The 72,089-nt window shown below is 40.3% G+C and overlaps 1 protein-coding gene and 3 long non-coding RNA genes across 5 annotated transcripts in view; 3 read left to right on the forward strand and 1 right to left on the reverse strand.

The window, feature by feature from the left end:
* LOC118560468 overlaps positions 1 to 2,151 on the forward strand; it is a 3,444-nt gene extending 1,293 nt beyond the window's left edge. The window contains exons 2-3 of the long non-coding RNA XR_004929372.1: positions 1,283 to 1,346; positions 2,109 to 2,151. This is a non-coding gene — a long non-coding RNA (uncharacterized LOC118560468). The remainder of the gene's footprint in view (positions 1 to 1,282; positions 1,347 to 2,108) is intronic.
* A 19,745-nt stretch (positions 2,152 to 21,896) lies between these two features.
* Positions 21,897 to 30,869, forward strand: LOC118560453. The gene is made up of 3 exons (XR_004929342.1): positions 21,897 to 21,950; positions 26,403 to 26,576; positions 30,826 to 30,869. It is a non-coding gene; the product is annotated as an uncharacterized LOC118560453 (long non-coding RNA).
* A 2,948-nt stretch (positions 30,870 to 33,817) lies between these two features.
* Positions 33,818 to 36,452, forward strand: LOC118560431. The gene is made up of 3 exons (XM_036131418.1): positions 33,818 to 34,948; positions 35,556 to 35,774; positions 36,222 to 36,452. Exons 1-3 carry the CDS (start codon positions 34,206 to 34,208, stop codon positions 36,427 to 36,429), a joined length of 1,170 nt encoding a protein of 389 aa, XP_035987311.1. The 5' UTR covers positions 33,818 to 34,205; the 3' UTR covers positions 36,430 to 36,452.
* Positions 36,382 to 39,306, reverse strand: LOC118560459. Of its 2 annotated transcripts, XR_004929357.1 has the most exons (4): positions 39,168 to 39,306; positions 38,312 to 38,448; positions 37,261 to 37,475; positions 36,382 to 37,164 (listed from the first exon to the last, which is right to left on the reverse strand). It is a non-coding gene; the product is annotated as an uncharacterized LOC118560459 (long non-coding RNA). The 2 variants fall into 2 exon arrangements; XR_004929358.1 differs by lacking the exons at positions 38,312 to 38,448; positions 39,168 to 39,306 and adding an exon at positions 38,013 to 38,044.
* Between the last annotated feature and the right edge of the window lie 32,783 nt (positions 39,307 to 72,089).

The raw sequence follows: 72,089 nt of genomic DNA on the forward strand, positions 1-72,089 counted from the left end.
AAACAAAGAGATTTGTTCATGAAACCACAGAGAATCTGGAGCTCAAACTGGTTCTGATCCAGTTAATATTAATGGTTCTGGTCCAGTTTCAGGTCCAAGGCTCTGATGTCCACCTTCTTAAACTCTGTCACCAGCTGGGATCTTCTGATGGTTTGATTTCTGCATAAAAACTAAAAGAAGTGAGTTTGCTTTTTAATGCTGTTAGTGACACAGGAAGGGATCAGCATGGAGAAATGGACCTGGAGAGGCCTGCTGCTTCACACTGAACTACCCGACCAGATCTAGTGGGTCGGTTCTGAAGCAGAGGCTGAGGCATGGTCTCATATCTGCTCTACAGCTCAACATGTTCTGGTCCTCCTTCTAGCAGAACTCTGAGAACCTGTTGATCCAAAGTTCTGAACTTCAGCTCCAGCTGATGAAGCAGAGGAGTCTGAGCTGGTGTCAACAGGAAGTAGTTCCCTTTTCTTGGTGCTGAGAGATCTTCCTGATGCTTTGGACCCAACGGTACCAGTCATGTGGACCATGGAGCTGCTGTTTATTAACACAGAAGCATCATCAGCTTTGGGACTGAGTTTAATCTCCTGTTAGAAAAACTGTGATTATTACTGAGTTCTGGTCATTTTAATGAGCAGAGAGAGAAACTGTGGCTAAAATCAATGATTCTGGAGGAACCGGGTCTCCTGGCTGAATGTTGCAGCTTATTTTAAACCCAGAAGTCCTTCCAGGAGTCCGGGATGCTGCTCTAGAACTATCTGGATAAAACATCCTGATTAAATGACTAAAGTTTGGAGCAGAACCCAAGAAATGAAGCAGTTCATCTAGAAGTGAATGTTGACCAGTGATGAATGGCTGAATGTAGAAATGAGTGAACAGCAGCAGAGCATCAGAACCAGTTAGTTCACTGTACTGGATCATAGCTACTAGAACCTGCTGTGGTTCTGGATGTTTGGACCTTTAACAAAGGCTGACAGAAGTCCATCTACCATCTGTGGTAAACCCTGATTTAGTCTGTTTTCATCCTCATGTGCAGCTAGTTTCTAGTCTGAACATCAGAGACGGATCCAGGTCCAATCATCTGGTTCCACTTTATCTCTGTTGGACTTTGGGATTAAAAGCTGCTGACGCCTCAGAACCGAGTTCAGTGAAATAAACCATTTACTGCTCTTCCTATCTGATCCACTCTGGTTATTGTGACCTTTGACCTTTATGATCCTGCTTCAGGTGTCTCACTTTTTGCCTCCATTGTTTCAACCTCATGTTGTTTTTCTCCTGCTGCTCACAGGTCCAATAAAGCCCGGACTTCACTGTGGCTCCACTTCTCTGGCTCTGGCTCCATTTTGGTAAATGTGAGCAAATCTTCTTCTTCAGCACCAGCAGCTGATGTTAACAGTGTGAATGTATTTTATATGGGGGGTGTGCCGGGTCAGAGTCCATCTGGTTCTAACAACCAATCAGTTTGCTGCTGACTCGACAGATTACAGCTCCTTAGATCACTCAGGAGGTCCAACAGTCAAAGGTCCGGTTTATTAATAGTCACAATAAAACCAGTAAAAGTGGATCTGAGTCCTCTAGAGTTTAACCAAGCAAGAGAACCAAATATTCCACTGAAGAAATTAATATAAATAGGAATAAATCAATAAATAAAAACACATGAACAAGTCAGATGTGTCAACATAATGTGATCAAGAAAAAACTTAAATGTTTATCGGAGATCTGAATGTTTCTACGTCTGAGTGGAGCAGATATGTGAAATGTGTTTGATTCAGTCAGATTATTAAATAGTTCAGCTTTGATGCAGCAGATAATCCACTTGTAGAGTTTGATGATTGTGAAATAAAATAGTTGCTGATGTTCAGTCAGAGTGAATCAGTGTGAGTGGATGAAATGTTGCTCCATGGCTCCATCTAGTGGACTGATAGTAGAAGTACAGCAGCTGATGGCAGCTTCCTCTGCCTCTCACTGCTGTCTGACTGCATTCAACTGACACTGATATGAAGCAGAGAAGAAGAGCCAATCAGAGGAGGAGCAGCTGATCTTTTTCCAGCACTAATGATGTAAAGGATGATCAGAGTTGATGTGCAGATGAATGATTTGTGTTTCCTCTGCAGGTGAAGGTAGAAAGTGTGTGTGAGCTGATGTGGATGTGAATTCAGCAGCATGGATCAGTGTGAGGACAGAGAGGAGGGAGTCCCTCCCTCTAAAACCACTCTGTGTGGGGAAGCTGAGAGCCAGAGCCACGCTCAGAGGTGAGATCAGCATCTCTAAGTGTCCAGAGCCCTTTTCACACAGCGTTCTCACTATATCAGGCCAGAAGAGACCAAGTGGTCCTGAAGCTGCTGCTGTTCCTCTTTGCTGCTTCATCCAGACTGAACAGAGCAGCTCAGCATGGTACCGTGGGTTCTGACAAACAGCAAGTCAGTGTTGCACAACCAGCTGAGTGACACCAGCCTGTTGCTTAGAGCTCTGGGTTCCAGCAGGACACATCTGGAAAAACTCACCAACTTCCAGAACATCTCCTGGATCTTGATGACCAACATGTGTTCAACATTATTCATCCTAGAAAGAAGGACGGCTGATCAGACGTTTATGGAAGAACCTTTACATTTATTTTCTGTCTAAATACGACCCAGACCAACCATTCAGGTTTTCATTAAAATTCAGATGAATTTCTATTGAATGAATAAATGAATCTGACAACTCAAAGTATATATATATATATATATATATATATATATACTTATATATATACCTATACACCTACATACATACATACCTACACGTATATATGTGCATATACATACTTGCATACATTTGTACATACATGTGTACTGACATATGTTCAGGTGTTGATAGCAGCAGAAGTCACTTCTTCAGGATTATTGCACGGGTTGTAGCCCAGTGTATTACATAGATTATTGCACATTAGTTGTTACAGTTATGGTTACAGTTACAGTGCAGCATTGTATAATCTGCTATCAGCAGGAATGAATGACCTACGGTAACGCTCCTTTTTACAGACAGGATGTCTAAGTCTGGCACTAAAGGAGCTGCTCAGCTCCTCTACAGTCTGGTGCAGGGGGTGGAAGGTGTTGTCCATGATGGATGTGAGCTTGGACAACACCCTCCTCTTAGCCACTTCCTCCACAGAGTCCAGAGTGCAGCCCAGGACAGAAGTGGCCTTCACACTTCTCTCCACATGTGGCAATGATCATCTAAACTGACTGGTCTGACTAACGTACATCAATCCAGGAGGAGGGAGGGTTTTAGAAATGAGCTATGGTGACTAACATTAGCTCTGGAGAAACTGTGGATCAACATGGTTGGTCAACAAATGTGTCAATCAAAGGAGGAGGACCTAGACGACCATCTGGAACCAAGAGTTTTTAAAATAGAAGTCTACGGTAGGAACTACATGACTTTGAAGTCAAAATTACGTTCTAATGGGTCCCTGGTGACCAGTTGCCAGTTCTCCGTAAATATTTTGTGTAAAAATCTCTAAACTGGACATAAAGAAAGGAGGCATGCTGAGCAGCACAGCTCCACAGAGTCCAGAGCTTTTAGCATCTCAGGATGATTCAGATTTCCCTTTATTTGCCATTTGCAGTTTAAAAAATCAACATTGGAACAGTGATGCAAGTAGCTGAAGTGCACAATTTGACATTTACACGGACAGAGGGATGTAAACCATAGCTACCCAATCTGATACGACGAGAGAGGCACATAAACATTTTAGACAAATTCTAAAACCCTAATAAATAAAATAAAACAAAGAGCCACAAGTGCTTTTATCATTCATCATAGAGTCTGTATGTTTAAAATCATCACAGCTTGAGAAAAGAAGCTTTAATTGTGGCGTGATGTCCCACATTTAATCGCTCCATAGCTCCTCCCAGAAGCTAGAAGTTCAAACAGGTCTCTGGCAGGATGCAGAGGGTCCTTAATGATGCTAAAGCCTGAGAGCAGACAGGATGATCCACTCCTGTTACCATGACAACAGGGAGCTTTTTAACTCCTTCACTGACCTTGGAGCGCTCCTTCTACCACATGACAAAATCCTAAATCCAGGTCTGCAGTTCCCCCCAAACCAGACCCAGCTGGGGATGGACCATCCTGTCCCTTTTGGACCCATCGGTTTACAGAACTTTTTCAAAGCAAACTGAAGATCCACTAGTTTCTCCACAGCCACCAGAATCCTCTCTAGGTAACTCTATAGGAGGAGAAAGTCCAGCCCCTCTGCAGGAGTTTGTTTCCAGAACCCCAGCTGTTCATGGAGGTGAGTCCAAACATCTAGCTGGTACCAGTTAACCTCCTACACCAGCTCTGGTTCCTGACCCACCAGTGAGATGAACCTCCATGTCTCTAGATCCAGTTCAAGACCCCAGGAATTATAACACCCAGCTCTCCGTCCTCACCTGTTACCCAACTCCTATAGAACCCGACCTCCCAGCAGATGGTGGCCCACATGGAGGGGGTTCTGTAGCTTCTTGGACCTGGGTCCATCCAAGCTCAAGGAGTCAGAGCTCGACTATTAGATGCCCACTTCTGAACCCCTCCTGACCCCCACCCTGCTGGTCTGGCTCCAGGGAGGTGTCAGATCGCTCTTTGTCTGATCCTCTCCTGAGGTCAACATGCCATGGAGACCCAACCAGTCCAGAACACCATGGTACCAGGACCTCAGGAACCAACAGAACAGCTCTTTCTGCTCTTGAAACAAGGCTGGACTTTATTCTGGAGGATCAATGATCAGGAACATGATGGAGGATTGGATCGGTTCTGATGGGAACCATTTAGAACATCAAGTTTATAAACCATCTGGTTCTGTTGTGTTACACAGCTCTTTTTTGTTATCAGTTGTATTTAAAAATAAAATAAAACTCTCTTAAACTATTATAATATTTTTTTTCTGACAGGATTCCTAAGACACTGACAGATAAACATCAACAAGAACCAGAACCCAGCTGTGTGTCCTTTAAGAGCGACTGGTCAAAGGGTCGTCTCATTGACTTCAAATCTCCTGGCCCTCCATCCTCAGAGAGGTGAGCTGTATCTAACTGCTGTAACTGTGGAAACTGAGTCAGTCTGAAATGTTTTTATTCCAACATGTGTTTAACGTGAGCTCAGCTCTTTTTCCCACATTTCTATGTTCATATGTGAAGCGGTGTGTGTTGGATGTTCTCCAGAACCACAGCAGTGAAAGTGGAAAGAATGGATGTTGTTGGAGGCGTCCTGGATGCTGCTACATCATGTTTAACAGCTCTGATCTGTTTGCTTTTGGGCCTCATTGATTAGTCGCCATCATTAAACACTTTTCTCTGCTTACAGTCAAAGATTTAGTTTGGACTGGAGCTCACTCTGATTGGTTCTGTTCCATGTTAATGAGCTAACTGGACTCTTTAGTCCCTCTCCCATATTCATAGTGATTGAATCAAATCCAACATGGAACCAACTGGACTTTCTTTCGTTGTTCCTGAACCGTTTTGTCATCGTATCTGAAAGTCTTCCTCAGTTTTAGTGACTGAAGAGTTTCAGTTCTTCTCAGCTGGAGCTGAAACAATCACTGGGATCAGAACCAGAGACTTGGTGTTGTTCCCTCACAGGAGTTTAGAGCTGCAGCTGTTCTTCAGCTCTTAAATATCTCAATGGATTTATTACATTTCAGTTGAGCTTCAGACAAGTTAGCAGAACTGCAGCAACTCATTAAAATGGGTCCAGAAATGCTCTGGTCTAAATGCTTCTCTAGATTTTTCTTCAACAGCTTTATTGTTACTTTGGGAAACTAATAAAATCCTGATTTCACTGCAAGGAATCATGTTGTGATATTTTAGCCAATCACCACCCCTAGTATGGACCGGTCTCCTCAGTCTGAGTCTGAGGTTCTGGAAATGACCCACTCCATTTCTTTAAGAGCCAAGAACAGAAAGCCAGTTCCTCCCAGTGAACTCTCAGATGTTCCAGTTCTATTTGCAGACAGAGGTTTGATCCGTTATCTCCAGAAATCAGCTGCCCTGTTCTGATGAAAACACCTTCATGTCTTCATGTCTGGAGTGTTGATGCTGATCAGGAGGTTCTGCTGCTTCCTGGCTCCATGTCAGACTAACAGTGGATCACATTTCCACGACCCGCTGGGAAATAGCTGGTAGAGCCAGTCTGACCCATCAAGACTTGGTTCCTGTGTGCGTTGTGAGAGCAGTTCAGCAGGGAAGGTGTGGGAGATTATTTAACTTATTAAAACTTAAAAAAAGTAAGACTCGGGAGAAGGTTCCAGTATCTCTGCGTGCCACAGGAGGACCTTTATTTATTAGATGATCATTCCACAGAATACATCTAAAGAAGTCCTAACAACGGATCTGAATCTTCTCCTTTTAAAGGCTACATGTGTGCGTGTGTCTGTGTGAGACATTAGGGGTTTGTGTGTATACCATTGGTGTGTATGTGGAGAACATTTCTGGAACAATCGTGTGCACGTTTTAGATTTTGGCCAATATGCTCTTCATTTCTGGAAACTCTTATCTAAACACTCTCAATAACAGACCAATTAATCTCAATGCTTGACAGATGTTTGGATAAAAACAGGAACCGTGTAATGGTTATGTCCTCACATCACCTCTCTGCTAAGAAAACCACAAAACAATACTTTCTCTCACGAAGGAAAGCTTAATTCCAACGTCATTCAATTTGTACATAAGTCACCTGTTGTGCAATTATACACTGTTTAAAGTTATTTAATGTTTCATAAATAACTCTCTGTCTGTTAAGTATTGTATGGTGATGATCAGCTCTTAAGCTGATATCAAGACAATGGTTGAAAGGGATGAATTCGAGCACTAACAATCTTTTAACAGCAAAACCTGCACACACATAGAATAAAGGAGTGACAACTTCTTTTCAAGTTCAAGAATTTAATAACAGAAATAAAATGAACATCCAGAGAACATCAGTATGTAATGCTGTTTACCTGAATTAACACAATGTTTCGATTAATAAATCCTCTCTACTAGACTAGTGAAACTTAACTAAACTACTAAGCAAAATGAAGATAAAAAGAAGCTAAGCTAAGGAACTATTTACATGCAAAAACAAACAAAAGACAAACAAGAGTGGTTGATTATGATCAGAATAACTCAGTGAATCCTTGTTCACTGAAGGTCTGATAAAAGAAAAAACATGGAGTGGAGTTAAAAACATTTGGCACGTATTTCAATCCATTCACAATGCAAAGCCCAAGTTAAACAAAACATTATTTGTTGAAATAATATTCTGAGGACCGGTTTGTCCTGTAAATTAATTTAATTCAGAATCGCTTGCCTTTGTTTATAAGATTCTACCTCCAGGCGCTAGGGGTCGCTGCAGCGAATCAGGGGCTAAGAGGTTACAACATAAAGTTATCAAAATTGCCTTTACCAACATTAATATTCAATAGTAATGTGGGGATAAGGCTCATAACACCATCGAAGGATGACGGAGCAGAACAGTTACGCTTTATGCTTTAAAACAAACTCCTTTTGAAATGTCCGAAACCGCATGTTAGCAAGGCTAATAGCAGTTTGGCTAGCGCGAGCTACCGGTTAGCTCTTTTGTTCTAAACACCATGGTTTACAAAATAAATCTTTTAACTTCTCCCTCAGCTCGCTGTCCAAACCTGTCCTTTGTCTCGTGTCAGTTCTGTCCAGTTTGGCCATTCACGGAAGGAGCGTTGAAGGAGGGAAGTCGTTGGTTGTTGTTGGCGGCGAGCGTTCAGCTCTGCAGCATGAGCTAACAGCGTGGTCGGGTCGGAGGTCTGGTCCCTGCCGCGTTCTCTGACCCGGTTTAAGTCCGATTTGAGCAGGGTTTTTTTCTTTCAGCTCCATCGGGGTTCCCTTTCCCTTACAGGCTGAGGAGAAATACACAGAGCTGTTTCGCATGCGGGATCTTTGCTCCTGCTACCGGTGATGATGTTAAACAGCAGACTTAGCTTTGTATTTTGTGTGTTGTTTGTCCGGATTCAGTCAGGTCCTCTGCTGAAGCAGGCAGTCGAGTCTAGCAGACCCTGGATCAAGCGTGGCTGGCACAGCTACATTTCTTCAGATGTCCCAGCAGAGGAGGCCATTTGGCCTCATGGTCCAGGCCTTCTCCTTTTTCTGCTCTGAGAGAGTTGTTGTAGAGCTGAAGAAGTCTGCAGAAGTGAAGAGAGCTCTTTGTCTGAACCAGGGAGAGAGGAGGGCTGTCCTTGCTCTCTTTCTTTCTCCCTTGTTCAGAATTCAATCCGAGATCAATTATTTATCATGGCGTTATTATTGCATAACACACCCTAAATATCTGCTTTATTTCCCTTGTACTTTTATTTTTTATTTTTTTAAACACTGTATATACCTTATACCTTATGCACCTTTTACTCTTTTTGACACCTTCTTTCGTTTATTAAGCCGATGTGTGACAAGTGAATTTCGCCACCGTGAGATCAATAAAGCCTATCTTATCTTATCTAATGTTCATATGGAACCAAGCTGAGCTGAAGTGGACCATCAGAGGTTCTGCTAGTTCTTAGTGGATCAGCAGGAACATTAAACATCTCCAACTACCTGGATTCTCTGGTTCTCTGCTCACATCCAGATGTCCTTCATGGACCTTTACCTTCTGATTGTCTCTGTGTGGACAGATATAATGTGAGCTCACTGGCTTCCAGGGACCTACAGGATCCATTTTAAAATACTCACCATCACATCCAGGACAGAACCTTACATGGACACACAGCCACATATCTCAGACCTCCTCCAGGTCCACACCACCTCAGATCTAGTCATCAGAACCTGCTGGATGTCCCACACACTGTCCTGAAGACCTGTGTGGACAGAACCTTCACCTCCACTGTCTCCAAGCTCTGGGTCACTGTCCCCACCAGCATCAGATCTGCTGACAGTGTGGACAGTTTGAAGTCCCAGTTCAAGACCCACTTTTTAAAATGTCTACTGGGAGGTTCTGGTGGTTCTGGTCTTCATCCTTTTATCTCATCTTCCTCTTTTTAACTTCTTTGTATCGTGTTCAGTCGATGCTCAGTTTTTCTGTTTTAAGGACTTTTACTGTGAAGCTCTTGGTGATTTCATCTGTGAAAACTGCTGGATGAATATTTCCTTCCTTCCTAATTGTTCTGGTTCCTCCACAGAGTGGACCACCAGAACTCAGAGGTTCCCAGAGGTCCATCTGCCCAGCAGCATCAAACCCAGCTGGACTCCATATTTATGGTCTGTACATGTACAACAACTACTTTTCCATGGGTTCTGTTCAGTCGTCTCCATGCTGGACTTTGTGGACCAGTGGACCGTCAGTCTGTCCAACATGGTTCTGATGTTTGGATCCATGATCTCAGTCTGATGTGTCCTTCATATATTATTCTGTTCCAGCTGCTGGAGGACAACATTGTCACTTTTGTGAAAAAGGAGCTGAAGAAGATCCAGAAGGTTCTGAGTCCAGATGACCCAGACTGCTCAGAGAGTCAGAGAGATGATGAGGAGGTGTTGGAAGGTGAGGATGAAGAGCAGAGGAGGAGCAGCAGAGAGGCACTGATGAAGATCACTCTGAACTTCCTGAGGAGGATGAAGCAGGAGGATCTGGCTGACCGTCTGCAGAGCAGTAAGAGGATTTCTACAAAGATTTAACCTGATGGATAAATCACACATTTACTGATGTCTGAAGAGATGGAATCACATTTATTCACATCATCTTCAGAAGATCATTTGGTTTCCTTCCTGATTTCACTTTTTCTGTTCATTTAGAACATCTTGCTCCATTTTGTCAACAACAACTTAAATCTGGTCTGAAGGAGAAGTTCCAGTGTGTGTTTGAGGGGATCGCTAAAGCAGGAAGTCCAACCCTTCTGAACCAGATCTACACAGAGCTCTACATCACAGAGGGAGGGACTGGAGAGGTCAATGAGGAACATGAGGTCAGACAGATTGAAACAGCATCCAGGAAACCACACAGACCAGAAACAACCATCAGACAAGAAGACATCTTTAAAGTCCCACCTGGAAGAGATCAACCAATCAGAACAGTGATGACAAAGGGAGTGGCTGGCATTGGGAAAACAGTCTTAACCCAGAAGTTCACTCTGGACTGGGCTGAAGACAAAGCCCACCAGAACATCCACTTCATATTTCCATTCACCTTCAGAGAGCTGAATGTGCTGAAAGAGAAAAAGTTCAGCTTGGTGGACCTTGTTCATCACTTCTTTACTGAAACCAAAGGAATCTGCAGCTTTGAACACTTGCAGGTTCTGTTCATCTTTGATGGTCTGGATGAGAGTCGACTTCCTCTGGACTTCCAGAACCAGGAGATCCTGACTGATGCTACAGAGTCCACCTCAGTGGATGTTCTGCTGACAAACCTCTTCAGGGGGAAACTGCTTCCCTCTGCTCGCCTCTGGATAACCACACGACCTGCAGCAGCCAATCAGATCCCTCCTGAGTGTGTTGGCATGGTGACAGAGGTCAGAGGGTTCACTGACCCACAGAAGGAGGAGTACTTCAGGAAGAGATTCAGAGACGAGGAGCAGGCCAGGAGGATCATCTCCCACATGAAGACATCAAGAAGCCTCCACATCATGTGCCACATCCCAGTCTTCTGCTGGATCACTGCTACGGTTCTGGAGGACGTGTTGGAGACCAGAGAGGGAGGAGAGCTGCCCAGCACCCTGACTGAGATGTACATCCACTTCCTGGTGGTTCAGACCAAAGTGAAGAAGGTCAAGTATGATGGAGGAGCTGGAACAGATCCACACTGGAGTCCAGAGAGCAGGAAGATGATTGAGTCTCTGGGAAAACTGGCTTTTGATCAGCTGCAGAAAGGAAACCTGATCTTCTATGAATCAGACCTGACAGAGTGTGGCATCGATATCAGAGCAGCCTCAGTGTACTCAGGAGTGTTCACACAGATCTTTAGAGAGGAGAGAGGGCTGTACCAGGACAAGGTGTTCTGCTTCGTCCATCTGAGTGTTCAGGAGTTTCTGGCTGCTCTTCATGTTCATCGGACCTTCATCAACTCTGGTGTCAACCTGATGGAAGAAACACAAACATCTAAGAAGTCTTTATTTTCTAAGAAACCTAAACTAAAGTCTCTTCACCAGACAGCTGTTGATCAGGCCTTCCAGAGTCCAAATGGACACCTGGACTTGTTCCTCCGGTTCCTCCTGGGACTTTCACTGCAGACCAATCAGAGACTCCTACAAGGTCTGCTGACACAGACAGGAAGTAACTCACAGACCAATCAGGAAACAGTTCAGTACATCAAGGAGAAGATCAGTAAGAATGTGTCAGCAGAGAAAAGCATCAATCTGTTCCACTGTCTGAATGAACTGAAGGATCGTTCTCTAGTGGAGGAGATCCAACAGTCTCTGCGTTCAGGAAGTCTCTCCACAGATGAACTGTCTCCTGCTCAGTGGTCAGCTCTGATCTTCATCTTAGTGTCATCAGCAGAAGATCTGGATGTGTCTTCCCGCCTCAAAGAACTGGACCTGAGTAACAAGCCCCTGCAGGATTCAGGAGTGAAGCTTCTCTCTGCTGGACTGGAGAGTCCAAACTGCAGACTGGAAACTCTCAGGTACAAAGTTCTCCATCCTGTTGAAACCAGATTTCTGTCCATTACCTGCTAAAAACATGATGGAAATGTTAGTTCACTGATAGATTTATTAACTTTTGTCTGACCTTTATTCCCTATGAATAGAAACCAGACACAGTATAGGAGTGATTCTCAAAGGTTTTATTTTGTGATTACTTTGTTTACAATAGAGTGTGTTAGTGTCATGGTCTTAAGGTGTTTAACCCACATGCAGAACTCACACCGGAAGACAAGAGCAGGTTCAGATATTATTTAAACTAACTGAAACATGCAAACACAAGAAGTTGGAGCTCGGCTGAGCAGACGGGGAAGTCGCCGCGAGCAGGGGCCCGATCATTCTGTGGGTGAGAAGCGAGAGGATTAGACAAGTCTCTGGGAACGGAAGTATGAGGGGAGGAGAGTCACGTGAACGCAACCTACTGCCGGGTGATGGAACTGGGCCGGGGGGAGTGGAGTGGAGTGGAGTGACGGACTAAGTTGGAGCCTTCTCGAGGTGAGCCGTGACTGTGGGACTGATGGGCTGGTTGATGGAAATCCCAGGAGAGGGGCCCGAGCAGCAGCGGCGTAGGTGGGATCCGGAGTCAGCTGATGGAACCAGAGAGCACAGGGATGTGTTAGGAGCAGGAGCTGGAACAGCCTGAACCTGCGGTCCTTCACTTGGGATGACAGGGCACGAGGGAACGTTGGAGACATTCTCCAAACGGAAAACGACCTGAGGAACACAAGAGACAACATTGAAATGCTGGAAAGGGTTGACTGTCATAGACAGAGGCCTCTGAGCATACCAAACTAGATTAACACTCTGGCATCCATCAGCTGTCAGAGTGCTGCTTAAATAGCAGGGCTGCACGCTGGTGAACGAGCCGCAGGTGTGTACCATGCCCATCTGTCACTCCAGCCACCTGTGAAGAAGGGAGAGGGAGGAAAAAAGGCAAAGCCAGCAGAAAACTGCACGGCGCTGCTAGCAGAGTCCTGACAGTTAGAATTAGGGCTGTTAGTTTTAGCACTTAATTAACACGTTAACTTTGTTAGACCATAACGCAACAATTTTTTTTTATTGTTGGCCTTGTCCTGGCCAACAATAAGAACTGAGGACATTAGGGCATTACAGAGTTATTCTTTATTTTTGCGTGGCTGCTGTAACGTAATGGAAGAACTGGAGTACGTGCAGGAGCTGGACATGCCCGTAAATATGAGAGCAATCCTTGCTAAGATTATTGCCATACAACTTAAGAGAGCGTTGGCGAAATAAAGCTTATGATATAATGGAGACAACTGGATACCGGGCAGGATTTAATGATATGGTTGCATTCATCGAGCGACTTGTCAAAGTTTTGTCAGATCCTTTTTTTGGAGAATTACAAGATTTCGGCTTCAGTACATCATCCATCAATCGTCAACGGCATCCTGGGATTAAGACCAAGGGGAAGGTAGTGGCCAGCACTGTGACATCTGTGAGTGCTTCAGGAGAGGTTGATCAGCAACATGCTGCAGCTAGAGGAAGTAATGGCTGTTGTGCTTGTTGTTCAGAAGCTCACCCACTAGAAGAATGCAAACAGTTTCAAAGAAAACTGCATAAGGACAAAGTCTTTCTGCTGAGAAGGAAAGGATTATGTTTTGGCTGTCTGCAGTGGGGCCACATCAGCAGGAATTGTGAAGCACGATTAACTTGTGAAATTTGTAATGAATGTCATCTAACTGTTCTACATATAAGAAGAGAGACAATTTCTCCTGAGTGTGAAACAGGAATATCAGAACCCTCATCAATTGTGAATGCAACATGTGGCCATACAGGGGCCGGTAAGGATCGTGGAATGTTATCTGTTCTCCCTGTAAAGGTTAAAGCATTGAAAGGACAATGCACCATCCAAACATATGCCTTCTTGGATCCAGGTAGCACTGGAACATTTTGCTCTGAAAGGCTAATGCATCAACTGCACCTCACTGGAAAGCGAACACAAGTCCTTCTTCGAACAATGGGCCAAGCTAAAATAAGTCCAGCATTTTCTCTGCATAATCTTGAGGTGGCTGGTCTGGAGAGCAATACATTTTATCCTCTGCCAGAAGTTATCACGCAGGGACAAATGCCTGTGACCAAAGATGATATGATGACATCTGAAGATTTAATAAAGTGGCCATATTTGTCAAGAGTTCACATGCCATCTATAAATGCTGAGGTTGATCTGTTAATTGGTACCAATGCTCCAAGGTTATTAGAACCATGGGAAGTCATCAACAGCCAAGATAACGGCCCCTATGCTGTCAGAACTGTACTTGGCTGGGTGGTCAATGGACCCTTGGATAGCAGTGGTGTACAAGAAGACTCATCTGTAACAGTCAACAGAATTTCAGTGAGCAAGTTGGAGGAACTGCTCAAGAGCCAGTACAACCATGATTTCTGTGAAGGATCAGTTGATAAACAAGAAATGTCCAGAGAAGATCAAAAGTTTCTCAATATTATGGAAACATCTGCAGCAATGCAGGATGGGAAGTATTGCTTGAACCTGCCATTTAAAAGACTGGATGTCTGTTTACCAAACAATTTTGCGGTAGCCAAACAGAGAATACAAAGTCTCAGGAAAAGATTCAAGCTTAATCAGGACTTTCACCAGGAGTATTTGGAGTATATGAATAACATCATTTCATGTAGATATGCAGAACGTGTACCTGAGGATCTTTTGCATTGTGACAATGGAAGAATTTGGTATATTCCCCACCATGGGGTTTACCATCCAAAAAAGAGAGCTTTACGTGTGGTGTTTGACTGTGCTGCGGTGTTTAAAGGAGTGTCTTTGAATAGCGAGTTGTTGCCAGGCCCCAACCTCACCAACACTCTGCTGGGGGTTCTTATAAAATTTAGAGAAGAGTCAATAGCCATAATGGGAGACATTAAAGCTATGTTTCATCAAGTGCAGGTGCCCGAAAGAGATCGCGACTTTCTCCGCTTTCTCTGGTGGCCAAATGGTGACATTACACAGGAACCAGTACCTTATAGGATGATGGTCCATCTGTTTGGAGCTGTTTCATCCCCCAGCTGTGCATCATATGCTTTAAGAAGAACTGCCCAAGACAATCAGACTGAATTTCCACCAGAAGTCATAGAAACTGTGAGACAGAATTTTTATGTTGACGATTGTCTCAAAAGTGCAGCCATGGAAGAGGAAGCTATCCATTTGATAAGAGATCTTGTTGCTCTGTGCAAAAAAGGAGGCTTCATATTGGAGAAATGGATAAGCAACAGTCGTGTTGTGCTGCGGGCCATCTCAGAAGAGCAGAGAGCAAAAGATTTGAAGAAGTTGGATCTGGATATCGATAAGCTTCCAATGGAAAGAGCTTTGGGTCTGCAGTGGTGTGTGGAGACTGATGCCTTCCAGTTTAAGATGAAGCTGAAACAGCAAGCCCTGACCAGGCGTGGAATGTTATCTGTGAATAGTTCTGTGTATGACCCACTGGGTTTCCTTGCACCAGTGACATTACAAGCAAAACTGATGCAGCAGGAACTGTGTAAAAGAAGCTGTGGCTGGGATGATGCACTGCCACAAGACATTTTACACAAATGGAGAAGATGGTTGGAGGAGCTTGCGCTACTGTCTACCTTTAGTGTTGACCGCTGCATAAAACCTGTTGGGTTTGGAGCCATAAAGAATGCACAATTACACCACTTTTCAGATGCTAGTGAAACTGGATATGGAACTGTTGTGTACATTCGTATGATAAATTATGAAAACATCATTCATGTTGCTTTCCTTATGGGGAAGGCCAGAGTAACACCACTGAAAGTTATCACCATCCCGAGGCTTGAACTTTCAGCTGCTGTTTTAGCTGTGAAGATGGATGCTATGGTCAAAGCAGAGCTGAATATCTATCTGGAAAAAACAGTGTTCTGGACTGATAGCACATCTGTGTTAAAATACATCAATAATGAAGACAGACGCTTTCACACGTTTGTGGCAAATAGAATTGCAAGCATCAGAAATTTGTCAGAACCTACTCAGTGGAATCATATCAGTACAAAAGAAAATCCAGCTGATTATGTGTCTCGTGGAATGAAAGTTTCAGACTTTCTGAAAACTAGGACATGGTTGGATGGACCAGAGTTCTTGTGGAAAGATGAAGAAAAGTGGCCTAAAGGGGTGATTGATGTAGAATTGCATGTTTTGGCGACAAAGAGATTAAGAAGGAGGCTGCAGTTAACATCATTGGCCTTGACACTCCTGCACCTACTGACCAGCTTATTGCACATTTTTCCGATTGGAGAAGACTTAAAAGAGCAGTGGCCTGGTACCTAAGGCTGAAGTGTGTACTAAAGGAGAAATGTAGAAGGCGAAAACAGCTCAACTCTGTAATAGACAATAACCCGGTTGTACATCAGATGAACACAAGAAGGTGCCAAAGGATCATTAATCACTCAAAAGGTGGAAGTTTGTCATTGGCAGAGCTCCAAAGTGCAGAGAACTTCATCATTGTGTACTGTCAGCAGCAAAAATTCCAACATGAGATTGAAGCTCTGTCGCACAACTCTAAAGTGAGCCGTAAGAGCTCTATCTATATGTTGGATCCTGTTTTGGAAGATGAAATTTTAAGAGTTGGAGGCCGTCTTCATAGAAGTGCAATGCCAGATGAAGTAAAACATCCAATAATTCTGGCAAAAGAACAACACATCTCCAAGTTAATCCTCAGGCATTTTCATCAAGTTCTTGGACATGCAGGACGGACACACACACTGTCAACTGTACGGAAAAGGTTTTGGATTACGTAGGGAAATTCTGCTGTGAGAAAGGTTATTGGTGAGTGCAGCATCTGCAGGCGATATAACAGTCGGCCCTTAATGCAAAAAATGGCTGATTTGCCCGTTGCAAGGATTCTCCCAGATCATCCCCCCTTTTTTAATACTGGGGTTGATTATTTCGGGCCATTTGAAGTTAAAAGAGGACGGACATACTGCAAGAGATATGGTGTTTTGTTTACTTGCCTGGCAAGTCGAGCCGTCCATTTGGAGATTGCAGCTACTCTTAATACAGATTCTTGCATCAATGCATTGAGGAGATTTATCAGTAGAAGAGGACATGTTAAACAGTTATGGTGTGATAATGGAACAAACTTTGTTGGTGCTGAGAGAGAATTGAAAGAATCTATTGTTAATCTAGATCAGGACACAATAAAGTTATTTTTGGCACAGGTAGAAATTAATTGGATTTTTAATCCACCTGCTGCTTCACATTTTGGTGGTGTTTGGGAGCGAATGATTCGGCTGGTGAGAAAGGTACTTAACTCAGTGCTGCGTCAGCAAATTCTTGATGATGAAGGACTAAGTACAGTATTGTGCGAAGCAGAAGCCATCTTGAATGATCGCCCTTTTACAACCCTCTCAGATGATCCAAACGATTTGGAGCCACTTACCCCCAATCACCTGCTCTTACTCCGAGGAAAACCTTCACTTCCGCCTGGAACGTTTAAGCCAGAGGATCAGTATGGAAGAAGAAGATGGAAACAGGTACAATACCTGGCTGACCTGTTTTGGAAGAGATGGGTTCGAGAATATTTACCTTTGCTTCAAGAAAGGCAGAAATGGAACAAAAGGAGGAAAAATCTCGTTGTGGGAGATATTGTGGTCATAATGGATCCTTCTGCACCTCGAGGATCCTGGCCTCTTGGGAAGGTTTTGGAAGTGTTTCCAGATAGTCGTGGTTTTGTGAGATCAGTGAAATTAAAAACGAAGTCCAATATTATTGAGAGACCAATTTCCAAACTTTGTCTGTTGTATGGTGTCTAAATGAATGTATTAATGTTGCATTTGTGTCACATATTTTGGGAATTGGCATATTTGTTTATTATGCCAATTAGGGGCCGGTGTATTGGAGCCAAATGTGTATTTTGGGTTTTGGTCACTAGATGGGGCTGTCGGCTTCTGTATATAAACCAAGAGGTGACGGGTAGTTGACAGGTGTTGAACCCGGAAGGGCATACAAGTTTTTGACCGCTGTGGCGGAGTCATTGTGAACCAATGTTGCTGTCATGGAATAAATGGAGACCTTCATAATGGTTCATCTGCCTAAAACGGTTTCTTTTTGGACACGAAGAAGATCGCTGGAATTCATTTGACAAGCGAACAACAGGTACAACGTTAGCCGCTCAGCGCGTCATAACAAAGCAGCAACGGATCAACACTAAATTAGAGCAGTGTTAAACTGGCTACTATAATAATAATAATAACAATAATAATAAAAATTGTCCTGCCTTTTGTTAAAAGAGCAATAAATTCATGGTTTGAATAAATTACATATTAAAAGGATTGTACTTGTATAGCGCTTTAACTGTTCTTGACAACCTCCAAAGCGCTTTACACTACAGTTCAGTCATTCACCCATTCACACCCTGACGGTGGTGAGCTATGTTAGTAGCTACAGCTGCCCTGGGGCAGACTGACAGAGGCCAGGCTGCCATGCACCGGCACCATCGGGCCCTCTGACCACTGCCAGCAGGCAATGTGGGTGAAGTGTCTTGCCAAGGACTGAGACCGTAAGAGCGGGGGATTGAACCAACAACCCGCTAATTCCAGGACGAACTCCCAAACCTCTCTGCCATCGGATGTTCATTTAAATAAGATGATAAATAAGTTGAGTCTTTAAAATTAGTCCAAGTACATCCATGCTAAAACAGTTAAAGGCATACTATGCAACATTTTTCAGTTAATTAATGTGTTCCATACCGTTTTGGATGATTAAATGAGTCATTTCAGGTCGAACTAAGGTTTTCTCTGCCGCCCTGGTGGTCTGTGGGGGAAATACCGTACTTGCAATAGCGTACCGCGAGCAAGCTATTTTTAGAAACGTAACGTCACGATGACGTCACATCACGTGGTACGCAGTAGGGCAAACTTGCATAGTCCGCCGCTGTTTCGCTGTAAAGGAGACGTGCGTTACCCTTGGTTTTACTCGGTAAACTCGCTTTTTCCAAATCTAAGACCATGGTTTTTAAACATTGTTGCTATGGAACGGGCAACAGCGACTCGAGGTACGCTGATCGGCCACATATGAAGGATGTTTTCTTCATTACTTTCCCGAAATTCAAGAGTGCCAAGGAGAAATGTGTGCCCTGGGTACACCGGTGCGGTCGGCCTACATATGTAGCAAGCATTTTGTTGGAGGAAAGGGCACAACCGAAGAACATCCTGACCCAATTCCAGCGACATCAAGTAGTGAAAAGGTAAGAGTATTTTGGTGGCCGACATGTTAATAATGAAGCGCCTGCTACCATGATAGCATAAAGGCTATCGTGGTAGCAGGCGCTAACATGATACCCTGCTACCAGGATAGCGTACTCATAAACATTTCAAATAAGACAAACATTAAACATATACCGATCCCTGGACGGAAGCCATGATCGCCGCGCAGGAAAAAAAACCAAAGCTTATCGTTTGATCAACTCGGCCTGTTTTCCGGTCTTTTTAAGCCCTCGACACTCAAGCCATCGTTTGAGCTGAAGGTTGGTGTGTTCTTCGACAGTGCAACCAGTAAACCGTGCGCCTGGGACATCGTCTTGGGAAAGTTTAATGGCTGCAAAGTCGGTCATATCGCTGGTTCTGTTGCGCGTGTAATAGCTGGTTGCTACATGCGTTCTCTACCTGTTTGCCCTACCTAAGCGGCAAAAGGGGCGTTGCTCTTGAGACGGTGACGTCACGTGCGGTACGCTATTGCAAGAGCCCTCGGCCCGAACCAACAGGCTCAGAAGTCTCGTGCAAGACCGCGAGAGTCGGTCTTGCTTTACGGTGAGAACTCCATGTGTTTTTGCCCTGCTATTCACTATATGCACGCGCGAAAGCAACAACAAAGAACCGCGTGTTAACGTCAAATAAACATGCAAGCATATCGAGTTTTTTTATTATTAATATTTTTTATTTATTTTTTTTTTTTTTTAATGTTGGCGAGGCGGTAGCGTGAGTTTGGCGAGGCGGCCGCCTTGCCAAGATAGCGCTGCGGGAAACCCTGATGTTCATACTTTCACTGTGTTAGTCATTGTTTGTACTGCCGTTTTTTTGACTTTTCGTTGCGTTTGCCTGTCTGCTAAGCTCAAAACAACCGCGCCTGGCTTGACGGAGGAACCAGAACAGCTGAGCATCTTTATGACAGTGCACTTTTACTTTCGCCCTCTGGGGGGAGCCTCGCTGGAAAATCAACCCCGGTTGCATAGCATACCTTTAAAAAGGTTTAGGGTTTGATATTTAATCAGAGTGAGACATCTCACCTTTGTCAGATTTGTACGTGAATTACGTGACGTAGTGAGTGCTCTTATCTTAAAACTACCTTTGATGTATTTTCTCCACTGAGCTATATAATACACTGGAGTGCTGATTTTGCCGAAAAACTGAAGTCACTGGCCGCCATCTTGCTCCTCCCTACTCTCACAGAATCCCATAGGATTTGCTTGGAATAACAAGCAGTTTTCTGGCTGAGTGAAAACGTTTCACAGGTAATTCTACAGTCAGTGGATGTACTAACACTATCAACTACTAGGAAATTAGGTGCTGAAATATTTTACATGTTATTCATCTTAAATATATATAAATGTATAAATAAGTATGTGTATATGTATATACGTATATATATGTATACACATATGTAAATATATGTTTTTGTATATTGTTATTTATATATTTATAAATGTTAAACATATATATTTAAATGAATAAAATGCAAAATATTTCAGCACATGACTTTCTCAGTACTTGATAGTTTTAGAACATAACATAAAACTATATGGCATTTGACATTTTAAAAGTTTAAAGCACCCCCCGAACATGAGAAAATCCTCGTTATTCGATGCTGTAGCGCACATATTCCCTAGGTACTGGGGGGAAATAGGGAGTACCAATATGGCGGCTGGTGGCTTCAAAGCGACTCGTTCAAACAGATGGTGATTAGCACTCCAGTGTATAATATAGCTCAGTGATTTTCTCCAGGAAAATCAATGTTCCATCAAGTAAGCTAGAAAAAACTGTTCATGTTGAAGTTTATTGTGTTCAACACACTTCCTCCTTGGAAAACATTCGTCTTTGTGAGAATTACTTTGTTCAGAAAGAACTTGAATATGTTTTGAAAGTATTTTGGGTAAAGAATATGAAAAAATGTCTCAATTATATATTTGTGCTGAAGCTAGCTGAGTGTGGAATGTACTGGTGATATTCAGACATGGATATTGGTCAGCAATTAGTTTTTTATTCTGTATATTTCAGTTACAATAAAACAAAATTTATGAATAAAGGTTATTCAGAGAACTCAAGAAAATCAAGCCTTGTGTGGAGAACTTTTTACATATTGTTCACTGACTGACTTCACATAGTCACCTGTTGTGAGGACAGCAGAATACTACTACTACTACTACTAATAATAATAATCATAATAATGATGATGAGAATAATAATAATAATAATAATAATAATAATACATCAAACTTATACAGTGCTTTTTGGACACTCAAAGACGCTTTACAAAACAATTTTTAAAAACACAGAAATATACGAAAATCATTCTGCAGCAAATCAAGTTTAAATAAGTGGGATTTGTAGTTCTGTAATGAGTCTGAGTTCCTGATGGTTTGGGGCGGCAGCAGCGAAGTTTTGGTCCCCTAAAGCCGTTGATCTGATGATTACTCCATTGATGATTACTCCATTGATGATGAATCCATTTAAAATTAAAATACGTTATATTAAATGGTTTCTAGCAGCTGGAATCTTTCATTACTGCCACACTTTTTAAGTTTATAATATAAACAACAAAATAAAAGTTGTCGTACCTGCAGTTAAAACAAAGGCTGAAACTAAAATGTTCACTGCCTGCAGACACAGCTCCTTCTCTCTCTAGAAAGATGGCACATGTTAGTTTTAACTTCATGAACCTCATCATCAATAAAATTCAGAGACCCAGAATAGATGAGCTGAAAAGCAAGTTGTTGTTTTTATTCACACATTTTCTCTGAGCCTCCTCACTTTTTCTCCATCTCAGCATCCTAAATTACATGTAAAGGTAGTTTATTTATAATGAACCAGTTCACAACAAAAGGCAACATAAAGATGTGTAAAATCAGACAGATCCATCAATATTTCCAAGGAGAACATTGGTGACTGTAAAAAAATCAACAATATTTCTGATGAATTGTTTCATAGCAGATTTTTCTCCCTGTCTCCTCAGACTGAGTGGCTGTAACCTCTCAGAGAGAAGCTGTGAAGCTCTGTCCTCAGTTCTCAGCTCCCAGTCCTCCAGTCTCAGAGAACTGGACCTGAGGAACAACAACCTGCAGGATTCAGGAGTGAAGCTTCTCTCTGCTGGACTGGAGAGTCCAAACTGCAGACTGGAAACTCTCAGGTACAAAGTTCTCCATCCTGTTGAAACCAGATTTCTGTCCATTACCTGTTAAAACATGATGGAAATGTTAGTTCAGTGATAGATTTAATAACTTTTGTCTGACCTATACTCCCTATGAATACAAACCAGACACAGTATAGGACACACCATATAGGAGTGATTCGCAAAGGTTTTATTTTGTGACCACTTTGAAGAATTAAATACATTCAGGACGCCCATCCCAACAGAATGTGTTAGAATTAAGGCTGTCAGTTTTAGCACGTTATTAACACGTTGACTTTGTTAGACCATAACGCCGACAATTTAATTTTTTGTCGCCGTTAATCTCGTTTCAAAACACGCACACCGTTCCCTAATGTTTTGTAATTATGTAATTACCCGCCGCGCTCTCCGGACTGTGTTTGTTTTACCCTCGGCGCTTTCCGTAATTTCAAGGTCGCTAGAGACTGTAGCAAAACAGACCCGCTCACTGTTGCCAAGACTGCTTATTTCATGATACTTTGGGCTTCTTTTTTCTAAAGTCACTTGTAAATTTAATGAGTCGGGGGTTGTGCGTTTTTTGGGCATGTTTCTGAAAGTGAAATCGCTTATTCGGGCTCTAAAATAAGTGACGAAACATTGGTTATTAAGAGACCTGCTTGCACTAAATATCCCTCCGCCATAGGAGCTGAGGGAGTAAACGCAGAGAGAGCAACTCTGTCCGTATTTTCTGCAGTTTACTGTTGCAATAACGTGCGATAACTGCTGAAAGTAGATTAGGCCGTGCAGAGATTGGTTCTGAAGGTAACATTGTAGAAACCCAACCCATAAACCATACTTTAATGCTTATTAATTAGTTGTCTCTGTATATGACAAGCCAAGGCTGAACCACGGTGACAAATGAAGTACCTGGAGTTACTAAATAGTTGCTAAACAGTCTCTTTCAAGGGTATTAAGCTCCTGCACAGTTACAAGCAAAGTGTAAGACTGGAATGACCTGGAAATTTAAAACCTTTTTCCAGGCTTAAACTGTATGAATATGGATATAAACAGCAAGCAAAAATATTCAAAGAAGTTATTGTTGCTGGTGTGAAAGCTCAGAATTAGATGCGTGTGAGAGAGTGATTTTTTTTTTTTTACAAAAAACAAAACTTATGACTTTATTGAAATGTAAATTTTTTATAATTTTTTTTTGTAAATGCATAATACCATGTCTATCTTTGTTGAAAAGGCGAAAAAATATATCGGCATGAAAACAGGTATTTATTTTCACATTAGTTTATACATTGTGTAAAAATCAGAGCGTCATGACAAGTGATTTAGCCATTATAGGCCAGAGTTTAACATTTTATATACCCCAGAAGATGGCATCGAGTCATTTACCCCGTTTACACTACCCCTTTTCAACCGTGCCGAGACCAGTCAGAGCTCAGTTACCGAGATAACTATCGAGTGTAAATGGAACACAAACTGAACTGAACCGAGCTAGACACAACCGGACCGCGCTGAATGCAGACCGGTTCCATGTGTGGGCTCGGCCCCGTTTTTCTCTGGCCCGATTCTCTAATAACAAAGAGCGCATGAGCAGACCACGTCATCTCCGTGCGATCGGCTGACATTTCAAACATTCATAAAAATACTAGCTTCCCTACTGTGACACGGTTTCCAGTGATGATTCTGCTTAGCAGCGTGATGAACCTCAGCGTCTGTCGTTGTTTCCTGCGTCTGTAAATCCTTATTAGACGTTTGTTTGTCTTATCCACTTCCCAAAAGCCGACTCTGTCAAGTAAATTCACCAAAAGTTGCTGTCTTCGCCTGACTCTCCGCTAACAACGACGTTTCACCAAGCATAACTGCCTGAATGTTACGGGCGCCGCCATTTTTATTTGCTTGATTCCCTCCTTCAAACTGAGAGAGCAGTAGTACCACAGATCACCACTAGGAGGTGAGGAAACCAAGGAACCGAGATAGCGTGATGTGTAAATGGTCGTCAGAACCAAGCTTGACTTGGTTAACTGATCCAAGCTCGGACCGAGCTCAGCATGGATCGGTTTAACAAGGGTAGTGGAAATGGGGTTTATGGCACTAGGATGTTTTCATTCCAATACTGAAAAGTGGCCAGGTATCGGGTATCGGGGCAAAAAAATGGCATCGGCGCAACATTAATAATAATAATAATAATAATAATAATAATAATAATAATAATAATATTGCATCAAACTTATATCGTTCTTTTTGGACACACAAAGTCGCTTTACAAAACAATTTTTAAAAACACAGAAATACACGAACATTATACTACAGAAAAGCATGTTTAAATATGTGGGATTTGTAGTTCTGTAATGAGTCTGAGTTCTTGATGGTTTGAGGTGGCAGCAGCAAAATTCTGGTCCCCAAAAGCCGTTGATCTGATGATTACTCAGAATCCATTTAAAATTTAAATATATTATATTAAATCAACAGTATTTCTAATGAATTGTTTAATAGCAGATTTTTCTCCCTGTCTCCTCAGACTGAATGTCTGTAACCTCTCAGAGAGAAGCTGTGAAGCTCTGTCCTCAGTTCTCAGCTCCCAGTCCTCCAGTCTCAGAGAACTGGACCTGAGGAACAACAACCTGCAGGATTCAGGAGTGAAGCTTCTCTCTGCTGGACTGGAGAGTCCAAACTGCAGACTGGAAACTCTCAGGTACAAAGTTCTCCATCCTGTTGAAACCAGATTTCTGTCCATTAACTGTTAAAACATGATGGAAATGTTAGTTCACTGATAGATTTGTTAACTTTTGTCCGCTAAAAAGTTTATGTAAATATAAGTTTATTGACATTATTCATCGATTTAAAAAAAAACTGCAATTTTGACACTGTACAATATTTACAGTTTCTGTCCTGAAATATTTACACATATATTTAACAATCTATACAGCAACATATATTATATCTCTAATGTACATAACACTACTGTATATTGTACTGTATATATTTTTGATTATCTGACATTTTAATATGAGTGCACTGGTTGGAGCTGGCTTTAATCTCGTTGTACATGTGTGGAACATGATGTACAATGACAATAATAAACATTCTGATTCTGATATATTATTCATCTACAGACAACTATACGTTACCTCAATGCAGAGAAGCTGAAAACAACCACCTGGGCCCCCACCAGTAAGGGGACCCACTGGTTACCCAGCTATTTAACACTACCTATTAATTATTTATGTATGTTTAAATAAAATAATTAAGATTTACAATCACAAAGGTAACAGAAAAATGTAACATAAGGCATCATCAACTTCTGCTCCCCTTTCCATTTACTAAAATGGACTATTCTGTCTGAGCACATAAAGATCCCAGAATGCAGTGCGCTGATTGAGCAGCAGGAGAGATGAGAACAGAGAAAGATGAAGCAGAGCTATCAAAGCAGAGCTGGAAGCTGAAAAAGCAAGAGAAAAGGAAAAGGTGTTGTTCTACCAAAATGGTCTGAAGCCCTGGATGTTTTCTAAACGGCCCCGGATCTCATGAAGAAAGACATTTAGATGTTTATTAAAAAGATGGATTAAACCCAAAAATGACATTTGGATTAAGTAATTTAAAAACAATCACATTAGTTTTTATTGTATTCCATATAATCACTACCTGCTCCACCATAACCTGACAATGAGTCAAAAGAAAAAGACAGAAAAGATTATTTGTGCACAGGCAACACCACGACTGCTCAACTACTCCCACAACCAGGACCCAGTGTTTTTGAAGGTGAAGTTGTTTGTTTGGGCTTGACTTTCTTCCTGAGAGAAATAATTTAATTATCTCTCAGTTTCCCACAATAAAGCGGAATATTAGTGGTAGATAGTTTGTCCTTTCCATGTCCCAGTTTCCTGGTCATCACGTCTGCCAGAGTTGAGTCAGCACATCCCAAACACACGCAGGCCAGAGCCCAGAGTGACAGGGAAACTAGTGATGAGACAGCAAGAGAATGAGAGGCAGTAAGTGGGGAAAATATGGGAAAAAGTTTAATAAAGAGTGGAAGAAAGAGAACGCACTAAAAGACTGGATCTGACCTCAGATGGGAGATTTCTCAAAGACATTCTGCTGATTCTGCAAGTGTGAAATATGTGCTCACCATACGCTGCTAACACCACTGATCCAAACCACTGCTTTATTCTTTATCTCAGCTTCAATTATTGACTCCAATTAGATTAAAAAATATTAAAGCGATCTAGACACCAGAACAATGGTTCTACTGGGTCAACCAGTTTATCTTTGGTATTTTAGGTCCAGTTTGAATTTCCCTTAAAGCAACCTTCTGCAGAGTTTGTGTCAGTTTGCAGTTTCCAACCCAGTGAAGCTCTAGTCAGGATTGATCCGTTTAAATGTGTCAGATGTTACTTTTTATAACCTACAGAACAAAATACAGTTTGATTTCTATTTTTTGCTTATTAAAACAACATCTTGTGTTGAATCGTGTGTCTGCAGCTTGTCAGGCTGTCTGGTCTCAGAGGAAGGCTGTGTTTCTCTGAAATCAGCTCTGAGTTCCAACCCCTCCCATCTGAAAGAGTTGGACCTGAGCTACAATCATCCAGGAGACTCAGGAGTGAAGCTGCTGTCGGCTGGACTGAAGGATCCACACTGGAGACTAGAAACTCTCAGGTATGGAGGAATAAAGTTATAGAGGTACATTATGACAAAGTTTTGATTGATTTATGACCCCAGATCATAAATCAAACCTCTTTAATTAAATCCCACATATCCCTCTCCTACTCCTCTTATCACGTGCAGTTAGAATAATTGCAGTTTATTTAAATAAATCTAAAGGTTAATTAGGAATAGTTTAATGCAGCGTCCCACAGTGGGAAGATTCAAGATGATAATGCAAATCCTGGTAGGCTCAGCATGATGCTCTCGTAGTGGATATTAATAATTATCAATTAAGTAAGCACACCAATAATTTTTAATCAAGAGAAAAGAAAAAACGCATCTTCTTTCTCTCTTTAGTTTATTGAAGAGTGACCTCTGACCTCTGCCATCGCTTTAGCCATCGTAAACTGTAACATACCAGGCTTTGGATTAGCGACAAACATTACAAATCAGTCACTCTTGCTGCAAGCTGAAATAAAAACATTTTCCTAACTTTAGCGTACAATCATTTACACCTCAGTTAAATAAGGCAAAAAGACAATTATTGTGGATGTACTAACACTATCAACTACTAGGAAATTAGATGCTGAAATATTTTACATGTTATTCATATATATATATATATATATATATATATATATATATATATATATATATATATATATATATATATATATATATATATGTATATATTATTAGAGCCATATTTTGGAGTTTTGTGTTTGTTTACTGTTTGTTGTAATACCCAAAATGGACAGTGGGTGGCTTCATCTGTTTTAAATTGAGTCACAGGTAGTGGCACGGCAGGTGTGCTGATCGCGGCAGAAACAAACAGTTTTTTGACCGTCGTCGTCGTCGGTTGTGGTTTTGTTATTGATCACTGCGTTGCAGTTTGGTTGTAAGCCAGTGGGCACCATTGGAAGTTGCATTATTGTGAGAGCGCTACATCAATAAAAGCTCTTCAATCATACCTGAAGTGAATTCATTGGAAGCAGAGGACGACGCGTCAACTGAGTGCCAGTCAGCAGCCTCACTGTGGCTTAGGTTCGTTTTTTGTTTTGTTAAGAACAAGTCACTACATATATATATATATATAAAATAACATGCAAAATATTTCAGCACATGACTTTCTCAGTACTTGATAGTTTTAGAACATAAAATAAAATTATATGGCATTTGACATTTTAAAAGTTTTAAGCCCCCCCTGAACATGAGAAAATCCTCGTTAATCGATGCTGTAGCGCACATATTCCCTAGTTACTGGAGGAAGATAGGGAGTACCAATATGGCGGCTGGTGGCTTCACAGCGACATGTATTATATACGGCCAAAGAGCAATCCAGTGAATAAATAGAGGTACAGTCAGCTCTGTCTCATTTCTATCTGACCAGACATGGAAGTAGGCATGTATTTAGTTAAAAAGTGAAAGAGAAGTGTTAACACTTATTATTGTTCAGTTAGTGGGTAAAACAGAAAATACCCACAACTGTTAAATAATACTGAATAAATGAAGTAGTTTTATTTTATTGACCGTATTATTACACTGTTACACATTAATCTATGGGTTTGTTTATCAGTGTAGATCTATAACCTCATTGGTGAATCAGGCTGAGTTTCATCAAGCCTGTATGGTCTGACATTTTCCCCTCAGCAGCAACACTTAAAGCACTCAGGGCTTCACGCTGCGTCTTTATGCTGATCCAGCTGCTGATGTTTCCCTCTTTTCAGCCCCATGAACTTCTAGCCTGTTACAGTTTGTAACCATCATCACCTTTCACAGCGACAGGTTTCTCATCTCAGTCTCTGCTCTGACCAGACAAATCTCCTCTATTGCTCTCCTCAGGGCGCTCTGGTGCGTAATTACCAAGCTGAAGGCTCAGTTTGAAGTTGTTCTCTGAGCGTTTTGTTTGTGGTCAGAGCGGACGGAATAATGACTTTCTGCTTCGCTTTTAGCCCACTAATAGTCTTTATTGGGGAATCCTACAGGAAATATAGCACTTTTTATTCATGGCAACCACAGAGTTGATGAGTAAAGGTGCAGCTTTTCAAGCTCTGCGTCTCTCTGGTTCCTAAGTGGCTGTAGAAAAAAACACTTTTTTGGTAACGTCTGGTATCAGCATAATTTATACTAATGATATCAGTTTGAGGCGGTGAGGTGGGCAGATTTTACCCTCATTGGTGCTCTGCATGCGAGGAATAAACAGTGGGAAAAATGCATAAATAAATAGTGTAAAGGGCTCCTTTAGAGGGAAGAGGAGGAATAATGGGTCTGAGCTGAAGCCCCTGATGTTACAAGTTCCTTAAAATGACCCTTAAAAGTCCACACCTAAATTACATTTATTTGTAATTATGGTCACCTGAATTAAAGAGCAAGGCAGCATTCCATTGAAGCACCGCTGGTTCTGTGTGGTTAAAAACAAAATAGCATGAAACACAGCTACTGACTCTCCTATTGACTTTAATTGGGACATTTTGGTACGAGTGGAAGGACATTAAACGTAGTGATTCACGTTTTGAAGGCTGGCCGCTGATAAAAGCACCTGGGTCTGAGGGAAGGGAGGAGAGAGGAGCAGTAAGAGCGCTGAGGCATAGAAACACAGCACATGTAGTTAAAATAATGCAGAATTAATAAAAACCAAACTTATAAAGCAGGTGGCCTAGTATTGGAGTCAGAGCCGTGACTGTGGGAGCTGAGTTTTTTCCACAGGAGAGGAGGACTAAACGGAGCAGAGCGTTTCTGTTAGGATTATTATTCATCTGGCACAAGGGACCTTTTTAGTTATTATTTGCTCTTTGAGTGAAGCGACCACTGAGTTTGGTCTCCATATTCACAAGCATGGAAACAGGCCTGCAACGTAGGGTTAGCTTGGTGTTTGCTGGCTTTAGGTTTAAATAATAAGCATTTAAGCAAATAATATTGAACTGTGATTTTAGATTGACACCCTGGGTGTTTTTAATTTAGTGTTTTATGCAGAGAAGCACTTGTTACTTGTCTTTATTTCATTTAAAGGTCCTAAAGTATATTTATTTTATTCACCTTTTTTATCTTCTTAAATAAAAGGGGGAACATTAACACTTTATACCAGGGGTGTCCAAACTTTTGTAGTGAGGGCCAAATCCAGTAAAACTAAACAAAGGGCCACACTAGAGGTGCCATATTGCCACATGAATACTGTGTGTATTTCTAAGTCAGCTATAATGTGAAGAACATTGCAGTCAGTGGGAGCAGTGATGCTGTCCTTTGATTGAAGGATGGCTGACATGTCAGCAGAAAGTTTGCTGGTTGAGACACGAAGGACTTCACAGAGATGCTGTCAGTCATTCTGCTTCTCAGTCTGCTTTTGTTCTGATTTAACAGAGAAAATCTTTGTTCACATCTGGATGTTGAGCCCAACAGGCTCATCATTGTTTCTGCGTGGCGTCTCATCAGAGGAAACTTGGCATTATCCAAACTCTGAAAGAATTCAGGGAGGGAGAGAAGCTGATGTTGACTCTGCAGAGAATCATCACATTGCATTTCAATCAGTTCTAACTGCAGACTCTCTTCCACTTCTTCTGCATCCACCAGGAAGGAGGTGGAGAACAGCTGGATTTGTTTTTCACTGACAGAAAAGTCTTGGAGACGCTGATTGAATTCTGTCAGCAGAGATGCAATCACAGACACATATTTCTCCTTTTTAGCAGAAAGGTCGGCCTTTGGAAAAGCAGACGTGATTTCAGACAGAGCAGGGAAGTGTGCAGCATTAAAGCCTCGTAGTTGTGTCTCAAAGAGGCGGAGCTTTACCCAGAAGGCTTTCAGGTGTGCATACAGGTGTGGCACCAGCTGTTCTTTGCCTTGTAGCTTCTTGTTCAGTGTATTCAGACGATGCGTAAGATCAACTAAAGATGCCAGGTCTGCCAGCCACAGAGGGTCACTTAGTTCATGAAGAGGTCGGCCCTTCTCTTTTAAAACCTGCTCCATTTCTGATCTCAGCCAATCAGAGCGCTGCAGCACAGAGCACGTGAATTTCCCACAGCAATACTAAATCCACTGCAGGTTGTAATGTTTCATCATCGTCATCATCATCATCATCATCATCAGAACCTAGGTTTCTGTCTGCTCTCAGCTCTTCTTTCTTTCTCTGGATTTTTACAACAAGTGGACGTGTCCAAATGTTGGACTGGTCCTTTCTCAGTGGAGGACAATGTGTGTCTGAGAGACATGTAATGTCCATGTTTGCTGCTGAAAGAGACTGATGGTCTGACCCCCCTCCTCCTTTCAGGGTGGAGCCTGCTGGAGTCCGATGGTTGACACCAGGTCTGAGGAAGTGTAAGTGTGTTTTTCATTTGATTCATGACAACAAAGCAGCTCACATTCAACCATCTTCAAACTGTCCATCACTCATTCAGGAGTCATCATCAAAGTGTCAATAAATGATCAATAACTGCAGCTGGATTGTCTTTGTTCTCTCCATCAGATTCCTGTCAACTCACAATCGACACAAAGACAGTGAGCAGAGAACTCAAACTGTCTGAAGACAACAGGAAGGTGACACATGTGGAGGAGCTTCAGTCATATCCTGATCATCCAGACAGATTTGATCACTGGCCTCAGCTGCTGTGTAGAACTGGTCTGACTGGTCGCTGTTACTGGGAGGTCGAGTGGAAAGGAGTAGTTTATATATCAGTGAGTTACAGAAGAATCAGGAGGAAAGGAATCAGTGAAGACTGTTGGTTTGGATATAATGATCACTCTTGGAGGCTGAGATGCTCTGATAGTCATGGTTACTCTGTCGGTCACAATAAAAGAGGAACATTTATCTCCTCCTCCTCCGTCTCCAACAGAGCAGCAGTGTATGTGGACTGTCCTGCTGGTATTCTGTCCTTCTACAGAGTCTCCTCTGACTCACTGATCCACCTCCACACCTTCAACACCACATTCACTGAACCTCTGCTTCCTGGCTTTGGGTTCTGGGGGTTCAGTTCTGGTTCCTCTGTGTTTTTGTGCTGATTGAGTCTAAAGAGTCTCCTCCTGTCAGAGAAAGCCTCTCCCTGTTGAACAGATAGTTCAGTCTGTTCATGTCTGTCTCTTTCACTCAGAAACACGTTTTCACATTCATGGATTCAATCTGTTTCTTTGTGAAACTCTTCTAAATGATTCCTTGGAAACTTCTTCCTCTTCCAGTCCTTTAAAGATGGAAGCTGGGATTATTCCAGGATCCACATGTTGTTTTTCTGCCTGTTTCCAGTCAAAGCTTCACTCTGAATATCAGCATGTTGACTTTCTCTCTTGGTTTTTTACTTTCATTCATCAGTCAGATTTCATTGAAATGTTGGCCAGTTTTTCTCAATCTCTGGACATTATCTGTTTCTGTCGGCTCCTATTTTTATAAACACTTTTTACATTCACATGTTAAATCTTCCTTTTGTATATTTGCTGCAGTTCTACTTCATGTGTTTTAATGAGCAATAAACAGATTTTCTTCTTCTGTGTTTGATTCATTTGCTGCTCATTCTCTTCTGTTCCTCTGATCAATTTTCAATATTTCAATAAAACTCTGACGCTTGTTTCAATAAAACAGATTTTTTCATCAACACTGACTTTCAAAAAGTCCTAATTGACAGTAAAACATTTCCATCTTCTTTCTGACATGTTTTTAAATGACAGATTTTGTTCTTTAGTTGAATAAATCAGCAGCAGAAACTCAAAGCAATGATGAAATGATATTTCTGCTCCATCTTTCCAAACCTTGAAAACACGTTGAGAATGAAAGAAGAGCCGACGCTGACAGTCTGGGACTAAAATCAGCTTCTTTACTTCCAAACTGCTGACTTGGACAGACTGAAGACCAGTTTTTACTTTTCTAGCTAAACTCCTGCGGCACCAAACCAGAAGCTGAACCAACACCAACAACAGAACCACATGGAACATTTCCACATCACAACTTCTTCCTATTCTGGACTTTTAGTTTTACACAGGAAACGTGTGAACGCGCACACAGAGCCGCAGCGTGCACGGCGTCCTGCTGCTCCTCTTAAAGGGACAGTCCCACTTTTTCAGCTTCAGGTTCCTGTTCCAACCACTGAGCTATATAATACACTGGAGTGCTGATTTTGCCGAAAAACTGAAGTCACTGGCCGCCATCTTGCTACTCCCTACTCTCACAGAATCCCATAGGATTTGGTTGCAACAACAAGCAGTTTTCTGGCTGTGTGAAAACGTTTCACAGGTAATTCTACAGTCAGTGGATGTACTAACACTATCTACTACTAGGAAATTAGGTGCTGAAATATTTTACATGTTATTCATATTAAATATATATATGTATATATAAGTATGTGTATATGTATATATGTATATATATATGTATACACATATGTAAATATATGTTTTTGTATATTGGCATTTATATATTTATAAATGTTAAACATATATATTTAAATGAATAAAATACAAAATATTTCAGCACATGACTTTCTCAGTACTTGATAGTTTTAGAACATAACATAAAACTATATGGCATTTGACATTTTAAAAGTCTTAAGCCCCCCTGAACATGAGAAAATCCTCGTTATTCGATGCTGTAGCGCACATATTCCCTAGTTACTGGGGGAAATAGGGAGTACCAATATGGCGGCTGGTGGCTTCAAAGCGACTCGTTCAAACAGACGGTGATTAGCACTCCAGTGTATTATATAGCTCAGTGGTTCCAACGGTGTCCAGCTCCAGTCCTGGAGGGCCGGTGTCCTGAAACTTTTAGAGGTTCTCTGGTCCATCACGCCTGAATCAAATGGAACAATCAGCTCCTCAGTGTGCAGTCAGGTTCTCCAGAGTCCTGATAATTACCGGATTATTTGACTCAGGCGTGTCGGACCAGGGACACAAATAAAAGTTGCCGGAAAACAGGTGCTGTGCTAAATTCTGTTCCCCTTTGTCGGGAGCGCGCATTGCAGCCAGACCGGCGGTGTCGGGAGCGCGCATTGAAGCCAAACAGGCGGGTTTTCACGGCGCTTCTAATCGATTTCTCGGTAAAACAACTCATATAATCATGTCAAGGTTGTAACATTCACTTTAATTGGCAGCTGTTTACAAAATTGTAAAATAAAAAGTGCCACTGCAGTGGTTTTAAAAACCACTTCTAAAAACCAGTTTTCTACCATTTTACCAGAATACCAGTCAAGCTTCAGAAAATGTTACACATTTACAGACCAGTGTTGTTGCCTTTATGTTGTTGATCATCACTTTTTATAGTCTGTCAGGTCTGGATGCTACGGTGGCCGTGAGGTGCAAAACACTTCAACATTAGCGAAACACCTACAAACTTTGAAACACCTACAAACTTTAATGAAGCACAATTACAAAAGCACCGTGACATTAACGAAACCCCTACAACATTAACAAAAGTGCTACAACATTAACGAAAGCACTACAAACTTTATTGAAGCGCAATTACAAAAGCACTGTAACATTGACGAAACCCCTACAACATTACGAAAGCGCTACAACATTACAAAACCCCCACAACATTACGAAAGCGCTACAACATTAGCAAACCGGAAGAGGTACGTCCCAGTGGGAAACCTAAGACGTCGTTGATTGGACGACAGCTCGTTTTACTTTTGAACCGGAAGTTATTCTGGGTTTAACGTGTTTTTTAAAAACATGAACATTCTTGGTGATCCAAACCTGTCTACTGCTATTGCAGAGTATTTTGAGTCAGGACATACATATGACGTGATACTGGACATGCTCCGGACCAACCACGGAGTGTCAGTTAGTTTGCGTTCACTAAAGACTCATTTGAAAGAAGGAGGGCTGCGTAGAAGAGGCAACTACTCTCCTCTTTCGGAAGTGAGGCGTGCCATTATGACCGAGCTGAGAGGACCAGGGCAATTATTTGGCTACCGGACCATGTGGCAAGTTCTCAAACAAAAACACAACCTGCGTGTCAAACGTGATGTTGTAATGAGACTGCTAAGGCAGCTGAATCCTCAAGGCATCGCACTGAGGACTCGCCGGAGATTTACAAGACGCACGTATCACTCTATGGGACCCAATTACATATGGCATGTAGACGGTTACGACAAACTGAAGCCATTCGGCTTGGCCATCTCAGGATGCATTGATGGTTTTTCGAGAAGAATGATGTGGCTTGTTTGTGGAGCAACAAACAACAATCCTTCTGTCATTGCCCATCATTATATAAACTGTGTCAAGAGTATTGGTGTGATACCAATGAGACTACGAACAGACCTCGGCACAGAGAACGGGACTGTGGCAGCAATACAGTGTACCCTCCGCCATGCGCATACGGATTATTATGCCGGGTCATCAAGCCATAGTTACGGATCATCCACAGGGAATCAACGCATCGAGTCATGGTGGTCCTTTTTCCGAAGAGGAAGGTGGGTCCTTTTTTTCCTCAAATGTGAAGTACAGCGAAAGCCAAAAGTAAATACTCTTTGTGTGAAAAACAAGGTTCTGTTGACTTTTGTAACGTACACCTAAACGATATGTTAGTTAAGCAACTTTTGCTGGTTCCGCTCTAAGTACAATACATATCTGTGATATTAATTTTAGTATTACACATAGGTGGGTAGAGTACTCAAAATCGTAATGGAGTAATAGATGCAACGTAATTTTACTGTTTTACTGCTTTGTGGCAGCTAGTTCTAAGGTTGTTTGCTTATTGTTGTCATGCCAACTCCATAGGAAGTGCCTATGAAGTTGCCAGTCACATGGCTGTCATATTGCCAGTTAAAATGCCATATTGAATTTGTCTCAAACATTTATTTTCATAGGGCTTTAGCAAATGTTTTGTTTCCAAATTAGAATTTGTTTTTGGCAACAGATCCAATACATTTTTTATTTTGTACGTGGAAAGCAGGACACTGTATTGTTTGACATACATTTATAGCATGCTTTCAATGTTATGGACATGGACAAGGACAGTCTTTTAATCATCTTAATATGAAAAAGAACTGAACCGTTTCTAATTCTATGTATCTTCAGGTCTCAGTTTTGGATGGACCTGTTTGGAGATTTGAGAGACTCCGGAAACTTCAACGGAAGCCATGAGCACCAGTGCTTGCTCAGATTCTGCTTCACCAGAGTTCTTCAGAAAGACCTGAATGAATGTAAAGATCTCTGGAATAACCACAGGATCCGGCCAAGCAGACTTGCATCATGTCCTGGTGGGATTCCAAACGAACTCTATCTCTTGCCTCACAGGTAATTGACATCTTCACAAATAGAAAAAAATGGTTGACATTACACAATAATGCGTAAGTGCTGTTAGTACAAGTTAAGACATCTATGTACAAGTAAGCTATAGCTGTTACTGTACAGTGTATCACAAAAGTAAGTACATCCCTCACCAGTGGTGGTTCCACACCAAATTTATCAGGGGGACCAGTGTTTTCTCACAGGGGCACAGAACAAATGATTGAGAAAAAACCTAAACAGGTCAATATGTCATAGTTTAATCTATTAAGTAAATCACAGAGCCAATTTTTGCTCTGGAAATGCAGGTTGCAGACTTATACCGAGTCATATAGCCAGCAAAAAAAAAGGCAATTCCAATTACTTGTACTATATTTAGTACAAGTAATTGGAATTGCCAAGTAATTGTGACATATGTGTCATAATTCTATTATTAATTCTATTCTGACTTTGCAGATATGGTTCAAGAGATTGTGGCTTTCCTGTTGAGGACAGCGATCTGGATGTTTTCCCAGAAGCAAGTCAGGTGACAGAGTTGTGTGGTGATAAAGACATTGAGGAATACCTACAGCAAGCATTGCAACAACATGGACAACAGCAGTCACAAGACTGGGAGTCAGCTATGGAACTGTATTTATTGCTCAAACACACAGCGAGGCTGTGAACAACAAAAGCCAGAATCCAATCTTTTAATATTTTGTCTCCTGTTGATTTTTCTTAAATAAAACCTCATTGTTATACAGAACAGAAACAAAGTGTATTAAAGTTTTTTATACACCAAATTGTGCATTCAGTCTGAACTTAGATGAAATTTCCACACATTAAACTCTTAATTCAAGTCTAGATATAAATCTACATTTACAGATCTAATATTTTTTTTAAATTGCTTATAGCTATGTCTAGGTGGCAAAGTCTTGCTATAATCTTTTAAATTATGGTAAGAAAAACATCAAAAACAAAAATACATAGTTTGCACAAAGGGATTGTGCTGATAGCAATTTCTAAACTATCACTTTATAAGGGAAATCATATCTAATCTTTTGAGAAATTAGGGCAAGGTTTTGCCACTCTGAATTAGACAGCAACATGGTCTGGCCCATGGAGTAACTGTAACAAAATTAGCTGAATCGCAACAGAATTAAAACAAGACTGCCAAGAAATTTTCAGTAGCATCCGAATCCCGCAGCATTTTGTATTCCAAAGTCCATGTTAGCCTTAAAAGCAGCATAAGATTCAGAAAGTGGTAATTTTAGTGTATTTGCACAGGTGTTCGCAACAGGAAAGGGTGAGTCACTCAAAAACTCCAGATGTGGGGATGGCATCATGCCCGCTGGTGGAATTGCTGCGAGACCTGTAGCAAACATCAGGACCTCCTCTAGAGACACAGCAGTTGTTTTCTCTGAAAGATTATAAACAATGTAATTAATAATGCATTACACAAATGATTTTTTATTTCTGCTTTCCTCTCAAAAATCTAACAATTATCCTTACTAACCTTCGCAATCAAGCAAATAATCTGCCCAGAACACAACTGTTTTGCCCTCCTTTTGCCGCCTATTGCTTCCTACTGGGCTGAGATCTGGTTTGAACATGTTTTCCAAGTCTGAAGCAGTCAGGGCCTTGGCAGAGAAACACAGGACTGGGGACAGGACACTGGGATGCTGTTGCAGTGCAGCGAAAAAACCAAGACTTGCCAGTCCATCTTTGAATCTGTTATGTAAAGAAACATAAGCAATGCACTTTATTCATAGTATTGATATGAAATATTCTAAGTCCTGTGTAAATTCAATTCAATTTTATTTATATAGCGCCAATTAATGAAATATGTCATCTCAAGGCACTTTACAAAGTCAAAATCAATCAGATTATACAGATTGGTCAAAAAATGTCCTATATAAGGAAACCAGTTGATTGCATCAAAATGTGATATAAATCACATTGAAAAATCATTCATGTGCCATGCCTGTGATTAATCTGTGTAATGGTGAGTAATGATTCAAAACAAATTTTATATTTATGATGACCAAAGAAGACAATACATATTGTACATAAAATTCTGAGTGGGTGATAAAAGTTGTGAAACTTAGAATTTGGCAAGTATTGATCAATATATTCATACATTTCACACAATATTTCAAAAGACAAAAACGATTTAGTAAAGAAGCTGGTAGAACTTCATATCTGATCAAGTAATTTCATATCTCGACAATAGCTTTTACATATATAACTATTATATTTATTAATTACCGTTGAATGGCACTGTGGTTTCTCTCAAGGATCATCCAAATAGAACCATTAACTATTTAGATGAGTCATTTCCAAGATTTTACTTTTGAACTTCTGATTTGGATACAAACAGAATGGTTGGAAAATTATTACTCAAATATTAATCGGTAGATAATTTACTGTTTTGACTGATCATTAATTGATAGTTTACTGTTACTGTTAAACAATTATTCTCTATAGCTTTACTACGTGGAACTTTCTTTAAGCAAGTGTATTATTTAAAAGCTGCTTGTTTTTGGTCGGAGCCATACCAAACCTACCCGAACTTTAAGTTTGTCCTTTTGCTTTAATCCCTTTCTCCCAAGAGAATACTTTTGTCGCTCCTCGTTTTTCTTTTTTCTGTATTCAAGGAAGGTGCTGAGGGCTGGTGTAGGGCAGGATGGGACAGACTGTTGTGCTAGAAGTAAAGAAAATAAAAAATGTTGCACATCACATTCATGCTAACATAGGTTATGTATTACATACTGCAGTAAGGCTAGCACAACTCAAAATTGAGTGTGGGTAGCTTGATTGCAGTGCAAAAGAACCAGAACGACACAAATTACCCCAGAAGTAGTGCCCACGGCTGTAACAGACCTTACTATATGTTGCTAATACAAGACTGCTGTATTATATCGATTTGTGTACTTTTAATTGCATTAACAAATAAATGACAGTGGAGACGGTGTGGTAGTGATGGGTCGATGAGGCGTTGCGCCGCTACTGTGTCACTGAATACTGACACCTGATGGACCTTAAAAATCCCTGCAGGCAACCAAGTTGACACACTAAACTGACACTGATTTGATGACCTAGCATACACAATAATACAATTTAAGTCATTATTTGTTGCATGTATTATTTTAGAAGAACATTTATATTTAAAATATCTAGGACTTTTTTGGCTAAAGTCTAAAAATAATCTGAACCTGTATCATAACATAATAACCCTTTAAGTAAACATATGAGTGAATATGGTTGTAGACTAGCATTTCCCCCCTGTTTAATTCAAACAACAAAACAAAAAACGACACATTGGCGTTTCTGGACCCATCACTATGGTCTGGTCACCACCAACGATAGCAAGTTACTACAGCCATAAGAAATCTAAATCTTTCTTTATGCTTATTAACTTACTTGAACATTGTGGAGTATCCTCCGGACAAACTTCAAGCCTCTTGCCACAACTGCTGCAAAAGTTTGGTGACGGCTCGACCAGCTCTTTTCCACAGTTTGAGCAAAACATAGCGACGTGACCGACGTGACCTGCTTGCTTTGCTTTTCATTCAAACGAAGCACACACCAGAATAACTTCCGGTTCAAAAGTAAAACGAGCTGTCGTCCAATCAACGACGTCTTAGGTTTCCCACTGGGACGTACCTCTTCCGGTTTGCTAATGTTGTAGCGCTTTCGTAATGTTGTGGGGGTTTTGTAATGTTGTAGCGCTTTCGTAATGTTGTAGGGGTTTCGTCAATGTTACAGTGCTTTTGTAATTGCGCTTCAATAAAGTTTGTAGTGCTTTCGTTAATGTTGTAGCACTTTTGTTAATGTTGTAGGGGTTTCGTTAATGTCACGGTGCTTTTGTAATTGTGCTTCATTAAAGTTTGTAGGTGTTTCAAAGTTTGTAGGTGTTTCGCTAATGTTGAAGTGTTTTGCACCTCACGGCCACCGTAGGATGCTGCTTAGGATTGTTTGGTTCACAATGACCTGATAAACAGCAGTCGGTGCTTTAAAGATCTCCAGCTGTCAACGGGCGAGAGGCGGGGTACAACCTGGACAGGTAGCCAGTCCATCGCAGGGTAGGGTGACCAGACGTCCCCGTTTTCCGGGGACTGTCCCCGTTTTGGACCACCTGTCCCCGGCTAAAGCTGTCCCCGGAAATGTCCCCGATTTTACCGAGGGGGAAAATGTGTTGCGGTAGCTGGTTGCGCTGCTGATAATATAAAGACGAGGAACAGAGCACACCACTAGATGGCGGTAACGATCCTTTTGGATGTCAGATGCCATTAAAACACGAAGAGGAAGAAGAAGAAGACGAGCGCACCACTTTTAAAACAGAAGAAGAAGAAGTGAAAAGTCATCAACTGGTGGCAACTGATGGGGAGCTGCTGTGTTATGGTAAGTGTGTTAATCGATTCATTTTATTTGGATCAAGATGATCCTGTGATAAATGTTTGGTTTGTGTTCAGGTTAAAAAATAATCAATAAAAAGTAAGACAAGACCACGAGTTGCTGCTCACATGAGTAAAAGACACTCAGATAAAATGTAACAGAATGATTGAAAACTCTTTGTAAGGCGCTAATTTGGTTCGCTGGTTCTCCGGGGATCAACAAGGGTTCGTCTAAAGATGTTTTAGAACTGATTGGTGACCTTTACTTTATATTTCAGATAGTTAGTTATTAGTAGAGTTATTACACGTTGTTTTGCTGATTTATGGTTGTGATTTATGAGCATAGACTTCCAGGCTTAGGTTTAGCTTTTCTACTGCTCAGTTTGGATTTATGAAAGTTCCTCATGAAAAAATAGGAGTCAGTAACAGGAAAACTGAATGAGAAAATATTTACATGATCTGAGAACGATGGAGGAAGAGATAACTGCCTGTTTAAGGTTCATTTATTATGTTGTTTTTGCTTGTATCTCCTAGTATTGTGGTAATTAGCATTTTTTGTATTTAATCAGAGGAAATAATAATAATTGGACATTTTCATGTTGTACAATCTAATGTTTTTGGAAGTGATTTTAAATATATAATGTCTCTGTTTTAGAATAATGTAAGATTGATACAAGAGGTGAAAGGAAGAGAATAGGAAGACAGAAAGGAGATTAAATGAGAGTGGAGGAAAATAGGAATATTGATGTAAAGAATGATTGACGAGAAGGGAGAAATATTTACTTAGATTATTAATAAAGTTCAAGTGATAAAGCTCTGACATGATATACTCAGGTTTGAGCTGAGAAGCCCAATTGTCTGAGGATATAAACTCTTTCTGAGTCTCTGCACTGAACATGAGTTTCACTGCACTTCCCTAGCTGTGGCACAATAAAGAGGCAGTTTAGTTGTTTTTTTTTCTTGTGTTTTAAAAATTTCAGTTCTGCACATAATATATCCTCTTCTCCTCTTATTTTATCCAGACCTTTGGATACCGTGGCTGATGGCTCTTCAGACACAGAAGGCCTTGAAGAAACCAGAGATGATCTCATGTTAGCTGACTCACTGGGCTTGACTGCTACTTTTTGATGTTAACGCAGAAAAACCTATTTCTCATTGGTATGTAGACGTGAACAGAATGAGTATTTGTTGCAGTTTTTTGAAATTTGGGGGACTCTGTCTCCACAGACAGCCACAGGCTAAATGTTTGTATTTACTGGTTTTTCTTTTCCTCATGTCAATTTCCCTTTTAGGGGGTGGCAGAGCTCTTTGGGCCCCACAAAATTGGAAACCCTTGCTAACCACTCTGGACCCCTCCACTCCCACTCCCACCACTTTGCCCCAACCCAGAGACACAGTTCTAGTTTCTATTAATAACACTATTTATTGATTTTATTAATCTTAGGATGCACTAAAGGTCTGGAGAGGCACATTCCTGTCTTTTACACTTGATTTTTATTGTTTAAATATTAATAAACATGTAAAAATAAATGAAACCATTACTGTCCCCGTTTCCTAATTTCATCTTGATAAGATGTATTGATTTTTATCCACGAGCAAGAAATGTCCCCAGATTTGATTTTAGAAATCTGGTCACCTTAGGTAAGATATTATTCAGCCTTGTATTAAAGTATATTGTTATTAAAATCACAGTCTTTAAAATACTAATACTATGTTTCAACCATTGTTATTTTTCTGTATTCCTGATCTTACCGAGAAAGGGTTAATTAACGAGCATTACGGTTGTCCGAACCAGCCAAATCAGAATGACTTCCGCAAAGAGCCAGCGGTGATACAGCATGGACCGACCAGAACGCAAACGTCCCGCGCTGAAAGATTGTGTCCGAAGCCAATCAACCCGAGTGTGTTCCATGGAGAGCTAGCGGTGATACAGCCTGGACCGAGCAGAACGCAAACGCCCAGTGAAGCAAGATTGTGTCCGAAGCCAGTCAAACCGAGTGTGTTCCGCAAAGAGCTAGCGGTGATACAGCATGGACCGAGCAGACCACATACGCCCCGTAAAGGAAGATTGAGTTTAGCTAAAAGGAGGCTCCCAGCAGAAATAGCTGCTCAGAACACATCAACACCGAAGCGGCAGAGGAATGAAGAACAAAACGGGTCAGTTGTTGTAATAAGTTCTCCAGAGACATCAGAGCAACACGTTCGCTTCCCCGAGGAAGCTCCCCGGCTCACCACGTCACACGGCCTCCCTCGAAACGTTAATCAGGGGACAACGTTTCCTGCAGCACGTAAGTTAACTATTATAAGTCTCAAACTAACTCTGATGGTACATTTTCTGAATTAGTCCGGCTCATTTAGTGTATTTATTCATTTACCCACAGTAACAACCCACCGTGACATTCTTGCTCAAGCACTCTTTACGGCAGGAATACAGCCTCATCCCGATACATTTGGCCAGACGGACGGAAAGCCTGCAAGTGTTCTATGCTATATGTTATTATTATTTATTTATCATTTCTTCTTCTTCTTCTTCATGTATTACCTTGTTTAAAAAAGGCTGTCTCTCCCTGCTTACTATTTCTACAGTAACAATTCAGTCTGTACACGAGAATATTGACACCGAGCTAGTAGAAGCGGCGGCAGCAGCAGAGGCAGCCGAAGTTGAGGCAGCAGAAGCTGAGGCAGCAGCATCAGCATCAGCACATGATCGGTCCCGTCCTGCCTCATCTGCTCAGCACCCTGGTGAGTTGACAATGAGTTTGTGGTGCTGCTGGTAACACATTGGCAGTGAAATGGTAGGGTTGCAGTTCTAAACTGCAGCCCTTGTAGCCCTTAGCCTATTTTTATTTATTCTTTTCTGTCATCTTATTCTTTCCGTGTATTACCCCCTTTTTAAAACTCTGTCACCGTCTGCTTATTTTAATTTGTAGTAGCATCGGTCATCCGCCGTGACGCAGGAAAACACAAGAAGAGGCGGAGTCTCAGAAGCCTGTGTTCGTCAGTCCTGAGAATTCAGCAAAACTTCAAGCGGTTAATCATCAAAGCGCATGCGGCTGGTCCATTTATTGACGGTACATCTTAAGTTCAATGCTTTCAAAGAATTTGTTTGTAATATAATACTTTTTTTAATTCAATACTCATTATGTACGATAAATCTAATTATATATTTTTTCATTCTTTTATTACAGCTGCTGCATGGACAGTAAAGCATATGCCAGTTTCTACGGGACGTCAAGCTACCCTCTACCGCCGGAAAACTGCTGCGCTTCTGAATTACTGCGAGACTCTGATGGTTGAGCTGGTTGACCCGTCAATGCCAGTACCGCTAACCAGCTAAGTTGTGACCTCTGTTAAAAAAAAAAAATAAAAAAAAAAAATGGAAAGTCAACAAATCAGAGAGGCTCTGGATGGAATTGTTGAGGCTGTAAATCAACTCCGGAATCTCCCTGTTCAGCATGCAACCGAATCTGTAAATCTTACCCCAGGATCTCCTGTCAGACTTCAGGGGCAGAGTGATCCGGATTGGGATTTTGAGCGGTTTCTATGGTTACAACAAACCGTTGGCGAGCTAAATGATTCTTTCTCTCAATCAACCACGTCTTTGAACGACTCGCTAGAATTTCAACAACGAGTTACAAATGTTTTAAGTGATATCACGCAAATGGTTAACGACCTCCGGAATATACCCATTCAGCATAGGGTGGGGGTTGCTGATTTAAGCCGGGGTAATTCACCAGATAGACAGCAGGGTCATACGCACTCGGATTCGAATTATGAGCGTTTATCATCACTAGCACTATCATCACTATCCATCAATTAAATGTTTCTGTCTCTCAAACATTTACCTCCAATCCTACAAGCCATCAGTTCCCGCAGCAAGGTGGTCAGTTAAATCAAAGTGAAAGAGGTGAAAATGATCGGTCTGGTTCTTCGCATACTGTTTTGCAGAATCCCTCATCCAGTTCCCCTCAACAGCCATGCTCGAGCGCACCTGTCGTTCCCACGTCCAACCCGGAGGATCAGCCAAGCACGAGTCAGTCTCAACCGGCTGTTAACCCTTGCATTGAACGTGAGCGATTTAATGTAACAGAAATAAGACGTCCTTTCAGCGTGACAGCTTCACGACCCGGTGAAATTCCTAACCCCGCCGAATTTTACACACAGGTTTATCATCTTCTCACAGAGCTGGCGGACTCTGTTACACATTCAGCATCACGCAATGATGTTACACAGCTTGAATTAAGCGGCGAAGGGTTTTCCCGTTCTACAGTGGTTCAGGTAAATGACGACGGTGATTTAGTTCTGCCTGCATTTCTGGAATTTTTAGACGAGTTAACACAGTCTAATGAAGAATTGCCAGGACCTGAAAACTTGGAAATAGTACTTCAGATTGTACGAAACCCTCACGGCGGTGCTAAACGTAAGGCGACAAAGACGTTGGACTGTGAGCTGATTCATAAAAAAAGACGTCACCTCTATATTGTTGAAAATGCTTCTAATCAGCTCTGCTTTGCTGCCAGTCTAGCACATCTTTGTAACTTTTACAGACGCCCAAGCCATGCATCAAGCCTCACTGTGGCAGCGGACAGCCGGCCTCACTGAGCAAACTCCTGTGACTTTCAGCGACGTGCATAAATTTGAAGAGATAGTCAATAGCAAAATTTTTGTTTTCTTTTAAACCGGTTATGAAGGGTCCGTCAGTTTGACTTAACCTTCCGTATATATATAACAAAATATGAAAAAATAAATATACCACCGATTTTTTTTAAAAAAAAATTCACATTTAAGAGATAATCGTTAAAGATTCTGATCACTTTTCATGCGCCCTCCAACCCGGAAGTGGTGACGTCATGTCGTGAACGTTCATCTCAACATGGCGGATTACTGCACTTCGACGACAAGAAGTCTGAAAGTGAAATTTCGACTTCAACCGAGCGATTCCTACCAGGTGACGATTCTGATGTGTCGGAGGAAGAATATTTGTTTCTCGAGCCTCACATGTTCGACCCAGACGTTTCAGATGAAGAGAAGGCAGCGGACGAAAAACAGCCTTCCGAGTCGGACAAGGAGTGGAGATTGGACGTCGGGAGATTAGATGAATGGTAGGACTCGTTTTTTCTTTTAACTACGCAGTTCAAATATTTATTCGTATGTTGACATCATTTTATTTTAGGCACCATAGATATTTAATGGATAAAATGCCGGTGTTGTGCGAAATTCAGTTCCCCTGAGAAAATCTGTTTTCCCCCCTCCCTTTGTTGGGAGCGCGCATTGCTGCCGTTTTCACGGCTCGTATAATTGATTTTTAGATAAAACAACGCATATAATCGTGTCAAGGTTGTAACCTTCAGTTTAATCGGCAGCTGTTTACAAAATTATAAAATAAAAATAAACGAGGTCTTCTTGTGCTGTTTTGTGTTATTTTAAACGCCAAGATAATCGGTCTTTTTCCAACTTTTGTCACTTTTACTGAGCCGTCCATCTTATCTTATCTTAAATAAAGAGATGAGGACAAAATGTATCACTACAATGAATGAGCATGTATTCACAGTTATAAATGAATTTATGCCATGGCCTAGTTAGGCCCAATGATAAGGCGCTACTTATGATAAAGAATCACTTGACAACATTTTAAAAACAGTATCTGTACATTAATATTTAGCCTACCTACATACTAGCATAACAAAAGTCAAAAATAATAATATATCAAAAATATACACTGAGAAATATTGAGGCCTAAAGATTTCCATATTGTAAATCCATTTCCAACTTCCCATAAATGCATTAATAGTGAACTTAGCAAATCAGTTATGGTGTGTAATTCATATACAAATATACAATTAATCTATCTTATTTTTTAGGTGTTCATATTCTCATTGCCAATAATGGATTCTGCGAGAGAGTGCATCTGTTGCCAGAAAATCGACTTGGTTGTTGCTAAGATTGAAGAAGCCAGAGAGGAGATGGATGGAGAAATCCCTGACACAGACCATCCTGGCATGGAAGCGGTGTGTCTAAATGGTTGGGCATTGCAGGTTGCTTGGTCCCAATACAAGCAACAGCATAGGCATATAGCCTATAGACAATTTGTGAGATGGTGTTGGGACTATTTAGGCAAAGATACCAGGGCTGTGATACCCTCGTGTGCTGTCAGCTGTATAAGGGCCCACTTCCCACCCCCAGGACATGAAGATGATTTTGCCTTTAGAGCTCACCTGTTGGCAGTTAAAAAAAAATACCCAAGCTGAAAGAATAAAATCTAAAACATGCATGTAAAGAAAATTGTTGTGTTATTATGTAATATAAGCAATTACTAATAAAATGATTTCATGGTCTTTTTGAAAATCGACTGAATGAGGATACTAATATAAATAAAATCATTTGTAGTGATTATCTGCATGGAGTATTCAAAAGGGATGTACAAATAATCATCAAAATATATATGAGGTTACGGCTGTTCATCATAGAATATGTGAACAAAATAAAAATTTAATATTATTTTGGACTCCTGCTCAGGTATTTTGGGTAATGAAAGAGCAGATAGGTTGGCTAAGGAGGCTTATAAAAAATAATATATTGATATGCCAGTAAAGTTATTCAAATCTGAAGGCAAAAGTATAGTTTGGAGAGAAAGCAATAAGATATGGAAAAGTAGGTGGGATAATGAAATAAATGGAAGGCACTTATATAGGATACAAAATACAGTTTATGTAGTAAGGATTAGAGGAATAAACAGGAGGGAGGAGATAATTATAAATAGAATAAGAACCGGTCACAGTTTGTTTTAAATGGAACTCTTTGTAAAATGGGGAAACATCTTACTGGTTTTTGTAGTTGGTGTCATAATGTAGAAACAATGGAACATGTTTGTATTAATTGTAGAAGATATGTAAATCAAAGATTATTAAAAACGGAATTAGGTTTTATAGGAATTTAAAATTGAGAATGTGGTTTATAAGCTAAATAGTATTTAGGGGAAAAAGAAGATTCTTCGGTTTAAAAAAAATACTGGGATCAGAGAATTTGAGGAATAGATATTAGGATCCAATAGATGGCAGTAATGCAACAATAATGGATGCAAGCTGCCGATAAAATCTAAAGAAGAACAGCGGTTGTGAAGAGCCAAAGACCCCCTCCCCCGGAGCACAGAGGCAGTCGTCTTTAAAACGACGAGCCACAAACGGGCTCTAAGTGTGTCTTTTGGCCACTCATGCAATCTTCCATCTTCATGGGAACAGTACATAGCGACACAACGACGAGACATCTTGTAAAAAAGCCGTGAAAGCAAAACAACCCTATCCATTTAGTACTCAGACAGTATAGCAGAGGCCGGCTTCCAGGTTAGCAACTCATGCTATGACGTCACTGGGAAAGTCCGCCGAGCGAGATCGTTTTGATTCCATGGATTTTAGGAACGCAAAAAACGAGAGATGCGGGTAGGAGACCGAAAAAAATTATCAGAAGTAATAAATAACTATGTGGACATCATCTGTGAGAAAAATCTCGCTGATCTGCCACTTCAACGATTAACGCTTCATAACCGGTTTAAGACGACAAGGAGGCAGTGCTTCGTAAATTTCAGACAGGCTTTTCAGATCGTTCAAATCCCCTTTTCCTGCTTTTGTTCAAAAGTCATTATTATGGAATAAAGAATCTCACAGGTTTCACAGGCTCGAGGCACATTTGTGGGTACTGCTTTAGCGTTTACAACAACATTGGCACGCATAGCTGTAAGGGTCACTGCTCGGTATGCCTCGACTCAAATTGTACTCTCCAGCAATACAGCCCTGTGCAGTGCATAGATTGTAAACGAATCTGTCGTAATTCCATCTGCTTAGCTAAACACAGAGAACCCACACTGAGACCTAAACTCGGTAAGCTCGTAAGTAACTGTGACACGACAAAGTTCTGCCCTGTGTGTAAACAGCTTTATTTTGTAGCCGCAGGTGGACAGAGCAAACCCCACGATTGTTCAACAAAGTGCACGGTCTGTCGTCAGAAAGTGCCTCACGGTGCAGATGTCACGTTAAACGATCATCTGTGCTATATTCAACTGACCCTGACTGATGCGCAACTCCGCGATAAGCTAGTTTTTTATGATTTTGAAACTTTTACAGATCAAACTGGAAAACACATCCCGTATCTTGTAAGCACAAAAACCTTGGCTGGGGATGTTTGGTGTTCTTATGGTTTGAACTGCGTCAGGGATTTTCTGCTTCATTTTAGAAAACCTTGGTTCAGAGGTCATTCTTTTCTTGCCCACAACAGTCGTGGGTTTGACTCATACTTGATTCTAAGTGAGATGGTTAAACTCGGCATCAAACCGTTCTTGATCACACAGGGGAGTAAAATCCTTTGTTTTACTGAGCCGATTACAGTCTCAAATTCATAGACAGTCTCTCGTTCCTTACAATGAAACTCAGTCAAATGCCAAAAGCGTTAGGTTTTACTGATCACTGTAAGGGTTTTTTCCCTCACTTGTTCTCCTCTGAGAAGACATTGAACTACATCGGCCCGCTTCCTCCACCCTGCTTCTACGCTGTGGAGCATATGAGCCCTGCTGAGCAGGAGCGTTTTTCCATTTGGTACAACGAGGCCTGTAAGCATCCCTTTGACTTTCAAAAAGAAGCTCTTTATTATTGTCAGAATGATGTGGAAATTCTCTTCAGGGCTTGTGTGAAATTCAGAGAAGAGTTCTTTAAAGAGACAAACGTCGATCCTTTTAAAAGCATCACCATAGCAGCAGCCTGTATGAATGTTTTCACAGCAAATTTTCTTCCGCCTAACACACTAGCCATACCTTCCCCAGTGGATTATCGGCGTCAGTGCAATACTTTTTCAGACGCCTCCATTCAATGGCTGGAGTGGGTAGCTGCTGAACGGGGCATTTTCATTCAACATGCTCTTAATCGAGGTGAAATGAAACTGGGACCGTATTATGTGGACGGATACGCGGAGGTCCGAGGCGTTCGAACTGTATTTGAGTTCAATGGCTGCTTTTACCATGGTTGTCCTGAATGCTTTCCAGCCGACCAGACGTGCCCGCTCAGAGGAGTCTGCTATGAAAGGTTCCATGCAGCTACCATCGAGAGAGCCAGGGTATTGCATTCGGTTTACAGGGTGCGCCTGGAGGTTATGTGGGAGCATAGCTGGGATTTAATGAAGGCGTCACACTCTGGTCTCAAAAGGTTTCTGGACTGTTTCAATGCCCCGGCACCTCTTTGCCCGCAGGACGCTCTGTTTGGGGGTAGAACCAGTGCCCTCAGGCTGAGGTACACTGCAGGGGTCGAAGAATCGGTGCATTATGTAGACTTCACATCTCTGTATCCGTTTGTGAATGCTAGCTGCAGCTATCCACTAGGCCATCCCGAAATCATATGCAAAGATTTCGACGATCCCCGTAGCTACTTTGGACTTATCAGAGCGACAGTGTACCTGCCTCGTGGTGTGTTTTTTCCCGTTTTGCCGTACAGGACCTCTACCGGTAAACTGCTGTTCACACTGTGCCGGGCTTGCGCTGAGTTGAACTACCAGACGGGCCCTTGTACCCACTCTGACCAAGAGAGAGCGCTAACAGGTGTATGGGTAAGTGTGGAATTCAACAAGGCTCTTGAGCTGGGATATAGGCTTGCTAAAATCACTGAGGTCTGGCATTTTGAAAAACAGCAGTTCAATCTTTAAACCATATATCCACACTTTTCTGAAGGGTAAACAGGAGGCTTCAGGTTTTCCGGCTGAAGCTACGGACGAGAAAAGTCGTTTGAAATATGTGGCAGACTACAAACGTGAGCAAGGCATCCAGCTAGATGTACGGAAGATTGAGGTGAATCCGGCTAAAAGACAAGTTGCTAAATTGTGTCTGAACAGTTTTTGGGGCAAATTTGCACAGAGAAATGATTTGGCTCAGACAAGCATTGTGAGCGAGCCCGAAGAGTTTTTTAACTTCCTTTTTTCAGGTAAATACGCAGTCAGCTACTTTCACTTCCTGAATGATGAAATGTGCATGGTTCAGTGGAAATACAGCAAGCGTTGTATTTCTCCACCCAACAAGGTGAATAACGTCTTCATTGCTGCCTTTACAACTGCTCATGCTCGTCTGAAATTGTACACCTGTCTTGAGCAACTTCAGGACCGCGTTCTGTACATTGACACGGACAGTCTGATCTATGTGGTTAAACCGGGTCAGACCTCCCTCAAGCTCAGTAACCTTCTTGGGGACTTGACTGATGAATTATCAGGTGATTTTATACAAGAGTATGTCTCCGCAGGCCCAAAGAGCTACGCTTACCAGACCAGACACCGAAAACAAGTGGTGATGAAGTTTAAAGGCATCACTCAGACTCATCAGTGCAGTGAGAGGGTGAATTTTGACAGCGTGAAAGACCTGGTAGAAGGTTATCTGCAAGGTTCTACAGGGGATGTTTTACAGGCTCCACAGCACACCATCAGAAGGAATAAAAGGAGCTTCCAGCTTCAAAATGCAGCATTTCAGAAAAAGGTGCGCGTCGTTTATGATAAAAGAAGGCTTTTTCCTGATGGGACAACCCTTCCATTTGGCTATTAAAAGGTTAACTGTGGGGGGGAAAAAATGTCTCTCTCCCATGAAACACAGGAGGTTGAATTCGATCCTAGATTCAAAACCCCTTTTTCACTTCTAATAGCAGGGCCGAGTGGCTGTGGAAAATCTTTTTTTGTTAAAACTGTTTTGCAGAATTGTAACCATGTTATGGATGTTGTTCCTGTAAATATTGTTTGGATTTACACCTGTTTTCAAAGTATGTATTCTGAATTGCAGAAAATGAATAAAAAGATTAAATTCATCGAAGGACTACCTGATTCTTTTGATGATGAAAATCTGTTTCCTCCTGATCAAAATCATTTGGTTATTTTAGATGATGTAATTTTCCAGGCTTCGGACCATCCGGAAGTGGTGAAAATTTTCACTCAATATAGACATCATAAAAATATGAGTGTCATAATGTTAAGCCAGAATGTGTTTCATCAAGGTAAATACAGCCGTACCATCAGTTTAAATGCTAATTATATGGTGCTGTTTAAAAACCCTAGAGATAAATTGCAACTAAATATCTTAGCCCGTCAGATATTTCCGTCAGAGAAAACTTTCTTTATGGAGAGTTTTCAAGACGCGACCAAAGATCCTCATGGGTATTCAATCGTGGATCTGACTCCCACTTGTCCAGATCGTTTCAGACTGAGAACCGGAATGCTCCCAGGTCAGTGGCCAACTGTGTATGTTCCTAAATTGCATTAATTTAACATGTCATCTCGCATAAGAAGAAATGTTCCCCTATTCAGGGCGCTCTGTCAAGCAACGCCTCAGAAACGTAAGGACATTCTAACCCATTGCTCACCCGACTTTCTTAAAGCCTTATGTGAAATTGCTCTAAATGTCCTAAAAGGTAGCGTGAAAATATCTCCTTTTCAACACAAAAAACTGGCAAAGCAGAAAAAAATCCTCAGACTGCTGGCTGATAAAAGAACCGGTTTAAAACGCAAGCAGTCGGTTCTGAAAAATCAGACAGGCGGGTTTATTCTTCCCTTGCTGAGCGTCGTCGCGCCTTTATTAGGAGAGGTGTTGGGAGGTGTCATCAGGAGATGAGAGAAAATGTCTCTTAGGACTGCGCAAAAGATGTATCTGGTTTCACCGCATCAGTTCAAACGTCTGATCCCGTCAGAGCCTCCCATCAGACAGACGGCCGAAGAGGATTTGGATTCCAAAATGAGAGAGATACTGAATGAACCGGGACTGAGTTCTTATGAAAAAATTAAAAGGTACAACGCTCTGTTGCAGAGATATCTCACTCTAATGAAGCAGGGTCAGCTGGACGAACCCCAGGTGACTTTAAATGTGCAACGTGACCCTGTGCCTGGAAATAATGAGGCTGGCTCTGGTTCTAACGGTTTTACAGCCTCTCCTGCTGAATTGGATCAGACCGCTATCGAGGTTTTAAGAGCTCTGCCTAACAGAGATCGCAAAAATGCTGAATACATACTGAAAAGGTTAATGCACGTCGGTACGAGTTGGACTTCGAAAGGGGAATTTGTTTATCGCGATCGTGTGATGGGGGGTTCACATCTGGTTGATTTGCTGAAAAATCTTTTGCTCCCATTTAAGAGGAAAACACAAACCCAGGAACCTGTAGGTTGGATCCCGTTCATGGCTGTCTTGAAGGGGTTAAACATCCCTGTGTCGTCAGTCAGTAATCCGCAAGCTCGTGACCAATACAGAGGCATGGCAGAAGCGAGTGTATTGGAGAAGAACAAAGATAAGCCCGTCGTGAAACGAAAAGGAAAAATTGTGTTGTCCCCTAAATTCTCCGGAATAGACTTTGAGCATCCCGCCCCTGAAAACAGCCGTGACTTAAGTTATATATTTGCCCCCCCAGGTGGTAATTATTCTATAAATATTAAAATATAAAAGCTTTCAGCACATGCTGGGGCGGAGGGATATCACATCACATGTGGTATCCCTCCGCCCCTCTGGTCGGTAAAATCCCTGCAAATTCTAATGTAAAAATTTAAAATTTAAAAATAACTTACCGAAAATCCTTGCTCTCATGTCATGTTCAAAACATTCTTCTTCGAAATGGTCACTGCATATGACGTGTTTTCTCTCTGGCCAGCTCTCTTCAAGATGGCAATCCAGCTACGAGCCCGGTTAGCTCATGGAAAGTTGAAATAAGCAATGTTTTTTCCAATTTTACCAGTTGTGTTGGAACATCCAATGGCCATGTACGTGGGCTTTGTTGCTTCAGCAATAGCTCCTGCGAATGTCAATGGTGAAGTCCTCTGGAAATCCGAAAAAATTGTTGATGATCAGCTGTGTAAAACGGCTCCAACTCGGCTGGTCAGATCGACTCTGGCGCTTCCCGATGACGTCATCATAAGGCAAATCCATCCAAAACAAACTGCCCGTGGTCCCCATTTGTTACAAATCAAATTTATTTTGTTAATTTACGGTTATTTTCCAGTAACTTAATCAAGACATGAAAACTTTTAACATATTTTTGGAATGCTTCTGTGGTAGTCTGACAATTTAATCGGTAATTTTGCCGGATCAAAGTTACATTTTAAGAGAAATCCCTTCCTCCAATTTTTTTTTTAAAGTTGTGAAGGGAAAATAAACCATAAATTCTTTTAATTTTTAATAAAAGTCTGCAGCCATTTTAATTTAATCACGACATTAATCACTTTAAAATCAATAACGTTTGTTCCTCCTTTTTCTACTGATGAATTTGATTATGTTTTATTGTAGTATTTGGTATATTTAAGATATATGCTGGATAAATTAATCTGGCTAATGTGAAAAAAATCGTTTTTTAAAGCCAAAGGGAAATTAAATATTGGGTGAAAATGTAATTCTCTGAAATTGGCACGGCTTGGAGTCGAATCTACGATCTTCTGCTTTGCAGCCCAACACCTAACCCACTCCCCCACAACACCAGTGCCGTGCTCAGCCGCGCATTTTTGAAAGGTCAACTGTGTTGAAGTGGTTTTGGTGAATTTTGTGTTGAAGAAGTGGTTTTTTGTGAATTTTGTTCCAACCGTAAGCCGAAACGGCGTCAAGTACAAAAAGCCCTGATCGCGGCGTCGAGACCAACATTTCGATATATAGTATGTGGGGGTAGACCCTACGGTTCGGGCTGTATTAACGGTACTATAATAATAAAGAAACCCTTATTAGGTGCATAGCATAAGGCCTCCGCCATGCATTTTCAATGCATAGGTGGGCGCCTAATGAATAAAAAGTAGAAGTAATGGCAAGAACATTTGCAAAGATCCATAGTTCAGATATGGATCAGACTTATTTGAAAAGTAACGCTATAATATAAGAGACATAATAGTATATGTTCTGTCACTTTTTAATTGACGGGTGATTAATGACCCTAATCATTTCCGGTCTCCTTTGATTTCCGGTCCCCCCTTTGATTTCCGGTCCCCCCTCCCCATTTCCGGCCTCCCTTGACTTCCGGCCTCCCTCGATTTCTGGCCTCCCTTGATATCCGGCCTCCCTTTGATTTCCTGCCTTACCCATATTATATTATTATCATTAATATGATATTATTATTATTATTAATATAGTTATTAACTTTATTATCGTGATTATTTAAGTTTGTCTAATGATTCCTTTAATACACATCCAATTATTTAATTCAGTTTATCCACATCCAGTTATTTAATTTATCTTATACACATCCAATGATTTAATTTTTATCCACATTCAGTTATTTAATTTTTATACACACTCAATCTGATGCTTAGCAGCAGCATACCATCCATATTAAATGATGACATTAATTATAATACAATTCACTTTACTATCGTGATTATTTAATTATATCTATTTATTTCAGTTGTACACATGCAATTAATGTATCTTATACGCACTCAATCTAACGCTCAGCAGCAGACCAGCCACACTCTACGTGGAAAAAACCTCCGTCCCGCACCGTTGTGATTGTGCTGAAATAGAGAATCCTTAATCTTTAATCCTGATATAAAGCTCAAGTCAGTCCTCCCTCCAAACTAAAGGTTTGGAGCGTCCTCATACTACGGTGGACAGTGTCTTACTGACCACAGGTTTTTGGATCACGACCTAAATTTCACGAGATCTGTTGAGGAGGGGAGGAGTTGTGTCAAACACATGTGTGGCACTGCAGGAAGGGGGACAATATCAATCTTTGCTGACTTGCAGTCAGCAAATTCGTGCAGAGCGTTATCTTATCATTTTCACACAACAGCAAAACCGTCCTTTCAACGAGCATGACATCCTTTCATTGTTAGTTAATAAACAAAAACACCGAGCCTCTCTGTTATCTTAATCAACAGACTGACTGGTCAGCGTAGACGTCATACTTCCTGGTCAGCTAGGGAGCCGAACAGGAAACCTCCCCCTTATCTCAATAAACCACTGACCACCGCAGCTCAGTAAAAATCAAAACGGTCAGTAAAAGTCATTACGCTGGTGGAAGTCACGCCTTTCTTATCCTACAACTCTCTTAGTTAAAATATAGTTGTTGTTTTTGTTTTTTACCAACTCTGAAGGCAGCCATCTCTCTACAGATTGTACTAATATTTGTCCTGTCAAATGTACATGTCCTAACTGTGGCTCTTATAAACTATTCTAATGATTGTTCAGACAATTAATCGTGTAATCGTTAAAAATGTACAAATTCTGCTGATTCTTAACATAATTACTTAAGCTAATTCTATGAGTAATAGAAATGAAAAAAAAAGCTAAATCGGGGAATATTTCACTCTGAATAACAAGGCTAAATCTTCAACTAAAAAAGTTCTAGGATCAAAATGTTAAAAGTTCAGCCCTTTCTGGTGGACTTGCAAATGCAGTGCAAATGCATCTGTAGTGAAAATAGTCACAAAAAAGTATCAAGTTACACCTGTACATTACATTCTGGATTGTTTCTTTTTTAGAATACAATAGATTTTATTCTATTTATATAAAACAGATCCTTCTAGTGTACTGCAGGGACAATGTTAAACTAGGGTTTGTTTAGTCGACAAATGATAATATAATGATAATGACACATTTATCAAATAAGGTACACATCTAGTTTAAATTAAGGTATGATAAATACTACCTTTTTCATATCATTCTGACACAGTTTTAACACAATAGAAATAGCTGTACCGTCCCAAAGTGGGGAGATTCAGGGGACAGCTGACTTTAGACAATACTGATTAAAATGGAACAAAGCTCAATTTAAAGTTAAGTTAGTACAGCAAAGGAAAAAGAAAACAAACTGCAATTATTAATACATAAGGCCTAGTCAGATAACAATTGAAAAATAAAAACAAGTTCATTTGCAGAATAATCTAATATTTTAAACATATTTTGTTACACAAATTAACAAAAACTGCAAAGACTTTCTCCACAGAACAGAACCAAAACCAAACTTTGCTCTCAATATATTGCTCTGATAAGACTCTGCAGGTTTTTCACTGGAACCTGCTCATTCTGCTCCACTTTATCGTCTCCATCTTTAAACTAAAAAACTAGATGCTTTGATTTTGCCTCTCCCCCATAGTTCATTTCATAGAACTCAGGGTTTCCCCAGAACTTGGGCTAATCTTTGCAGTAGGTGTTTTGGTGGGTTGAGGGGTGTTTGCGGTTAACTGTGCCGGCGGGGATTTTTACCAAAATATTGATTTTCATCATTAAAAACAGCAGAACAGTATAGCGTTGTACCAGACAAGTAAAAGTTAGGTAACCAAAGTAAGAAGAACATGATTTTTAATTGTGATGGCAGAAATATCCAGTTAGTAGCTTTTGGTTTTACGGTTATAAACATTGATCCATTATTTGGTGGATATAAAGGCTGCTGATCATCAGGCGGCTGCAAGCAGCAACAGAAATCCATGCAGGGTACAGGCCGGCCTGCAGCACAGTAAAAATGCAGAGGTTGCTGTCAGCAATACCTGTTGGCGTGTAATCAGTAGAGCCAACATTTGCACTGCCGATTTTTTTTTTTTTTTCACACAAACCACGGTCTGTTTGTACTAACAGACCGATCTAGACTTAGGTTAAATCAGTCAGTTTGGAAGTGGCTTTTTTCTTGTTGAATAATGCCAGTAATTGTCTAAACTTTCTCTTTTATTTGACAAAATTGCTGACAACCACAAAATTGTTGGATTTTGTTTGGAAATCAGTGGCAACCGCAGAACAACAGACTCTCTAACAGCCAAACCAGTGCTACAAATCCTCTAAAGCTACATGAGGTGAACCCTGAACTAAGGGGGGAGTTTTGTGGTGGATAGATGCTAAACTTTCTTCAGTGATATTTTTCATTTAGTTTCCAAACACACCTAGAACCAGCACCATTGGTTAAAAAATGTAGTTGAACATGCGGAGAGGTTTAGCCTGTATAAGTTTAGACCCTGTCTAGAGCGGCAAACCCCCACAATGAATTCACAGCTTTTCACCAAATTGCTTGTCTTAATTTTTTTTCTTCCAAAATTCATCTCCACGATCAGTGTATGTAAACTTCTGACTGGAAAATACCAGGATATGTTGTCCCTGTATAGGTGAAACCAAACCGTAACAACTATTTAAAAATATGTAAACAGTTTTAATTGACTAATTAACTCTTCTACTCCTATTTTGCAAAATCAACACTTACACCCTTTTGGGTCCTTTTTATTTTTACGTTATTTGTTGTTATTTCAACTTTACGTTCTCTCTGTTTTGTTTTTTCTCTTCATAGTAGGTACATCTACCCTGGCATTCTGTTTAGCTGTGACGCCATTACCGTCTTTAACGTAGAAACTATTTGTGGATCAGTGTTTCTGTGATGCTTTTGTATCTCTGCTTATGCCATATTGATAGTGTTAGTAAAATTGTATTGTATGTAGTAGTGCTTTCTTATTTTATTTTTTTATTTTTTTTACTTTCCAGATATTGTATTATCTGTCCACTCTGAAAAATAAGTCCATAATTAGCATTAAGAACCCAAAATACAATACGAGTGTGGATAGTAACTATATTTGACGCCCTAAGATGTGTGTGTGTCACTTTATGGCAAATATGCCATAAAAACCCACCAGTTATTACTCCTTTGGGGGTTCTCTTGTAGAAAAATAGTTAATTGCTAGTTTTTGAATCTGTCTTTGGTAAAGAGGATGGATAGTATGAAGTTTATCAGGTGTCTAATTTCAATGGTTAAAAACATGCTGCTTTGTTTACGAGCAACATTTCCGATTGTCACTCAAGTTATTTATTTTATAGTGTTAACTGTTTGCATTTGGAGGACCTAGTTGCATGAGACTATGTGCTAAAATTCTAAAGGATTGTTCATTTGAAACTGAGATCAGAATTGAGTCAAATAATGAATCTGGTATAGTGAGATTTTACAACAGTGACAAAAAACTATTTTACACATCTTTTTTATATAGCTTTTACTTTACGTGAAATTTTACATAAAATATAATCAATACATTATCAAATCTACAATTTAATTACTCAAAGAACGTTTTTGTCACAGAAACATTGCTTACAGTAATCAGTTACATAGAAAAAAATCTATGCTACTGGAGCGCAGTGTTTGTTTATCTGTGTGAGCTTTAATTGATGTTTAATTAACTGAGGTGTGTTAGAAAACCAGAGAGCAAAAGTTCTGACATCAAGTCAGAACCTGACGGTGCACTGGAAAGTTTTCACACCCCATCCACACGTTGGTTACTAGTCAGACCTTTTTATCTATCGCTATCACTCAAACACAACGTCTCGTTGTTCCTTATTTGGCACAAAGGCAGTTTTTTCTTGTAAAAAAGACAAGAAAAGGTACACATTTTAAATCCCATGAAAAATTTGCTGAGAGCGGAATAAAGGTAGAATGCAATTTAATAAATATACAGAAAAAGATGTGTTCACAAGAAATCTAATGACAGTGGATAACATATTAGGTAATGAGGAAAAAGGGAAAATATCCTTGTAAGGTTACCAATATTACCCAGACATTCAAGACGGTCTTAACTATGAAATTAAAAGCTCACCTTTATGTGAGAGGATTATTTCCTGTTTCTGCTTTTCTGTTTTGGCTATATTTTTTTTTTTCAAAAACTGAAACAAATGTATAAGATCTGACAAATGAGCTGAATGTATCCAGAAGCTTTTTAAATTATTGTATTTATTAAGGGGTATAAAGCTATCCAAACCAGCGTATTATGAAAAAGTAATTGAATGAATAGATGTTATTATTCACATTTTTTGTAAGCTGAGGCTAATTTTAATACTCACGCCAAGGTCTATTTAATGTCAGACCTGTAGCCCAAAGAATTCAGGTAAATAGATTCAGGCTACAATTTCTCAGAAGGCTACATATTATGCCTGGATCTAAATAAATTCAAAAGCAGAATTTGACATTTATCATCGGCATCTATCTGTCTGATGAGGGTATCGTGCCATTTTATCCTTTCTCTTCAGACACCCAGTGACCAGGACAATATTATTTCCAAAAGTACACAAACAGCTCATCCAGGAGGCCGCAAAAGAACACAGAACATCTTAGGCACTGCACCTGACTTGTTTCAGTTAAGTTCAGTAAAAGTAGATTTATTGTTATTTTTTGGAAGGTGTGCATCCTGGTAGGTTTCACGTAAAACTAACAATTCAGAAAAAGAACTGTATACTCAATCAAATCTGGAGGTGGACTGAGGCCAACTTGCCATGGGAGATCCTACCAGGAGTAAGAATCTCTGGAAAACATAGTTCTCAGAATCATAGCAGATTCAAGAGAGGGGTGATACATGGTGGATATTTGACATACTCACTAATTATTAAATTCATAATGAAAACTATATTTGTTTCTTTTATTCTGCAAGTTTGCCCTTACTGCAGAGCCTTAAATTAATTATGTTGTACCTCTGTGTCGGAATCTTTACATTTACATTTGACTTTGCAGTTGTGGTACTTGAATTTCTCTGTGAGGCAGAATAAAGCCTATTTCAACTCTATTCCCTCCTATTTTTCTTGTATTTCATGTTTCAATCCTCGTAAAAAGTATTTGTAGTTTTTTTTATGTTATTAATTACGATATGAAGACGGTTTTGAAATATTCTACTATCCAATACTCTGCTTTTTCATGATTGTCATGATTGGTAAAACTGCCAAAAGTAACATTTAAAATACCAGATTATGATTATCCATCATTTACTAAAGCAGAGATAGAAATCATTACTTTGCACAATTAATGGAGTTGAGGCTTTAATTAGCAACACAGTTCAATAACAGTCAATTTTAACCAGCTTTAGGATAAAAAGATGTTCGATATAGTGCAGCAGTTACTACAATTTCAAAGATTTGTCTCAGAAACATTGCTTAAAGTAATCAATTACATAGAAAAAATGTGGCATTCGTTATTGTAGACCAGAATGTTTTTGGTCATAGGCATTAACAACTTGTTGGTATTTCTGGAGCTGCAACAAACTGGTTTTCTTCCTACCTATTGCATAGATGTTTCACTATTAAAAACAAACCCAGTGAGTCCGTCAGGTTCTGACTTGATGTCAGAACTTTTGCTCTCTGGTTTTCTAACACACCTCAGTTAATTAAACATCAATTAAAGCTCACACAGATAAACAAACACTGCGCTCCAGTAGCATAGATTTTTTTCTATGTAACTGATTACTGTAAGCAATGTTTCTGTGACAAAAACGTTCTTTGAGTAATTAAATTGTAGATTTGATAATGTATTGATTATATTTTATGTAAAATTTCACGTAAAGTAAAAGCTATATAAAAAAGATGTGTAAAATAGTTTTTTGTCACTGTTGTAAAATCTCACTATACCAGATTCATTATTTGACTCAATTCTGATCTCAGTTTCAAATGAACAATCCTTTAGAATTTTAGCACATAGTCTCATGCAACTAGGTCCTCCAAATGCAAACAGTTAACACTATAAAATAAATAACTTGAGTGACAATCGGAAATGTTGCTCGTAAACAAAGCAGCATGTTTTTAACCATTGAAATTAGACACCTGATAAACTTCATACTATCCATCCTCTTTACCAAAGACAGATTCAAAAACTAGCAATTAACTATTTTTCTACAAGAGAACCCCCAAAGGAGTAATAACTGGTGGGTTTTTATGGCATATTTGCCATAAAGTGACACACACACATCTTAGGGCGTCAAATATAGTTACTATCCACACTCGTATTGTATTTTGGGTTCTTAATGCTAATTATGGACTTATTTTTCAGAGTGGACAGATAATACAATATCTGGAAAGTAAAAAAAATAAAAAAATAAAATAAGAAAGCACTACTACATACAATACAATTTTACTAACACTATCAATATGGCATAAGCAGAGATACAAAAGCATCACAGAAACACTGATCCACAAATAGTTTCTACGTTAAAGACGGTAATGGCGTCACAGCTAAACAGAATGCCAGGGTAGATGTACCTACTATGAAGAGAAAAAACAAAACAGAGAGAACGTAAAGTTGAAATAACAACAAATAACGTAAAAATAAAAAGGACCCAAAAGGGTGTAAGTGTTGATTTTGCAAAATAGGAGTAGAAGAGTTAATTAGTCAATTAAAACTGTTTACATATTTTTAAATAGTTGTTACGGTTTGGTTTCACCTATACAGGGACAACATATCCTGGTATTTTCCAGTCAGAAGTTTACATACACTGATCGTGGAGATGAATTTTGGAAGAAAAAAAATTAAGACAAGCAATTTGGTGAAAAGCTGTGAATTCATTGTGGGGGTTTGCCGCTCTAGACAGGGTCTAAACTTATACAGGCTAAACCTCTCCGCATGTTCAACTACATTTTTTAACCAATGGTGCTGGTTCTAGGTGTGTTTGGAAACTAAATGAAAAATATCACTGAAGAAAGTTTAGCATCTATCCACCACAAAACTCCCCCCTTAGTTCAGGGTTCACCTCATGTAGCTTTAGAGGATTTGTAGCACTGGTTTGGCTGTTAGAGAGTCTGTTGTTCTGCGGTTGCCACTGATTTCCAAACAAAATCCAACAATTTTGTGGTTGTCAGCAATTTTGTCAAATAAAAGAGAAAGTTTAGACAATTACTGGCATTATTCAACAAGAAAAAAGCCACTTCCAAACTGACTGATTTAACCTAAGTCTAGATCGGTCTGTTAGTACAAACAGACCGTGGTTTGTGTGAAAAAAAAAAAAAAATCGGCAGTGCAAATGTTGGCTCTACTGATTACACGCCAACAGGTATTGCTGACAGCAACCTCTGCATTTTTACTGTGCTGCAGGCCGGCCTGTACCCTGCATGGATTTCTGTTGCTGCTTGCAGCCGCCTGATGATCAGCAGCCTTTATATCCACCAAATAATGGATCAATGTTTATAACCGTAAAACCAAAAGCTACTAACTGGATATTTCTGCCATCACAATTAAAAATCATGTTCTTCTTACTTTGGTTACCTAACTTTTACTTGTCTGGTACAACGCTATACTGTTCTGCTGTTTTTAATGATGAAAATCAATATTTTGGTAAAAATCCCCGCCGGCACAGTTAACCGCAAACACCCCTCAACCCACCAAAACACCTACTGCAAAGATTAGCCCAAGTTCTGGGGAAACCCTGAGTTCTATGAAATGAACTATGGGGGAGAGGCAAAATCAAAGCATCTAGTTTTTTAGTTTAAAGATGGAGACGATAAAGTGGAGCAGAATGAGCAGGTTCCAGTGAAAAACCTGCAGAGTCTTATCAGAGCAATATATTGAGAGCAAAGTTTGGTTTTGGTTCTGTTCTGTGGAGAAAGTCTTTGCAGTTTTTGTTAATTTGTGTAACAAAATATGTTTAAAATATTAGATTATTCTGCAAATGAACTTGTTTTTATTTTTCAATTGTTATCTGACTAGGCCTTATGTATTAATAATTGCAGTTTGTTTTCTTTTTCCTTTGCTGTACTAACTTAACTTTAAATTGAGCTTTGTTCCATTTTAATCAGTATTGTCTAAAGTCAGCTGTCCCCTGAATCTCCCCACTTTGGGACGGTACAGCTATTTCTATTGTGTTAAAACTGTGTCAGAATGATATGAAAAAGGTAGTATTTATCATACCTTAATTTAAACTAGATGTGTACCTTATTTGATAAATGTGTCATTATCATTATATTATCATTTGTCGACTAAACAAACCCTAGTTTAACATTGTCCCTGCAGTACACTAGAAGGATCTGTTTTATATAAATAGAATAAAATCTATTGTATTCTAAAAAAGAAACAATCCAGAATGTAATGTACAGGTGTAACTTGATACTTTTTTGTGACTATTTTCACTACAGATGCATTTGCACTGCATTTGCAAGTCCACCAGAAAGGGCTGAACTTTTAACATTTTGATCCTAGAACTTTTTTAGTTGAAGATTTAGCCTTGTTATTCAGAGTGAAATATTCCCCGATTTAGCTTTTTTTTTCATTTCTATTACTCATAGAATTAGCTTAAGTAATTATGTTAAGAATCAGCAGAATTTGTACATTTTTAACGATTACACGATTAATTGTCTGAACAATCATTAGAATAGTTTATAAGAGCCACAGTTAGGACATGTACATTTGACAGGACAAATATTAGTACAATCTGTAGAGAGATGGCTGCCTTCAGAGTTGGTAAAAAACAAAAACAACAACTATATTTTAACTAAGAGAGTTGTAGGATAAGAAAGGCGTGACTTCCACCAGCGTAATGACTTTTACTGACCGTTTTGATTTTTACTGAGCTGCGGTGGTCAGTGGTTTATTGAGATAAGGGGGAGGTTTCCTGTTCGGCTCCCTAGCTGACCAGGAAGTATGACGTCTACGCTGACCAGTCAGTCTGTTGATTAAGATAACAGAGAGGCTCGGTGTTTTTGTTTATTAACTAACAATGAAAGGATGTCATGCTCGTTGAAAGGACGGTTTTGCTGTTGTGTGAAAATGATAAGATAACGCTCTGCACGAATTTGCTGACTGCAAGTCAGCAAAGATTGATATTGTCCCCCTTCCTGCAGTGCCACACATGTGTTTGACACAACTCCTCCCCTCCTCAACAGATCTCGTGAAATTTAGGTCGTGATCCAAAAACCTGTGGTCAGTAAGACACTGTCCACCGTAGTATGAGGACGCTCCAAACCTTTAGTTTGGAGGGAGGACTGACTTGAGCTTTATATCAGGATTAAAGATTAAGGATTCTCTATTTCAGCACAATCACAACGGTGCGGGACGGAGGTTTTTTCCACGTAGAGTGTGGCTGGTCTGCTGCTGAGCGTTAGATTGAGTGCGTATAAGATACATTAATTGCATGTGTACAACTGAAATAAATAGATATAATTAAATAATCACGATAGTAAAGTGAATTGTATTATAATTAATGTCATCATTTAATATGGATGGTATGCTGCTGCTAAGCATCAGATTGAGTGTGTATAAAAATTAAATAACTGAATGTGGATAAAAATTAAATCATTGGATGTGTATAAGATAAATTAAATAACTGGATGTGGATAAACTGAATTAAATAATTGGATGTGTATTAAAGGAATCATTAGACAAACTTAAATAATCACGATAATAAAGTTAATAACTATATTAATAATAATAATAATATCATATTAATGATAATAATATAATATGGGTAAGGCAGGAAATCAAAGGGAGGCCGGATATCAAGGGAGGCCAGAAATCGAGGGAGGCCGGAAGTCAAGGGAGGCCGGAAATGGGGAGGGGGGACCGGAAATCAAAGGGGGGACCGGAAATCAAAGGAGACCGGAAATGATTAGGGTCATTAATCACCCGTCAATTAAAAAGTGACAGAACATATACTATTATGTCTCTTTAATATAATATGGATAGATAGATAGACTTAGAGAGAATTAGAAAACTTTGTCATTTTGTATGCACAGAGTGCGTACAGAACGAAATTCTGTTGCATACAGCTTGTAAATTGCAGTAAAATAAATTACAGTATAAGGTGCAGCAGTGATTTGAAGTAAACAATTGAAATGCAAACAAATCAGGAGAAGTCACAGTGTACAGGTGTGTATTTTTAAAAAACATTTGCATATGCAGAAGTGATTGTGCAGAGGGCAATTTGTGCAAGAATACAGCTTGTAAATTACAGTCAATTTAAATTACAGTATAAGGTGCAGCAGTGATTTAAAAGTAAACAATTGAAGTGTAAACAATGCATGAGAAAGTCACAGTGTACAGGTAAGTATTTTTAAAACCATTTGTATGTACTGAATTGATTGTGCAAAGGGCATTTGTGCGAGAATGCATTTAGAAACTGAGAGTTCGACAGCATTTGTAATGCTAGTTGGAGATGCAATGATGCAAAATGAGCAAATATGCGAATGTTGTGCAAAGTTTATGGGTTATAGTTATAGATAGCAGTGACATGCATTCAGGGGAGGCAATCATGGAAAGAAAGAAAATATAGAATAATGATAACAATATATATTGTGATTCACTCAGTCATTTGTAATAATAATTGTTTTTTTAATCTAATTTCCTTATTTTTTTTATCATATTCTATTTAAAATCGAAGACTTTTGGCTATTTTTAACGTAAATCCTTGGTGGTGCTTGATAGTGAAGCGCCACCAAGCCAGCGATCTTGGTCTCCCCTGGGATTGCACAATCCCATGTTAACTACGCTGACTTCCATTTCGTGAATGCATCTTCCTGTCTCTAGATCATAAATTCAATTGTTCAAACACTGATGAACTGATTTTCCACAATTTAATATATGTGGATTACGAATTGTGTTTTGGTCATTAAACTATGTGTTTTCGTGTGCTGCTGGGCGATCATAAAAGCCAAAGAGCTGGTTATAGGTGAGGCCGGCAGTTCCTTGGCCTCTAGGCAGGGGGCGCTCAAGGGGCACCGCTCTGATCCCAAAATAGTAGAGTCAAAGCAAGTTATGGATGTGTTATTAGCGAGTTTTGCTAAACAAGTAAAGCACTAAAAAGACTCTAAACATACAGCTGGAACAGGACTGATGAAGGAAGGCTTTCCTCCCTGGCAGTGAGCTCCACTGAGACTGAGAAACTTTTAAAACTGAAGAAGATAAAAAGAACTTTTACCGGAAAGTGACCGATATTTTTGTTCAGAAAGAGCGCAGCTGGACTTCATTTCTAAGTAGAGGTAAGACAGCGATAATTATTCATGTTTTGTTTTTGTAATGAAATGTGCGTAATGTAGGTTAGTTTTTGAATGTGTTACAAATGTAGAAATCCATCATAACTCATAAACTGCTACCAATCAAATGACAAATAATTTAGTTTTATTTATTTTTTAAACAAATAATCAATATTTTTTCCATGTCTCTTGGTTAATTGATTTGGCTCAACCAGTCCCCTTCAGCACTTTGCAATGAGTCTACTCTGTAGAGTGTATATATTTGTAAATCTGACTGATGACGTCAGTGCTTCACCAGCTATGAACCCTACCGCATGTCACTGATAGATATATCTATCAACATCTGCATACCTTGATTCAAATGAAATGATTTTAGTCTTATTTAACACTACAAGCTACAAGGATAAGAAGAGAATATCTTGGTTGAACTTAGAATAAAAAGGTATAAGTTACGGGAAACATGTAATTCATACATTATGAGTTGTCATGAAAAGGAGTAATAGCATTGATGGTTTAAAGGGTCACTGTAAATGAAGAACATTCATTATATATATATATATATATATATATATATATATATATATATATATATATATATAGGGAACAGTTCATGGTGGGGGTTTGAGGGTCTCTGTTGATGCTATGGGCTGGGGACATGCAGCGCTGGGATGAAATGTCCTTAATGGAGGAAAGAGGAGCCCCTATGATCCCTTCTGCTGTCCCCACCACTCTCCTCATTTTCCACCAGTCGGAGGTGCTGCCGCCTCCAAACCACACAGAGAGACAGCTGGTCAGAATGCTCTCTATGGTACTTCTGTAGAAGGTTGTGAGAATGTACGGGGACAGGTGGGCTCTCCTCATCCTCTGCAGGAAGTACAAGTGCTTCTGTGCCCTCTTCACCAGTGACGTGGTGTTCACAGACCAGGTGAGGTTGACCGTGATGTGCACCCCCAGGAACTTGGTGCTGCTAACCACCTCCACAGCTGAGCTGTTGATGAGTTTATGTCATCTGCGAACTTCATGATGTGATTGGGGGTGAACCTGGGGGTGCAGTCGTGTGTCATCAGAGTAAACAGCAAGGGGCTCCGGATGCAGCCCTGAGGGGAGCCCGTGCTGAGGGTGATGACATCAGAGGGGGTCTGTCAGACCCGGACCGACAGTGCTCAGGAGGTGAGGAAGTGGTGAAGGGGTGTGCTGAAGCCCAGATGTTCCAGTTTTTCCACCAGATGCTGTGGGATTGAATGCTGAAGTCCAGGAACATGCTCAAAGGGGGCGGTGCGTGGGCTTGGAACCCGTTAATAACTGCTTGCAGTTCTAGTTAGGGTTCCAAGCCCGCAGCGCAGGCGAACGGCTATGCCGTTCGTCTGCTCTGTGAGCAGAGAACCCTATTGTTTTTCTCGTGTTTTTAAATTATTTATTAGGGTTCCAAGCCCGCAGCGCAGGCGAACGGCTGTGCCGTTCGTCTGCTCTGTGAGCAGAGAACCCTATTGTTTTTCTCGTGTTTTTAAATTATTTATTATTATTATTATTACGGCTAAAACGCGTTGGGCGGCCCATGCGGATTTGTAACGAATCAATAGGATCAGGTATCTAAGTACAGAATGTGCGCCTCTACTCAAACCCAGAAATTCAGACCCCTCAACAACTAGGGGGCGCTATAATAAAGGACAACGCGTTTACGCCTGTAACCACCAAACTACTGGTCCTACACTCAAAAACTTTACATCACTTTGTTTATTGGATGATTCTGCAAAATAAAGGGAATTGGCACACCCTTCGTTTCCCAGCTAGTTTTCACGTTACATGGCTACAAAGGTTGGACCTTTCTAGTTAAACTCCTCCTACATTTTTTGTGCAATCCGCGCAAAACTTTATATATAAGCGTGTCATGGACAGATAAAAAAAGTTAACGCGGCAGATTTTTGAATTTTGACTTTTTCAAAAAGTAACGCTACAATAAGTGATTGTTAGCTAGCTTGCTCTAAATGTAATTGCTGGTTATTGTAAAACCATAACAGATTTTGACATGTCCTTCATAACCCATTGTCCAAATAAGATTTTGCACATGTGACCCGCATTTGAGGATCGCCCATCACTAGGGGGCGCTGTGATGTCAAGAAATCTACTACGCAAGAATGGCTGATCGGATTTTTACAAAACCTTCTTCATTCCCTTCCAGACATTGCCCTTAACTAAAGTATTAAATATAGTATTTATTGAAACAAGTGGGCGGGGCCTATTTCCAAAAGTGTGGAAAAAAACTGGAAAACTTCAAAAATTCACCAAAAATCACTTGTGTGGTGTAACAAGCTCGGATTTTCAGGATGTATTCCTTGAATAAGGTGCAACAATTCTCTCACTGCATGTATTCCAGTTTTTGAAAGTTGCACACTCTGATTTCTTAAAAGTTTGTAAAATGGAGAAATCAATGTATTTTCCACAAATATTGGTCAATCCCAATAAAAATGGCCTCTATCTGTAAAGCACAGCCAGAATAACCATGTCTTTCAGTTTGGTAAAAATCCAGGCGATTTTGACCAATTTACAAGATTTTAAAAATTAATGATACAAGATTATAAAGTTTAATATTTTTTTTCTCTGAATCAATTTTTTTAATGACCATCAAAAAAATCGTGTGGTTAGATAAAACACTCTTGGACATTCATGAATATTTTTAGAATTTTAGACCAAACCGTTGAATTTTAAGAAATTTATGAAGTTTGTGATCAATTTACAGCTCTCATCATCGAGAGCTCTGCCATCCAGAACTGTGAACAGGGCGGCCATTATGCCCATATTTGGGCACATCACCGGAAGTGACGTCACATCCTGTGTATTTTCTAAGCGGAGCAGAGACTTGAAATGGGAGGATAGCTTTTAGAGTTTTGAGAAGAACACATAATTTAAAAAATTTAATTGAATATAAAAAAGATCAAGCAGAAGCAAGGAAAGTTATTTAGAAGGCAAAGAAGACAAAATGGAGAGATTTTTGTGATTCAATAGGCAGAACAACTTCTATAGCTGAGGTATGGGGAATGATTAAGAAAATGAAGGGAAATAGATCAGAGAGAACATATCCAGTTCTAAAACATGAAGAAGGAACAGCATTAACAAATGAATAAAAAGTAGAAGTAATGGCAAGAACATTTGCAAAGATCCATAGTTCAGATATGGATCAGACTTATTCGAAAAGTAACGCTATAATATAATATGGATAGATAGATAGATAGACTTAGAGAGAATTAGAAAACTTTATTTGTCATTTTGTATGCACAGAGTGCGTACAGAACGAAATTCTGTTGCATACAGCTTGTAAATTGCAGTAAAATAAATTACAGTATAAGGTGCAGCAGTGATTTGAAGTAAACAATTGAAATGCAAACAAATCAGGAGAAGTCACAGTGTACAGGTGTGTATTTTTAAAAAACATTTGTATATGCAGAATTGATTGTGCAGAGGGCAATTTGTGCAAGAATACAGCTTGTAAATTACAGTCAATTTAAATTACAGTATAAGGTGCAGCAGTGATTTAAAAGTAAACAATTGAAGTGTAAACAATGCATGAGAAAGTCACAGTGTACAGGTAAGGATTTTTAAAACCATTTGTATGTACTGAATTGATTGTGCAAAGGGCATTTGTGCGAGAATGCATTTAGAAACTGAGAGTTCGACAGCATTTGTAATGCTAGTTGGAGATGCAATGATGCAAAATGAGCAAATATGCGAATGTTGTGCAAAGTTTATGGGTTATAGTTATAGATAGCAGTGACATGCATTCAGGGGAGGCAATCATGGAAAGAAAGAAAATATAGAATAATGATAACAATATATATTGTGATTCACTCAGTCATTTGTAATAATAATTGTTTTTTTAATCTAATTTCCTTATTTTTTTATGATATTCTCTTTAAAATCGAAGACTTTTGGCTATTTTTAACGTAAATCCTTGGTGGTGCTTGATAGTGAAGCGCCACCAAGCCAGCGATCTTGGTCTCCCCAGGGATTGCGCAATCCCATGTTAACTGTGCTGACTTCCATTCCGTGAATGCATCTTCCTGTCTCTAGATCATAAATTCAATTGTTCAAACACTGATGAACTGATTTTCCACAATTTAATATATGTGGATTACGAATTCTGTTTTGGTCATTAAACTATGTATTTTCGTGTGCTGCTGGGCGATCATAAAAGCCAAAGAGCTCGTTGTATGTGAGGCCGGCGATTCCTTGACCTCTAGGCAGGGGGCGCTCAAGGGGCACCGCTCTTATCCCAAAATAGTTGAGTCAAAGCAAGTTATGGATGTGTTATTAGCGAGTTTTGCTAAACAAGTAAAGCACTAAAAAGACTCTAAACATACAGCTGGAACAGGACTGATGAAGGAAGGCTTTCCTCCCTGGCAGTGAGCTCCACTGAGACTGAGAAACTTTTAAAACTGAAGAAGATAAAAAGAACTTTTGACGGAAAGTGACCGATATTTTTGTTCAGAAAGAGTGCAGCTGGACTTCATTTCTAAGTAGAAGTAAGACAGCAATAATTATTCATGTTTTGTTTTTGTAATGAAATGTGCGTAATGTAGGTTAGTTTTTGAATGTGTTACAAATGTAGAAATCCATCATAACTCAAACTGCCACCAATCAAATGACAAATAATTTAGTTTTATTTATTTTTTTAAACAAATAATCAATATTTTGTTCCATGTCTCTTGGTTAATTGATTTGGCTCAATCAGTCCCCTTCAGCACTTTGCAATGAGTCTACTCTGTAGAGTGTATATATTTGTAAATCTGACTGATGACGTCAGTGCTTCACCAGCTATGAACCCTACTGCACGTCACTGATACATAGATATATCTATCAACATCTGCATACCTTGATTCAAATGAAACGATTTTAGTCTTATTTAACACTACAAGCTACAAGGATAAGAAGAGAATATCTTGGTTGAACTTAGAATAAAAAGGTATAAGTTACGGGAAACATGTAATTCATATATTATGAGTTGTCATGAAAAGGAGTAATAGCATTAATGGTTTAAAGGGTCACTGTAAATGAAGAACATTCATTATATATATATATATATATATATATATATATATATATATGGGGAACAGTTCATGGTGGGGGTTTGAGGGTCTCTGTTCGATTCAATTCAATTCAATTCAATTTTATTTATATAGCGCCAAATCATGAAACATGTCATCTCAAGGCACTTTACAAAGTCAAGTTCAATCATATTATTTGTTGATGCTATGGGCTGGGGACATGCAGCGCTGATGCTATGGGCTGGGATCCTGCAGCGCTGGGATGAAATGTCCTTAATGGAGGAAAGAGGAGCCCCTATGATCCCTTCTGCTGTCCCCACCACTCTCATTTTCCACCAGTCGGAGGTGCTGCCGCCTCCAAACCACACAGAGAGACAGCTGGTTAGAATGCTCTCTATGGTACTTCTGTAGAAGGTTGTGAGAATGTGCGGGGACAGGTGGGCTCTCCTCATCCTCTGCAGGAAGTACAAGCGCTTATGTGCCCTCTTTACCAGTGACGTGGTGTTCACAGACCAGGTGAGGTTGACCGTGATGTGCACCCCCAGGAACTAACCAGCTAACCACCTCCACAGCTGAGCTGTTGATGAGTTTATGTCATCTGCGAACTTCATGATGTGATTGGGTGTGAACCTGGGGGTGCAGTCGTGTGTCATCAGAGTAAACAGCAAGGGGCTCTGGATGCAGCCCTGAGGGGAGCCTGTGCTGAGGGTGATGACATCAGAGGTGGTCTGTCAGACCCGGACCGACAGTGCTCAGGAGGTGAGGAAGTGGTGAAGGGGTGTGCTGAAGCCCAGATGTTCCAGTTTTTCCACCAGACGCTGTGGGATTGAATGCTGAAGTCCAGGAACATGCTCAAAGGGGGCGGTGCGTGGGCTTGGAACCCGTTAATAACTGCTTGCAGTTCTAGTTAGGGTTCCAAGCCCGCAGCGCAGGCGAACGGCTATGCCGTTCGTCTGCTCTGTGAGCAGAGAACCCTATTGTTTTTCTAGTGTTTTTAAATTATTAGGGTTCCAAGCCCGCAGCGCAGGCGAACGGCTATGCCGTTCGTCTGCTCTGTGAGCAGAGAACCCTATTGTTTTTCTAGTGTTTTTAAATTATTAGGGTTCCAAGCCCGCAGCGCAGGCGAACGGCTATGCCGTTCGTCTGCTCTGTGAGCAGAGAACCCTATTGTTTTTCTAGTGTTTTTAAATTATTAGGGTTCCAAGCCCGCAGCGCAGGCGAACGGCTATGCCGTTCGTCTGCTCTGTGAGCAGAGAAC

The sequence above is a fragment of the Fundulus heteroclitus genome, unplaced genomic scaffold, assembly GCF_011125445.2.
Source record: "Fundulus heteroclitus isolate FHET01 unplaced genomic scaffold, MU-UCD_Fhet_4.1 scaffold_43, whole genome shotgun sequence".
NCBI classification, from domain to species: Eukaryota; Metazoa; Chordata; class Actinopteri; order Cyprinodontiformes; family Fundulidae; genus Fundulus; species Fundulus heteroclitus.

What these genes read in the sequence shown, in the direction of transcription:
- LOC118560431 (XM_036131418.1), top strand. Translation starts at nt 34,206, where the DNA reads ATGAACATTCTTGGTGATCCAAACCTGTCTACTGCTATTGCAGAGTAT. An exon ending in TCCTTTTTCCGAAGAGGAAG is followed by an intron (nt 34,949 to 35,555) that starts GTGGGTCCTTTT and finishes ATGTATCTTCAG; the next exon opens with GTCTCAGTTTTGGATGGACC. An exon ending in CTCTATCTCTTGCCTCACAG is followed by an intron (nt 35,775 to 36,221) that starts GTAATTGACATC and finishes CTGACTTTGCAG; the next exon opens with ATATGGTTCAAGAGATTGTG.